General features: G+C 35.0%; 1 non-coding gene across 1 annotated transcript; it reads left to right on the top strand.

The window, feature by feature from the left end:
• Positions 1-30,837: 30,837 nt before the first annotated feature.
• On the top strand, positions 30,838-30,944 carry LOC141503562 (U6 spliceosomal RNA). The gene has a single exon (XR_012472910.1). It is a non-coding gene; the product is annotated as a U6 spliceosomal RNA (small nuclear RNA).
• Positions 30,945-72,089: the final 41,145 nt, after the last annotated feature.

Below are 72,089 nucleotides of genomic sequence, written 5' to 3'. Positions count from 1 at the left end.
GATAAGAAAGCCTATGGCTTCTCTTTGTATAGCACTGCCTCTCACAAGACAGTGTCAGTAAAGAAATCAAATTAAGAGAGAGCATTTTAAGACAGTGATTCTCAAACTTTTTGGTCTCTGGACTCTTTTTATACTCTTAAAAATAATTGAGAACCTCAATGAGCTTTTATTTATATTGGTTATATTTATTTATATTTTTTCCAAAATAAAAAAAATTTGGTGAGAATAACAAAATTTAACAAATAATTCTCTTTAAAGTCTAACTTAATAGTTGATTAGCTGAATTTTTGTATCTGCATTTAATCTGGTGAGCTGTTATTTTTGTTGATGCATATTAAGAAAATCTAACCTCATAGTGATATACAGTTGAAAAAGGAGTATTATAATAGGTCAATAATTCCTTAATCTTATTATGAAAATAACTTTGACCTCATAAATGCCCTGGAGGGGACTTTGGGACTTTCAGAGATTCTTAGACTACATTTGAGAGCTGTTATACTAAGAGAAAAAGACAAAGGTCAAGTCAGACTTTTTGGAGGTGGCCTTAGCCCTGGTTATAGAATTGCACCAATCCAAAGACTTCTCTTAACCATGTGGTTAACAGATTGGAACCAAAAAGTCTATGCTGTTCCAAGGCACTTCCATTATACATTATCTTAACTTTTCCAGAAGCAAGGTCCCTTCCTTCTTCCATACAGTAAGCAATATCAGAGATATTCTGTACCCATTTCAGAAATCTATTAACAGGAAGATAAACAGAAATGTTGCCACTAGGGATACCTTTCTCCCTTACCCTATGATTGGGATTTGGTTGAGGACTAATGAGACTGCTATAGGGGCCATGTCAGAGTTAGAAAGATAAAGTAGCAAGCATCTCCTTGCTTAAGACCCACTGCTGAGTCTACTAACCCTTCCCTATGATGAACTAATTATGAATGTATAGAATTTCTCTACCAATAATAAAATGGCCAGAATATGGTGCAACACTGGCCGTAGGATTTTCTGTCTTTTACTGAGTCAACAAGGATCCCAAGTTTCATTTTTCATCTCATAAGTTTCAGGTTCAGAGTTTATTCAAAATTTGTGCATCTGCTTTTTTTTGGTATTTTTTTTGCAAGGCAATGGGGTTAAGTGATTTGCCCAAAGTCATACAGCTAGGTAATTATTAATTAAGTATCTGAGACTGGATTTGAACTCAGGACCTCCTGACTCCAGGACTGGTGCTCCATACACTGCACCACCTAGCTGCCCCACATGTATCTTTTTCTAAAGATCAACCCATTGAGGTTAAGTGGGCACTCTTTTTTGGTCTGCTTAAAGAGGGAGGAAGGATGCAATTTGAACTATAACTCAAACTATAACTTTTCTAAAATTAGGTTTCAAGTAACTGTTGAACTTTTTTTTTGCAAGGCAATAGGCTTAAGTAACTTGCTCAAGATCACCCAACTAAGTATTAGATGTCTGAGGCAGGATTTGAACTCAGGTCCTACCTGCCCTTATAACTGCTGAACTTTTGAAGACTTCTGAAGAAAGGTAAGCTTCTTGGTAGATGGTTAATATAATAGTATAATAATAATATAATAGTATAATATACAGTTTATATGCTGATTGATTTCATGATAAGAATAAATGCTTCATATAGTATTCAGGTATACTGGGGAATCCTGGTTCCATTGGCCCAAGGTCACAAAAATGAAATGCAAAAAAGGAAATGGAGTTCACTAGTGAGTGGCTTCAAAGAAGAGAATTCTAATTGGGTAAATTCACACATTCTTTGCCAATGAGTTGGTATCATTTTGTAGAAAGAGGCAGAGCCAAAAAATAGAATATTTACTGAGTTTCTGGTTACTTTAGAGATCTTATTCTGACTTAGTACTTCCACTCAAACAGGTTCATGCAAGTTATCAGTATGAGTGGGGATAGAGCACAGGCCCTGGAGTCAGGAGGACCTGAATTCAAATGTGACCTCAGACACTTGACACTTACTAGCTGTGTGACCCTGGGTAAGTCATTTCACCCTGATTGCCTTGCCAGAGAGGGGGGGGAGGAGGGAATTTGAAAGATCCTGATCTGCAGAGTAGTACAGAAAGCTCATAGAAGGGGTTAGAATTAGGAAAAAAAATACTCGTTATTCTCTACAGTATTGCTTAGTTTTCTTAGTTACTAAGAAAAATCAGTCTTAGCAGTTGCCAACATTTTATTTTTATAGATTAATCAACCTGTTCCCAAACCAAAGTCTTTTTCTTTACTCCTATTTCCTTATTTAATTTAGAAGATTGTGAAACCAGTGGATCTGAAAGGCATCTTGGTCCCCTAGTGTTGGAAAAATAAATTTGTGGAAGGTACCCTAAAGTGTCTGTCAGCTGAACTGGTTGAAGGAATAGTTCTCTGGTAAATGTTTATTATTATTCTTTCATGTCCTGAGCTCAAAGTCATGTAATATGAGCAACAGGAGACAAAATAAACATAGAATTTCTTTTCTTATGCCAGACACTGAAGTTTCCTTTCTTTTCTAAGTAATTAAATACACTAAGCATAAAAAAGTACTTTTAAATTTGTTACTGATAACAAACTTACCATACTCAAGGTAACTTGACATATATTAATGATAATGTTTATTATGTTTCATAACAATTAGGCATAGAGGGAATAGAGGTATGGAGTTTATATAAATGGCTGTAATTAGTATTATTTTCCATATTTATATAATCTTAGAGATGAAAGGAGAACCTCTGGCCATCTAAGCCAATGCATATTCGACCAAGAGTTTTGCCTCACCAAATCACTTGTTTTTTCAAGTCTCCTCTTTTTGTTAGTTTTCTAATATTTAAAGAGTCTGTATCAATAGCTTTTACCTTTCACTTTATCTTACACAGTTTAACCTCAGACTTGTTTGCCTTTTCTTCTTCCCACATATTCATCAATTAATATACTATTACTATTTTCTATAAATTAATTATTGTAGTTTATAAAAGACAGAGGATTTGGATACAGCTCTTTAAAAGCTATTTGTCTCTCCACTTCCCTGAGGTCCCTTCTGAATGACCTGGCCTGGGACTGAGTCTCATCTTCCCCAATGACTTTCTGGTCTTCTCTCTCATTTATATTTTCCCTAGTTGAGGGATTATAGCAACTGTCCAGCTGTTCCAGCTGTTCTCTGTATTCCTCCCCCACCCCCCACCATCCAGAGGGATCAATCTGTAATAGCCCAGTAATCTGCAATACTTGCAAAGAGGGTCTAACACTAGCACATATTGTCATGGATGCAATTGTAGCTGACTTTGAGGCAGATTCATTATCATCATCAGATGACAAAAGCTGACCCCAGGGAACAAAGAGAACATAGGAAAAACATACCTATAGACCCATAGGGGACACTTAAACCTCAGATAATCTTTGAAAGATATCAAACACATCCATCTCCAACAATTTCATATAATAGGTTCTCTTAGGCAGTGAAGTCACTGCCTAAGATTTATGGATATTGGTGAATTCAAGGCCTGTCTGGAAAGAGGACAAAGATCACTCATAGTAGTATAGATTTATTGCAACATTAAAAGGGTAATCCAGAATTTCAACAGTTTCCTCAAAAACAATGGAAGAAGCTCTCCCTGGTCATGAACCCATGTAGTATAGCCACTCGCTGACAGCCTTCTCAAAGGGGGAAGCATAATTCATGCTTTTCAGGCTTGGTATGACTGAAGATGCCGTCTACTCCTTGCATTCTAGTCTTTTCTTCAGAAGTTTGACAAAAGGTGGCAAATACTTAAACCAGGCAAGGGCTTTTTGTCCTCTCTCAGAGACAGAACAAACACTGAGGAATAAAACTGGCCCAAGGAAAAACAGCTTTAAAATGTTATTAATATATTTTGTTCTTTTATCATCTTTATTTCCTAGTTTATTATTTCTTATTCCTGATCTAGAGAACTATCTTTTATAACAAAAAATAAAAAATAGAGGGGTGTGTGTGTGTGTGTGTGTGTGTGTGTGTGTGTGTGAAATCATTCAATTAAACTAACCATTGCATCAACCAAATAAGACAGTATATACAGTAATGGGTCTCTCACCTCTGTAGCGAAGGATTCTAGGCTCATAGATTTAGAGCTGGAACAGACTTTGGAGGTCCTCAATTCCAAATACCTCATTTTACAGAAGGTGTAATTGGACCCCAGAAAGTTATAGTGATTTGTCCAGAATTGCACAGTTATTAATTATCTGAGGCAAAATTTCATATTTGGATATTCTTGACTCCAAATGCAGCACTATCCATCATACTACTGATGATGGTCTATTCTCATGTCTCTTTCCATCTGACCTTCATCATTATAATTATGAAGCATTCAGTATTTTTTTTGCAAGGCAGTGGGGTTAAGTGGCTTGCCCAAGACCACACAGCTAGGTAATTATTAAGTGTCTGAGACCAGACTTGAACTCAGGTACTCCTGACTAAAGGGCCGGTGCTCTATCTACTGTGCCACCTAGCCAACCCAAGCATTCAGCTTTGATTGCTTTTTTCTTGTTCTTTTTTTTTACATTGTTGTAGTCATTACTAATATTATTTTTTCTTGTTATCCTTCACTTTTCATCATTCCTCATGTTTCTCACTATTCTTCATATTTGCCATTCCTTAGGACTATGTTTTCTTAGCATTTTGTGAGGTGCTGCAGTAGATGGAGAGATGGCCTTAAATCTAAGCAGTCCTGAGTTTTAAGTTCAACTTCTAATACATATTGGCTTTTTGATTTTGGAAAGATCAGGTAACCATTCAGTATTCTAGATAACTGGTGTCAAACTCAAATAGAAGGGAAGGCCATTAATCTTTATGTAACAGTCCTTAAGGGCACATATTGATTTAGAAAACCACATATTAACATTGTCTTTGTTGTATTGTATTTTTTGTTTATTTTGTTGGGGGCACCTAGGTGGCACATTGGATAAGATGCTAGGTCTGGAGAAAGGAGGACTCATCTCTGTGAGTTCAAATTTGGCCTCAGATACTTATTAACTCTGTGACCCTGGGCAAGTCACTTAACCCTGTTTGACTCAGTTTTCTCATTTGTAAAATGAGCTGGAGAAGAAAATGGTAAACTACTCCATGAAGATTTGGACATACTGAAATGATTGAACAAGAATTATTTTGTTAAGTATTTCCCAATTATATTTTAATTTAATCATCACTCAGAATGCTTTGGGACAAGTATCTGACACCTTTGTTCTTCATATCTCTCTAAGACTGCAACTTGGAAAGATGATGCTGACTTCTGTTAGTAGAAGATGTTTCCTCATTTGGTTTGCCCTATACCAATGAAATCAAAGGTTCAGATTTTCTAAGTTTTTCACATTCTTCCTTAGTTGGCACAGTGCACAGAAGAACCAGGAAAACCTGAGTTTAAATTTTGCCTCAGATACTAGCTGTATGACTTTGGGCAAGTCACTTAAACCACTGTTTGCCTCAGTTTCCTCATCTATAAGATGAGGAACAATGAAAAAATAATTGTAAAGTAATTAGCTTAGAGCCTGGGATGTAGTAAGTACTGTGTTAGTGACTAGGAGGTACAGTGGTTAGAGTGCCAGATCTGGAGTTAAGGAAGACTCCTTTATGTGAGTTTAAATCTGGTCTCGGATATTTCTAGCTGACCCTGGGTAAATCACTCAATGCTATTAGTCTTAGTTTCCTCATCTGTAAAATGAGCTAGAGAAGAAAATGACAAACCACTCTAATATCTTTGTCAAGAAAAACCTCAAATAGGGTCACAGTCATACATGACCAAAACAGCTGAACAACAAAAACATAAATGTTAATAGTAATAATAATAATAATAATAATTATTATTATTGGAATTGTGCTTCTATTCTGGAGTATAACATTTCAATGCAATTCAGCAAGCATTTATTTTAATATCTACCATGTGCAAGGGACTCTTCCAGGAACTGAGCATAGAAGGAGTAAAGGAAAACTGTTCTTGCCTTCAAAGAGCATATTTCCTACTTTTTGGTCTGTTTATTCATCTCTTTGGGATTCTTTTCTCTCTCATTCTAACTTATAACTTGATAATGAAGATCTAATTTGGATTTTAGACAGGCAGAAGATCAGGGTGTGATACTTGACTGTCTTTCCTTGTGTTTTCCTATGTTGGGAATGGGATATTGCCAGGTGTATATACTCTCTAGGAGTCTTTATTTAAGCTACCAGGTATGGAATTTTCATAGGGCTAATCGACTAGGTTGTTTATAGGGTTGATGGACAATTATTTTCTCTCTTCCTCAGGCCTAAAGTCCTTTGATCAGCTGTTGTTGCCAGTGATCTTTCCTGGAGAAGTGACCTTCTTCTAAAAAAGGATACTTGGTAATCAAGAAGAGATAGAAAATTTGTCTTAGTGGTTAAACTCCAATTTATTCCACTAAGTTGGAAAGACTTTTAGTATATGATAACCTCTCTATTTGTTATCTCTGTACCAATTTGAGTTGGAGAAGGCTCATCACCTGGTTGACTCCAGAAAGATTATTTTTCCTTTTAGGCAGAATATCTCTCAAAACCCATCTACTAAATCGTAGTGGGGTAAAGATCTGTGTCTGAGGAGGGATTATCAATATCAGGGGTGATTTTTCTTCCAAGAGCTATTTGGATATTTATAACATCATTTTAATCAACTGAAAAATTAGCCTACTACTTAACTCCTAGATTTATTGAATTTCGAGTATTGCCTGCAGTTGCCATGGCCACACTAGACCAAATGATTTCTCAGGCCTTGTACTGATCTGACCAGACTTCCCCACCCCTTATCTATAGCCATTAAGTCACAGATCCTGGATACATTTGAGTATTCATATTAGCTATTGTGTATGATATTATAAATTCTACTGTTGTTTTGCCAGTGATCTCCAGACTCCCAAGACCTTTCCCCAGTCCATCTCATGATTGCCATGTGCTTCTCTTCCCTTTCTTTATGATATTCCCAGATTGAAAAATACACACTGGTCTTAATGTTTATATATTTCTTCATGATTTCTCTCTTTTTTTTGTGAATATAGCCAATATCACTTTATCTATCCCTAGTCCAGGATCATAGGATTTAGAGATGGAGAGGGCCACTTGAAATCTTTTTTCCTCCGTTCCTTCCCTCCATATGAAAAAACTGCAGGTCCAGAGAGACAGTGTTTTGCCTAAAGTTCCATGTAGTAAATGGCAAAGCTGGGTTTCTAGCCTTGGTCTTCTAACTGTCCTTGATGCCAGTCTTTCTTTCCCCATTCCTTCCATCTCTGCCTGGGTTGTATTCTAATGTGTTTGTGTTCTTCATTTCCAGGCCTGTGTTAATCTGCATCATTGCTTTAGTGTTTCATCTGAGAAAGTATTGTGAATGTTAATATTATCAATGAAAGATATGAATTTATTTTCATAATTAGAACCTTAAGGGACTGAGCATAGATTTAATGTGGCTCCAATGCTTAGGTGTTTCTAGCACACTGATTAATGCTGCCTTTTCAAGCAGAACTTAAACCAGGGCAACTTGTCCAACGTCTTCTTTCCAGAAAAAAATCATCTGAAATAACATTGCGTTGAAATCTGAAGTCTAAAGAAAGGGAGAGAAATATGCTACAAATTAAACTTGCCCTGTGAATTGAATTGCAGGTTGAGGCAGTGGATGAAATAATTTTGAATATTTTATGCATGACATATTTGTAATTAAAATAAATCCTGAAGGTAAGTGCATATTCTAATAAGATTATTTCAAAAGGGCTAAGTTACATTATTAAATACCTACAGGGCATAATCCTTATAAAGAATATTTAATCAGAAAATAAAAGCTTAAAACTTGAATATTTTTCTTTCTGAACAGCTGATTTTCAGGGATTAATGACTGGGCACACCAACCAATACAATAAACTAAATTGATAAATGATAAATACATATACATATTTATGGGAATCAATTAAAGGAAACAATATTCAAACAAATTATAAGCCATGTCTCCTATAAATAACTATGGTTTTATGTACTCAACCTAATGATAAAAATCTATCAAATTTTTCAGTCTTATGGAGTCTTTCTTGACCTCTAATAGCTCTTCAATTATGCAAAGGCCTTAGCAGCTTTAAGGGAAAAGATTCTACTTTAACAGAAGTCAATTTCAGCTCAGGATTGAACTCCAGGCCCTGACTTCTTTGGACTGAAGGGATTAGCCCCTTTTTGGGGGTGAGGGGAGTCAGGAACCAAGAATTTTACAACTTGATTACTTAGGGTATTAGGATGAGGATAAATGTAAGGGGAGAGAAGCAAAGGAAGAAGTAAAAACAGTCAATTATTCATTAGGACAAACCAAGTAATCAAATTAAAAGAGAGAGTGGAAGTTGTATGTGCATGTACTCTATAAATATAAATTTATATGTATGCATGTATATATGTACATATAATATATACCTCTCAAATCTCCAAATTTAAAATGGGCTGTGCTCTAAAAATTTATTTGTAATTTTTTTTAAACTAAGAAAAGATTTTTGTACAGAAATAATATAAATATTAAAAATGGTGGTTTGTTCCCTACACTAGTCTACAAAACCTGTTTAACTCATAAGGCATCTGAAGCATGATACAAATAATTTTATCTGTATCTTATAACTATTTAGAAGACATTTTCTTTATTTCCCCCAATTGCATGTCAATGCAATTTCTAGCATTCATTTTTATAAGATTTTGAGTTCCATTTTTTTTCTTTCTCCTCTCCTCCCTCTTCCCAAAATGGTATGCAGTTTGATATGTTTTATATATATATATATATATATATATATATATATATATATATATATATATACATATATATGCATATATATGTATATATATATATGCTATCATATAAAGCATATTTCCACATTAGTCACAGTTGTAAGAGAAGATACAGATCAAAAGAAAAAAACAAAAAAAAGAATAAATTAAGAAAAAAAGTATGGTCCAATCTGCATTCAGAGTCGGTTCTTCACTTGGATGTGGATAGTATTTTTCTTCATGAGTTCTTTGTACTTATCTTATTTTACTTATCTACTTTGTATTGCTGAGGAAAGCTGATATTCTAATGTTTTTATGTTTTTCATTTCCAGACCTATGCTACTCTGCATCATTGCTTTGGTATTTCATCTGAGAAAGCATTGTGAATATTAATATTAAAATTTTTTTGTTCTTTATTTAAGGCAATGGGGTTTGAGTGACTAGCAATTTAGATCTATACCCAAAGGGCAACCAAACTTTGCTCTCCAGAATGGTTGGATTACTTCACAACTCCACCAATAATGCATTAGTGTCCCAGTTTTCATACATTAAATATTCATTTTTCTCTTGAAGGGAGCCTTCATTACATTTATAACTGTGAGGTACACTTGGTAAGAAGCAATAGCAATACTAGGTCTGTATCTCAAAGAAATCATAAAAAGGGGAAAAGACCTACATGTGCAAAAATATTTATAGCAGTTTGTTTTGGATAAGAATTAGAAATCAAAGAGATGTCTGTCAATTGGGGAATGGCTGAATAAATTGTGCTATGTGATTGTAATAGCATAGTATTATACTATAAGAAACAGCAAGCAGAATTATTACAGGAAAATCTGGAAAGACATCAAGAATTGTTACAAAGGGAAGTTAGGAGAATCAGGAGAACATTGTACATAGCAATAGCAATATTGTGCAATGAACTGTGAATTACTTGAGTATTCTCAACAATACAATGATCCAAGACAATCCCAGAGGAATCATGGTGAAAAATGCTATCCAGAGAACTGATGTTGTATATGCAGACTGAAGCATATTCTCTTTCTCTCTCTCTCTCTCTTTCTCTCTCTCTCTCCCCTGTCTCTCCTTCCTTCCTTTCTTATCATTTTAAGACAAACTCCATCCATTTCTATACTTTCTAATTTTTAGTACGAATGAGTGTTGAATTTGTCAAAAGCTTTTTCTGCATTTATTGATAAAATTATATTCTGATTATATTACTTTATATGGTCAATCATGCCAATAATTTTCCTAATATTGAACTAATCCTTCATTACTGATATAACTCTCACATGATCTTAAATCCTTCATTACTGATATAACTCTCACATGATCTTAATGTATAATCTTTGTGATACATTGCTATAAGCTAAATTTTGTAATATTGTTTTGACTGTTGTTCTATCTTGTCAAACCTTTTTTGATTCTGAAAGCTCTAGACAAATTAAAAAAATTTCTTTTGTGTCAAGGGAAAATATTTTTAATTGATCAAGGAAGATACACATTGATTAATACTGGGAAAGCTGAATTGTTTCATGAGGTTTTCCTTCATTATGATTCATGACTTTTGTAGCTTGAAGTCAAATATTTGAATATTTGGTGCTGTAGAGTCCAAATAAATGTGTGATGGTTAATTTTTTAAAAAAAATATTTGTAACTAGTTGTTTTGGGGTTGTTCAGTGACAGCATGTTGAGTGTGTGTGTGTGTGTGTGTGTGTGTGTGTGTGTGTATGACACAATGAGAAATGAGATTCTTTTTTCTTGATTCTGAATCTGGGCTTGCAAACAATATTACATCAGCATATATATATATATATATATATATATAAATAATTTTTTTCTTTCTTTTTGAAAAAGAGAACTTCTTAAAAATTCAGAAAATATAAATTTAGAGTGGGAAAAATATAAAAACCTTTCTATTTTCCTTTGCTTTCAAAAGGGATTTAAGAAAAAAATTTCTTTCACATTATTTTTTTAAAGATGTCCTTTTTTATTTTTAAATCTAGACCTTTAAAAGCTTTTTTGGTTAAGGTGTTTCCAGGACACAAAAAATGGTTATAAACAACACTTGTGGTCTCTTCATAGCAGAACCTGATGTTGGATTTAGTCACTAAATTTTAGTGGGTGGAGGCTTTTATGGATGAGCAAATATGCAGCTAAGCAAATGTACTTAACATTTGAGAATATTAAGGGAACCTAAAAGGGCAGCTATAAGTAGAGAGATCCTCAAACAATGGAAATGCAGGCTAATTATGGCAAATACTGAGCTTTTTAATTAGGACTCAGATTGTTACTTCTTATTGCTGAAGCAATGAATATATTTAAACAATAACTAAAGGGAAGTCTTTGCCATGATTTATCAGTTTGTCCTAGAAAAAGACCAAGGATGTTCCTTGCAGAACTCTAGCTTCTTCCATATGTTCATATCTGTTTAAATACTCCAGAATCACATAGAGTTGGAAGGGACTTTAGAGATGATTAGTCAAACCTATATCTGAATAAGAATTGTCTCTGCAGTATCCCCAGAAAGAGATTGTCCAACCTTTGAATACCTTCAATGAGGGAACACCTCTATATTTTGAGGCAGACATATCAAGTCTAAATATGCCTTTCTGTGACTTTCAGTTATTATTCCTAGTCTGTCTTCTGGGTTTACATAGAACATATCTAATTCTTGTACTACATGGTATGTTCTCAAATACTTAAAGACAACTGTTTTGTTTGCCTTCCCACACCCCAAATTTTCTCTTCCCTAGATTTCTTCAATTAGTCTTTGAATGCTATGTTCTTTAGTCCCCTAATCACATGCTCACTCTCATCTGGACCAGCTATGGCTAGTCTATGTCTTTTTTTTTTTTGGCAAGGCAAACAGGATTAAGTGACTTGCCCATGGGGTCACACCACTAGTAAGTGGCAAGTGTCTGAGGTCAGATTTGAACTCAATTCCTCTTGACTCTAGGGCTGGTACTCTATTCTAGGGAATATAAGCCTGTTGAGGTAACACTATTTCTCTATTCAGCCTCTTAGATCTTGAGCCCCCATTGATGAGTTTCTATCTTCATAAACAACTCATCCACAATGATGACACTTCAAGATCTTAGACATGAATATTTCCTTAGTAAGCAAAGTGAAATAATATCACAGGTACTCATATGTTAATCAAATGTATTAATAATAAAAGACATCACAATCTATACATAAACCTAAGTCATACTTTACCACCAAAATATGCGATATCAGTGGGGAAAGTGAACACACTTGCAGGAATCTGGCAGCAAGACATACAAGAGAGAAAAACCAATGTGCTTAGAATAACCCATGACTCTGCTCTTCAGATTTTGATGCCATTGAGTCATCCATGAACTTCTTCACCAAACGAAATCATTTATCAGCTAGCTTCTTCTCCCTTGTCCTCTCCATTCTCTGACTTAACAAATAAATCTACTTCTCTTCTTTACTTGAATTGTTGCAGTATTAAAAAATTCCTTCACTATATAACCACCCTTAAAAGAGTGAGTACTTCTGTTCAGCCCAGCCTAACCAGCTCTTGGCTTACCCAGGAGCTTATGGCAAATTATGAAGACTGAGTTTTCAGGAAAGGCAAACAAACAGTCATCTCTTCATTCGCTAGGATTTGGAGAACTGACCAATTAAGATCTAGCATTAGCAAATTAGCTGCAAAACCTTTTCTCTCACCGCAATTCCCTTTTAAACCAGAGGGAATAGCAAATTGCATCATGAATTTTGAGCATTTTTTTCCCCAACTAGGGACACAGAAAAATAATATTTCCAATTGAAACTATTGTTCAATTTCTTTCTTCATCAGTCAGGTATTACAGAATTGGAGACTTCTGTCAACTGATTGCTCCTGTAAATGTTTGTTCAAACATACAGATCCAAGAGCTGCTATTTTCTTTTCCATCAGGCTCTTCAACTTCTTTTTTTTTTTTGTTTTTCTTAGGTTTTTTTGTAAGGCAAAGGGGGTTAAGTGGCTTGCCCAAGGCCACACAGCTAGGTAATTATTAAGTGTCTGAGACTGGATTTGAACCCAGGTACTCCTGACTCCAGGGCTGGTGCTTTATCCACTACACCACCTAGCCCCCCCAAGGCTCTTCAACTTCTTTACCACACCAACCTCATCCTTTGTCTCCTATACTTCCTATATATTTTCAGCAACTTAAATTAGAACCTCCTATCTCTCAGAGGCTCACTGAAAAAAAAAAGATGGTCCTTTTTTTAGCTTTTTTTTTTGCAAGGCAAATGGGGTTAAGTGGCTTGCTCAAGGCCACACAGCTAGGTAATTATTAAGTGTCTGAGACCGGATTTGAACCCAGGTACTCCTGACTCCTGGCTGGTGCTTTATCCACTATGCCACCTAGCCGCCCCAAAAATGGTCCTTTTAAAATAATAATAAATTGATGTTTGATATTTTCTTTTATTTTCATGTTTGATATTTTATTTGGTTTTTCCAATTACATATCATGAATGTTTTTCAACTTTCATCCATTTGCATATTTATGTAATGCATTTTTCTACCATCCTCTCTTCCCACCCCTCTCCCCTCAGTGGCAAACAGTTTGGTAAAAGTTGTACATGTACAGTTGTGTTTAGCATGTTTACCTATTAGTCATTTTGTGTATGAGGAATTAGGACTAAAGGAAAAGAAAGAAAACCATGGGATAGAAAGGAAAAAAATAAGAGGAGTTTTAAAAAAAGTGAACATGGTATCCATTCAGTCAATTTCCAAATAGATATGGGATGTCTCATGTTTTTATGTGACCCTGTTTGATCTTAAAACAGTTTTATGTAACAACTAAGAGATTGCAGATTCAGTTGTTCATTTTGTCTTCAAAACTTTTTTTCGTGTTCAATTTCTCCAACTTTATTACATAGAAGTTTTTTCTCTTCCCTTTTAAACTATCAAACTGTTCCCACCAAAAGGGCATTATCTTATATCTTGTACAAAGTAATTTATCTTTACTTTTATTCCACAGTTCACTTTCCCACATTGTTTGAAATTTATTTGAAATCTGTGCTTTTTATGTATGCATATTTTAACAATTAACAATTATTTTCCTACTGCTTTTAGGAATGAAAATATTCATATTTCACAATGACATTATTTTACATCCTTTCCCAATTGATTTTCTTTTGTACAAAAGTATTTCTAATGCCTTACAGGACTAAACAATTTTATGAAAAGGGCCTAACCTTCCTTTTCACTACTTTTCATCATGTTGACTCATTCTGAATTTGTTGTCTACTAAAATCCCTTCATCTTATTCATAAGAACTACTTTTTAGACACAATTTTCTTATTGTCCACTTGTAAATTTTTTAACACAAATTTAGTATTTACAGTCTCTGCAATAGTATCTGAAATTCAAAGAATATAAATGTGACCATACCCTTTTCTAATATAACTGTATTGTTTATTAATAGTATGCGAACTGCCAGAAGAACACTCATTCCCTTAAAAGGATACAAAGAGGCAAGAGATTCTGATTTACCACCATCCTTCAGTTCTAGTCTTGTTCTGCTACTGGGAAAATTAAGGGGTAGATGTAACTTCAATTGATTCCTTCCAGAATGGTAGAACAAATCAGAATGAACAGAGAGGAGTAATAGGTAGTTAAAGGGAGACTGGAATCTTTTAAAAATGCAAAAAGTAGTAGCAGATTCTAAGTATACCAATAGGTTAGAGAAGGATAGACACAGAAGGGGTTAGTAAAATTCCTTTAATTTCAGGGGATGCACTTGTGCATTTATGAGTTATTGTATTTTTCTATTGATCTCCCTTTAACTTTCATCTGAGGGAAGAGGCCCAGTATAGAAAACTTGCATCAGTCTTTACTAAGTTAAGTGATAAGGAATATTATTTCTCACTCACTTCCTTAGAAAGAGGAACACACTCTTTAGCTCAGTGGCACAGCAGAAGGCCTGGTCTGGAATCAGGAAGATCTGAGTTCAAACGTGGATTCAGATTTTTAATAGCTGTGTGACCCTGAACAAGTCACTTAACCCCTGTTTGCCTCAATTCACTCATCTGTAAAATGGAGACAATAGCAGCAACTTCCAAGGATTGTTGTGAGATAAGATATTTATAAAGAGTTTAACACAAAGACAATGACACATAGCAGGCACTTCTATCCTCCCTCTCTTCCTCCCTTCCTCCCTCCCTTTCTTATCTCATTTGATCCTCACAACAACTAAGGAAGATAGGCATTATTATTATCTCCAGTTTAAAGAGAAGCTAAGAGAAGATAAGTGGACCATCACACAACTAATTAGTATCTGAAGGAGAATTGGAAATTAAGTCTTTCTGACTTTTTCCACTATTCCACTTAACTGTCTTTTATAAAGAAAGTCAGTGTGGAATAGTGTTTTGTTTTAGTTTAGGTTTTTTTTTTTTTTGCAAGACAATGGGGTTAAGTGAGTTACCCAGCTAAGTAATTATTAAGGAATTACACAGCTAGGAATTATACAGCTAGATGTATATTAAGTGTGTGAGGCTGGATTTGAACTCAGGTTCTCCTGATTCCAGGACTGGTGTTCTATCCACTGTGCCACTTAACTGCCCCTAGTGTGGAATAGTGGGATGTGTACAAGACTTGGAGTCAGGAAGATCTGGGTTCAAATTATACCTCTGACCCTATGTGAAATTAATTGTTTCGGTTTCCTCCTCTTTAAAATGAGCAATTGCTCTGTGACTCTTCTGAGTTACTTACTGAGATTTACACTAACTTCAAAGAATTGATTTGAGTAAGTTGCTTTCCAAATCTTAAAATACTACATATAGGAATGTGAGTTATATTGTTGATAACATTAAGAACAGCAAAAATAATTCTTTTATGTTTGTATAATGCTTTAAAGCATATTGCATTGATCATTCCCATTTGATAGTTGGGAGTCTGAGATAGAGAGATTAAATGAATCACTCAGACTTGTTTGTCCTGTGCTGGCCTCCCTCAGAGCTTTGTCCAATCCACTGTTGTTACACTTGGCTCATGATCACTATGAAGATGATGGGGAAATTTTATTTTGAGAAAATGCTTACACCTGTTTTATTTCTTGTCGCTGTTTGCAAGGCAAACGGGGTTAAGTGGCTTGCCCAAGGCCACACAGCTAGGTAATTATCAAGTGTCTGAGACCAGATTTGAACCTAGGTACTCCTGACTCCAGGGCCGGTGCTTTATCTACTGCGCCACCTAGCTGCCCCTTTACTTCTTTTATTTAAGTAGTTTAAGGATTCAAAGACCACAAGACTTAAAACTCTTATTACTATCCAATATAAGAAAAAAAGAGTCAGGTGCCACTAATCTGGAGGGACTCAAAAGGTTGTTAATTGATGCTGGTATGCTAGTTGCTCCCATCTTCTGCAATTGCAGTTAAGAGACAAGATTCCTATCTTTTTCTTAGTTTCATATATTTATAGTTCAGTCTGCCTTTAATGTTTCTTTGAGCAATTGTATGTATTTGAGTAATAATATTACTGAGCTCTATGAATGCATTTACATAATTAGGATCTAATGGGAACAAACATAAATTTAATGTGAATCTTGGTCTTTAAGTGTTTTTCAATTTACTGATTAATATTGTCCCCTCAAGTGGAACTTTGTCTGCCACAACCTGCTAGGGGGCCTCTTTTTGAGAGCACTCCATATCTAGAATGATATAATTTTCAGTTGTGGAGACTAAAGAAGAGTAGAAAAGTAATTCTAGTTTTTGCTGTTTCCCAAACTGAATAAGATAGAAGTTTGGACCTATGAAATTATGAAGTCTTACAGTTTTCTACATAAGACTCCACATCGCTGATTTCACTTTTAGGGACACCCATTGATTTTACTCAGTTTAATTATCTATTTTGTCGCTATTTTCTTCATTCCTTTAGACTAACCTTACTACCCCCTTTATAAGATTCTACCACTGTCATCCCTGTACTTGTTATCAAATTGCTTCCTGTAACTGTAGTTTCTGTTAAATAATTTGCCTCTTCAAATCCTACACTCTAGTGGAATGAACTAATTTAGTGGAATGAGGCTGCCACATTTGTTTACATAATTTTAATCCCTTCCCCTTTTAATTCAGAAATAAGTAGACTCTGGGAGGGGCAAGGATGTTAGAAGAAGAGAGGAAAAATTCATTATACAACTCCTAGTATACCTGCTGATAGGGTAAACCTGAAGGAACAGGCAACTCTAGGAGTAACGTTACTCTCACATGCTTTGTTTGGAAATCTTGGTCATAGCAGTAGAAAGAGTTGTTTCCTGTCTTTCAGCACACTTCCTATAATAATAACTTGCATTCATAGAATGTTTTATGGTTACAAAGTGATTTTGAGCAAATAGAACCAGTTATGGATCTTTAACCCATCCTACCAAGTGTTCTGAGTAGGCTGGCTCTGGATTGTTTTTCACACAAGGGAGAAAAAACACCTCTTTTCATCTCTTTCAATTTTCCAGTGTGTTTTGACATAATCCTTAAAAATGGAAAATTTAGAAATAACTTTAATGTGCTCTTTGTGGAGGAAAACTATGCAAATATGATAATGAGGGCTACCACCTCTCTACATGAGAGTTCAGGTGGCATTTATAAGTCCCTGAGTCAAATTTTGGCAATAGAAATGCAGTAAAGCCTTCACAGGAAGGCCTTTCAAATGAGGCAAAGTACTTTTGGGGCACTAAGGTATTGTTTAGATGCTTGAAATAGTTTCTGCAGTTTCCAAAGGTGCCTGACTTATGATCTGTGAGTAAAATAGGCCCTGAGAGAAGCTAGCTCAAAAATTAGTAACATGAATTACATAATAAACTTCCCATCAGCTTTACATGGGGAAATAGTTTGGTGCAAAATTAATTTAATCCTCTTTCTAGTTAGGCACTTTAAATCCTTCTGAGCACAGTACTTTTCTGGAGATCTATGTTTGCTGAAGACAGATGGTTCAGTTAATTCCTTTTTCCAGATCAGATTTTTTTTTTTAAATTTTTATTAAAGATATTATTTGAGTTTTACAATTTTCCCCCAATCTTGCTTCCCTTCCCCCACCCCCACTCCACAGATAGCACTCCATCAGTCTTTACTTTGTTTCTATGTTGTACCTTGATCCAAATTGGGTGTGATGAGAGAGAAATCATATCCTTAAAGAGAACAGAATTCTCAGAGGTAACCAGATCAGACAATAAGACATCTGGGTTTTTTTGTTTTTTGTTTTTTTTCTGAATTAATGGGAATAGTCCTTGTACTTTGTTCAAACTCCACAGCTCCTTATCTGGATACAGATGGCACTCTCCTTTGTGGACAGCCCAAAATTGTTCCCAATTGTTGCGCTGATGGAATGAGCAAGTCCTTCAAGGTTGAACATCACTCCCATGTTGCTGTTAGGGTGTACAGTCTTTTTCTGGTTCTGCTCATCTCATTCAGCATCAGTTCATGCAAATCCCTCCAGGTTTCCCTGAAATCCCATCCTTCCTGGTTTCTAATAGAACAATAGTGTTCCATGACATACATATACCACAGTTTGCTAAACCATTCCCCAATTGAAGGACATTTACTGGATTTCCAATTCTTTGCCACCACAAACAGGGCTGCTATAAATACTTTTGTACAAGTAATGTTTTTACCCTTTTTCTTCATCTCTTCAGGGTATAGACCCAGTAGTGGTATTGCTGGGTCAAAGGGTATGCACATTTTTGTTGCCCTTTGGGCATAGTTCCAAATTGCTCTCCAGAAGGGTTGGATGAGTTCACAGCTCCACCAACAGTGTAATAGTGTCCCAGATTTCCCACATCCCTTCCAACAATGATCATTATCCTTCCTGGTCATACTGGCCAATCTGAGAGGTGTGAGGTGGTACCTCAGAGAAGCTTTAATTTGCATTTCTCTAATAATTAATGATTTAGAGCATTTTTTTCATATGGTTATGGATTGCTTTGATCTCCTCATCTGTAAATTGCCTTTGCATATCCTTTGACCATTTGTCAATTGGGGAATGGCTTTTTGTTTTAAAAATATGACTCAGTTCTCTGTATATTTTAGAAATGAGTCCTTTGTCAGAATCATTAGTTGTAAAGATTGTTTCCCAATTTACTACTTTTCTTTTGATCTTGATTACATTGGTTTTATCTGTGCAAAAGCTTTTTAATTTAATGTAATCGAAATCATCTAATTGGTTTTTAGCAATGTTCTCCAACTCTTCCTTAGTCATAAACTGTTCCCCTTTCCATAGATCTGACAGGTAGACTAGTCCTTGATCTTCTAATTTGCTTATAGTATTGTTTTTTATGTCTATGTCCTGTAACCATTTGGATCTTATCTTGGTAAAGGGTGTGAGGTGTTGGTCTAATCTAAGTTTCTTCCATACTATTTTCCAATTATCCCAGCAGTTTTTATCAAAAAGGGAGTTTTTATCCCAATGGCTGGACTCTTTGGGTTTATCAAACAGCAGATTACTATAATCCTCTCCTGCTTTTACACCTGGTCTATTCCACTGGTCCACCACTCTATTTCTTAGCCAATACCAAACAGTTTTGATGACTGATGCTTTATAATATAATTTTAGATTGGGTAGTGCTAAGCCACCTTTGTTTGCATTTTTTTTCATTAAGCTCCTGGCAATTCTTGACTTTTTATTTCTCCATATGAATTTACTTACAATTTTTTCTAACTCATTAAAGTAATTTTTTGGAATTTTGATTGGTAGGGCACTAAACAGATAGTTTAGTTTTGGTAGAATTGTCATTTTTATTATATTAGCTCTCCCTATCCATGAGCTGTTGATATTTGCCCAGTTATTTAAATCTGATTTAATTTGTGTGAGAAGTGTTTTATAATTGTTTTCAAAAAGATTCTGAGTCTGTCTTGACAAATAGACTCCCAAGTATTTTACACTGTCTGAGGTTACTTTGAATGGGATTTCTCTTTCTAGCTCTTCCTGCTGTTTCTTGCTAGACATATATAGGAAAGTTGAGGATTTATGGGGGTTTATTTTATAACCTGCAACTTTGCTAAAATTGCTAATTGTTTCCAGTAGTTTTTTAGATGATTTCTTGGGATTCTCTAGGTAGACCATCATGTCATCTGGGAATAGTGAGAGTTTTGTCTCTTCCTTCCCAATTCTAATTCCTTTAATTTCTTTTTCTTCTCTAATTGCTGATGCTAAGATTTCTAATAAAATTTTTCTTTTGGGGGGGTTGTCTGTGTGTGTGTGTGTGTGTGTGTGTGTGTGTGTATGTGTGTGTATATGTGTGTAAGGATTCCATGAGAAACGAAACACTTCTTTCTCACAAAGTTGAATAACAAAATGTTCTAAATAAAAACACTGCATGATGAATGTGTAGGTATGAAAAGATCCTGAACAGTGAGGGAAAGGCACCATATAAATCTCATGAGTAAATATTTTTGCCAGGGATATATGCGTTCGTTTTGTAGAAAAGAATCAGGCAGAACTTTGCTGAAATTTCTCTCAAGAGCCAAAGACAATTTATCCACTAACCTCTTTACCCCTCAATTATTTGGTATGTTCTTTTAGCTTGGGTGATATAAAGTCAAGTACTCACTGAATAATTAAATGGAGTAATGGAAAATTTCATTCGCATTGTGGTCTAGTGTCTAGATTTGGAACTGTAAGTTAGGAATCTTATATTTTATCTGTTTCCAATAAAGTTGAATATTGGTAGGGTTAAACAAGTCAAGGATCTGTCTAGGTTATAGCTAGGGGAGGGAGAAGAGGAGTGTGATTGGAGGATCAACAAAGGAAATGTTTTAATATAATTTTTTATGAGTATACTAATTTTATTTCATGAGAATTCAAGCACAATATCATGTGACCCTGCATGGATGTGCTTATAAGGCACAGAATTCTTATTTTAATGACCAAAGATCTTACACACAAATTGCAGATCACAGAGTCTAGCAAATGAATGACCAATTCCAGGTAATCTGTAGATCCTGTTAAGTTTTTCTTTTTTTTTACACATCATTTATATGTAATCTATTTAAATTCTAGGGGTCCTTATCCCAATTTTTAATTGTGCTGTAGCTGTAGTAGTTTGGGTTCCCAAATTACTCCTCTTCCCCTTAGAATCCTAGAAGTACTCCTGTTGGGATTGTAGTATCTTTCCAATTTTATGGGTTCAAACTTCCAATGTATTTGCCCCCAGTATCAATCTCTAGGTAACAGTGAGTATCTGCCCTATATAATTGACTCAGCGATTAACACCCAGTGTAATTTAGCCAATTTATATCAATTAGATTTTCAAAGAAATATTTGCTAAGAAGATATGGAAAGAATCAAAGCACAAAAACATCTCCCCTGAACCAAGAACTCTCTGAATCCACATTACTTCCTGGGAAGAACAGGCTTGAAAAAGTTACTACAAAGCATTCACCCCTCCAAATTCCCTTTGGAATGTAGCAAAACTGTTAGACATGCTATTTTCTTGTTGCAGGACCAATTGTCTTAGCTGTCATATTGATTAGCTCCTGTGCTGGGTTAGGTAGGTCACTCCTTGGGATGTGGTGGACTCCTGATCCAGGGAACTTGATTGCTCTCTTGAGCTTTTAATTCTTATAAGATCACAGCCCTTACTCCTCCATAGTCAGTGGCAGAGAAGAGGGAAATGGGAAAAGAGGAAGTGGTGGAGAAAGTCTGGAGAGTCAGGATGAGGCTCAGAGTGAAATGAAGACAGGGCTAGTCTGGGTACTTTTCTTAAAACGGAAAGTCTGGGAAAGATTTATCAAAAAGAGGCTACAGGCATGGAATGAACCTTCCAGGGTAGGAAGAAAACTTCCAGGGTAAGAAAGCCTGAAGGTCTGAGTGAAATTCCAGTGTGAGAGAACACAATGAGGGGAGGGAGGGAGGGAGGGAGAGGGGAGAGAGAGATCCAATTTGGTTGTTTGAAGCTTTTTTAATACAATCTGTTCTAGCTCAGCATGTAGAAAGCTGACAGGAAACAATTTCTGAATACCAACAAATATTTTGAAGTGGATAGCTAGACTCCTTTATTCCACAATCCTGAACTTGTAGAAGAGGCAAACTCATGTATATTTTATGTTGGATATTGCATCAGGCCAAGAACATTCCTAAGCACTGGAATCTCTTTGGTCAGTTCTTTATTACACACGTCTCAGCACAATGTATTTATATACCTAGAACCAAAACTAGAAGTGAGAAGGACCTTAGAAATAATTTGGTTCAATGTTGTCATTTTCTCTTTTTTCCATATTTTATTTTATTTTTTCCTAACTACATACAAATTTAATCTTTAACATTCATCAATACTGTCATTTTATAAATGATAAATACAAGACCCAGGGAACAAAGAGACTTGCTAAACTAGTTAGTTACAAAACTAGGATTAAACTCAAGTCCCCGGACCTCTACCCATCTAGTCCAATGCCATTTCCAGACCAACTTGCATTGCCTCTTTGTTGCCTCTTTGTATTTTCTAAATTTGCAGATTTTTTTAAAATTAAAAAAAATTTTAGCCTTTAGGGTTCTTTACTTTTCTCTCCATGTTCTTCAAGTCCCCAATTTTACTGTGGGTTACTTCTTTCACCTTGAAATGTCTTTCCACATTTCTAACTCCTTTTCCTTTTTTCCTTTTTTGCTTTGCTAATCTGAGCATGTAGTTGTGTCATTGACTCTGCCTGGCTCTCTGCTCTGCAGGAAAAGCATGAGTTGGAGGGAAGAAAGAAAATCAATCCTGGATATACTCTTGTGTCTTTGATGCTGTGAGAAACCTTTTTTTTTTAATGCTTGATTCTTAACTCTGATTATTTGCTTGAACCTCAGCAGAGCATAAGGGCCTGGCCGTAGTACAGCTAGACTACAGTATTTTCATTTGTCCAGCAGAATGAGACAGTTAATACCAGCAGAAGGGGAATTTTGGAGGATGACTGGAGTGAAAGCTTACACAACTTGTTAGTTCTTAGGTAAGTAGGCTTTTTAAAATGAGAAGTTGGCTCTTTGTGCTAGATATATTCTTCTTCTAATGGGTATTGTTCAGGAATGAGCTAATGAGTTTTGCATTAACATTCCTGGGATAGGGATACTAGCAAACATTAATCCAAAGATAACAATAGGGAAGACTCTTAAAAGTATAGCCACCCAGAGTTTCAGTTTCTAATTAGTATATATACTTCATGGGCATAACCTTGGTCAATACATCTTTAGATCATGCTGAGAAATTGGAAGAGGATTTAGTAAATGTTAAATTGATTTTGAGGGAGTCGTCAAGAAAAGACTTTTGGCAGCATAGAATAATGGAAGAATTTCTGAACAAGAATCAATAGTCCTTGATTCTAGTCTCTACTCTTCTATTAACTATATCTATACCCTTGGGCAATAATTTCACCTCACTTGTCCATGGTTTCCACATATGCAAAATAAGGAGAAATTAGATGGTGTCATGGATAGTGTTGAGTCTGAAGTCAGGAAACCTCATTCTCCTGAGTTCAAATCTGACCTCAGATACTTATTAACTGTTTCACTTTGTTTGCTTATCTGTAAAACAAACTGGAGAAGGAAATGGCAAACAACTCCAATGACCCCAAATGGATCATGAAGAGTTGGACATGACTGAAATGACTGAACAATAATAACAAAAAAATAAGCTGGTCAATAGAATCTCTTAAATTCCCATCCAGCTTTAACATTCTATGAGTCTATGGACTCTTTCCACCATAACTTCATTCTTTTTATTTTTATCATTTTTCAAGGGGCCCTTGTTAAAAGGGAAATACTTTGATATGAGATTGTTTATTGAATCACTGTCACTGCTAGATTAGCTGTCTTTTAATCTTAATGGGACTAATAGAAATGGCATATAGATGGTGGATTCTTGAAGTTGTATTACAGGTTTGGTGTTAAAAAGCCAAACTAAAGAAAAGGGGAACTGGTTGAAATATAGGGAAGATAACCTTTAGCTATACTTTTTTTTTTTATCTGTTCTCCATTCTGCCTTCAAGGCCAGTTTTGACGACATAACATTCAAGTGAAGCTCTAGGTCTTTATCATACCCTAGAGCTGCCACTTCCTTTTCTCTGTTCCCATAATAATTCACCAGCCATGATGAAAGATGTTCTCCAACCCATATAAGATTGAGGTTGGAGAAGGATAATGAACAGCCTCTAGTATGTGGAGGAATGATGATTAGTAGGACAGAAGGTACTATTGACAGTTCACTGGTTGGAGGTTATAAATCTCCTGAGGGTAAAAGAATGAATAACTTGGAATCACCAGTGTGGGACAGGAATGAACCATTATCTCCAGTAAACTAACTTTAGAAAAAAAATCGTGGAAAATATATCAAAGATGACATGAAGTCAATCAAAGACAAACTTAAAAAACAGAAGTCAGACAGAAAAGTCTTTTATGATGGGAGCTGGAAAAGAAATTAAATGTACCTCTGCTAATGAAAAGATCAGCAGCAACAAAAAAAGTAAAACTAAATACCAATCAGTTTATAGATAAAAAACATGTGTTCAGCTAGCATAATGGCAGCTAGCTGGCTCAGTGGATTGAATGCCTGGGCCTGGAGTCAGGAAGACCTGAGTTCAAATGTGGTCTCAGACAATTCCTAGATTTGTAGGCATGGTCAAGTCATATGCTCTCTTTGCTTCAGTTTCTGAAGTATAAAATAAGAATAATAATAATAGCATCTATCTCCCAGAATTGTCATGAGGATCAGATGAATGAGATAATTATAACACAGTTAGTAGAGTGCTTGACACACAATTCTTGCTATATAAATGTTAACTGTTATTATTATTATTATTATTAATGATTGATTGAATTTCCATGACTTTGATGTGACCCTATTTATGATTTTATTTAAGCAGTCTTGGAGAAAGGAAATACTAGCATTATTGACTAGTTTGGTACATCTTTGTATCTAAAGTAGCAATTATGACTAGCTACTACTTTCTATTATTATTATCACTACTGGAATAAATTAGACCTTTTCATCTTGGGAACCTTATGTATTAACTTTGATTTTGAATGGTTTGGAATGTGGGAACACATGAAGTGTGTGTGTGTGTGTGTGTGTGTGTGTGTGTGTGTTCTTTACAATAAAATTCTCTCTCTCCCAATATACAATAATAGTTTTATTATAATACAATTTTGTCTAGGGTTGTCCCTGCAACAGAATAAAGTTACCAAAAGCTTGGTAAGATGATAGCACTGATGACATTGGAATGGTCTAGCTCCAAGAACTATAGTCATTTAAAAAGTAACTTATATTTTTTGAAAATACTGCCTAACAGGAAAGAAAGAAATCTGTTTATGTTCTTAAAAAAAAAAAGTGAAATTCTATGTATATGTGTATGAGTGCTTCTGTGTATGTTCAGAATGAACTTTTCAGAAAGTGATTTAGCATCATGCCATGTGACAGTTACTATGGCAACAATATATTTTTTATAGTTAGTGTTAAATGGTGGTACAACAGCATATAATTTAGGAGTAGAGTAAAATTGTGGCTACTTCCTTTGGAGCTTTATTATGTTCTTTTCTCCAAGAAAGTGTCTGAGTGGATTCTCAATTATTAAATTTTGTTTTTGAAAGCTAGGAGTAGTAGTAGAGAGGTCAAGCAACTTGCCCAAGGTCAGACAACAGCAGAACTTGTATTAGAATCAATCTTTCTGTCTTTGCCATACAGTACTTTTCCAATTATACCACAATGCCTCCTCTAGATATAATGCTGCAAAATATTCATTTTACATACTTACTAGAAATTTAAAAAGGAAATAGTTTTTAGATTGCCATTAGTTGACCATATTCAAGTTAATTTTTTTTTTTTAGTAATATTGATTTTTGACTTAGGCATGATTGATTCCCAACTTAAACAACATTTCTAACCTTATTTTCATTGCCTGGTTTGGCAAAACAAACTTGGTGTGCTGAAAAGTTGGTAGATTTAATGTAAGTCATCTGCCTGAAAGCTATGTTATGTGAACAAAATGAATATTAAATGAATGTTTTTTTATTGAAATAAAAAGAAAAATGAAACAATTTCTCACTCTAAACAAAACAACGGACAAAAATAATCACCAAAATCATTTTGATATATATTAAAATATAAGATTTTAGAAGGCAGGTTTTGTCTCCTTGATCTCCTTTCAGTCCCTTAAAGGTGTTCCCTAGGATTTTTGTCCTTGTTCTTCTTCTATTCTCTTTTTACATGTTCTTCATTGATGTCCTCATCTACTCCCATGACTTTAAGTGTCCCTTCCATAGAATTGATTCCTAGGACCTCTAACTTCTCTCAGGCTTCACTTCTTACTTGTAGCCCAAATTTAAAGTGTCTAAAAATTTCCTATAAAACTTTCCCCTCTCTAACTTTTTGTAGATTAAATCAGAAGTACAAAGACATTCATCCAGACTGGGGAATCTTATTTATTCCTTAGAAGATTGGACTCAAGTCCAACCCAAAGGACTATTTCCTGGCCTTGGGAGTCCTCATTTCATAGAGTTCCCACTATGTTTAAGAGTATAGCATAGCCAGATGCTGCATGAGTTGCTTTGGTACTTGAAGGAATTGTTGCTTCAGCTACTTTGAAGATTCATGACTGGTCTTGATCAAACAGGTTGGATAAACAACCAAGACAAGCTTAGACAAGCAGTCAAGGTTTGCTCTTTACTGGGCTTGGTGAATATTGCAGCTACTCTCTGAGTTTCTTACTGACTCCAATTTCTGGTCCTCTGATGACTCTTCTGATATTTCAGAATTCACAAGGTTGAAACTTGGTCCATTTTGGCTCTGAATACTCATTCATTTTTCTAGGTTTCTCCTTACTTTTGTGTTTGCATTTTTAAGTTCCTATTTGGTTCTCATCTTTTCATCAGAAATGCTTGAAAATCCTCTTTTAATTTAAAAGTTTATTCCCCCCCCCCCCCCCCCCCCCCCCCCAGAGAATTATGGTCAGCTTGCAAGGTAAAATATTCTAGGTTATAAGCCTATTTATTTTGACATTTGGTATATTGAATTCTAAATTTCTTGCCATTTTTGATAGAAAATTCCAGGTCTTGTGTGATCCTGAGTGTGGGTCCTTAGTATTTGAATTGATTCTTTATGGAGGCTTAAAGTATCTTTTCTTTAAAGTAGGAACTGTGAATTTTGACTCTGATTTGGAACTTTTCCTTTTCAGATTCCTTTCAGGAAGTGATCTATGGATTCTTTCTAAATTCATTTTGCCTTCTGATTCTAATAGATATAGGCAGGCTTTAAATTGTGGTTTCCTGATGTATAGTATCCAGATTTGTTTTTGGTCATGGTTTTCAGAGTCCAATGATTCTTGATCTAATGATAGTCTAATGATATCTCCCTTTGACCTGTTTTCCAAGTCATTTTTTAACCTCATATACACTATTATTTCCTTTTGTTTTTCAATCTTTGGACTTTTTATTTCTAATATTTCTCACTGTCTCAAGGAATCATTGATTTCTCTTTGGTCTAGTTTGGTTTTCAGGAAGTCAAATTAACTTGGGGAAAGTTTACAACTTTCTTTTTTAAGCTATTTATTCTCTTTCTAAATATTTCCTTAAGAGTTTTTACTTCTTTTTTGATCTCTTATTTAATTTCTTCTAGATATTCATTTAATTCTTGTGGAAAATAATATTTTCTTTGAGACTTTTCTTGCAGTTGTTATGAAGTTGTTCTTTTCTTGGAGTAATCTCTTCTATCTGGTCATTTTTCATCTCCTATTGAGTTTACTTTCACAGTGTCCCATGAATTAATTTCCTCATTTCCATTTCCTGGTTTGGGCCCCCATTTCTTTTCACTTGGACTGTAAACTGGTGTTCCAGACTTCAGCATATCCTTTATTTCACCCATTCTTCATTCTATTGTTGAGTAATCTTCCTAATTTCCTAATTCATGCCACTCTTTTATCATACTCAAAAAATTCAACTGACCTTCTCTTGTATATTGAATAAAGTATATCCTCTTCTTTTTTTAAAATAGTATCTCTGTTACTGAAGTGAACCCTTCAATTGACTCTCTAAAATATGGATTCAATCTACCATTTTAGCTTTGTTTTATAGAATTCTCCTACCTGTTCATATTCTATTTTAGCCAAACTATACTTATTATTCCTTCTTATCTTGTCCTCGCCTAAATTTCTTTGCCAAAGCCATCTGGCATCACTCAAATGGATTTTCCACTCCTCTTTTCATCTCCATCTTTTGATTTCCCTCTCTTCAAGACTGGCCTATTTCTTCAGGAAACATTCTCTAACCCTTTTCTTCCATATTCCCCTTCAATCAACCTAAAAGTAATCTCTGACTTAAAATATCTCATAGTACTTTGTCATCACTTCTCTTTTGCAATTATCAAATCCTCCTTTGTATCATTTGTGGCTCTAGTGTCTGAAATATAAAAGGTATTTAAATGCTTATTGATTGATTGATGATAGTTATTAGTAGAAATGTCTTCCTATTGCCCCATTTGTTTGTAAGTACCCTGACTGGGATGTCTTTCACTTCTATTTTCATATCTTCAATGCTCAACAGCACCATTACATTGACAACAAGACTTTGCATATAGTTGACAATAAATGTTTGTTGAATTGACTTGAATAATTTTATGTTAATATTGTTGGATTGATTATAAATTCCATACCTTTCTTCAGAGGATATTGTTTTTTAGAAGTAACTCTTTTATCTGAAGCTCCTTCCTAACATGTTAGAGTTGAATATATATATTTTAGAGATTTCTTGCATCTTTCCCAGGTAGAACCTAGGAAATTCAGCATATGTGAGTCCTCTTAAACATACCAGCAGCTCCTCTTACAAGACTTCAAGTTCAGAAGGTTTCAAAATTTATCAGCTTTAATTGCACAATAAAGGATGCAGATATATGCTATATCTGTGCCCCTAGAGTTAAGAGACTCCCTACACCATTTTTTTTTTTTAGGTTTTTGCAAGGCAAATGGGATTAAGTGGCTTGCCCAAGGCCACATGGCTAGGTGTGTCTGAGACTAGATTTGAACCCAGGTACTCCTGACTTCAGGGCAGGTGCTTTATCTACTGCGCCACCTAGAAGCCCCACCCTACATCATTTTTTAAAAACATTGTTGCATTTATAATGAAAGCCATCATAGATGCTTTTGGTCATTGTTACTGTCTTCAGTTTTGTTTTACTGTTTTTGACTATTTGCTTTTTCTCTAGAAGGTTATACTAAGTACATCTTCTCCAGGCACAAGAACTAGGCTACTAACCTTTTACAGAGGTTACATTGGAGTCTTATCTGGAAGTGTAATTTCTTATTTAATTGAATGTCTCTGGTATACTTCAAATTTATTTTTACCCAGTATTAAAATCTCCATACCAAATGTCTCTAGATTGTTGTGGGGAAAACTTTTTTGATCCAATTAAATAGATATTTTTCTATTCAATTCCAAACTATCTCCTCTCTCTCCTTCAGTGCCTGGATGGTGTTCCTCTTGTTTGTAATAGCCTCTCCAAAAGATCCTTTTAGAGTTTAAAAGCTCAGAGAGTGAGGGGTAGTTATTTCTTTACAGTCATGCAAAAAATTTTAAAGCATTTGAAATTTTCTCTTTTCCCCTGAGAGGAAAGAATATGAAAGGCAGTTGAAGAGAAATTGTACAATTTTTTTTAAAGGAAGATTATGTGGCCAGGTAGAAAAGAATTAATCTGGGATCTAGAATCTGCTATCAGCTTCTTTATCCATTTTGACACTTATTACTTGGAGAAGAAAAAAAAGAAACAAATTTGAATCCTGGCTTTGACACTTACTACCTGTGTGACTCTAAGAAATTCTCTTAACATTTTTAGCCCTCAGTTTATTCATCTGTAAAATGGTGATGGTGATGCCTCTATTATCTATCTTTTGGAGTTGTATGAAGAGAGTTGGAACTTTGAAGCTCTTTAGAAATGGGGTCAATTTTTGTTCCTGTCCATGAACATCATAATTTTCTAGTACCTCCTTTCATTCATTTCTCTATTATTTCAAGTAGTTATTTTGAGACTTCCTAAGTGGAATAACTCTTGAGGAAAGTCTTGAAATAGAAGAGGAAGGCAGTTTACCGTATAAAATGAGGAATCAATTCTAGGAGAATAGCATGGGAAGATTCTAGAAAAGGTTGAAAGGGTTCCATGTGCAGTTAGGGCAATCTGTCCAAATCATCTAGGCACAAAAAATAGCATGTTTTTGATTCTACTAAAGGATCTGAAAGGAAGTGATAGAAATAAAGAAATGTGGACTAAGAAGAGGTTTTGAAAAGATTAAAAAAAATCAGATATATAAGGCTAAGGGAATGAGGAAAGGGAGAGAGTTGTGATCAGAAAACATATAAAGGGGGCAGCTAGGTGGATAGAACACCAGCCCTGGAGTCAGGAGTACCTGAGTTCAAATCTGACCTCAGACACTTAATAATTACCTATCTGTGTGGCCTTGGGCAAGCCACTTTACCCCATTGCCTTGCAAAAAACCTAAAAAAAAATAAAGAAAATTGTTCTATGTAAGGAAAAATGGCCTTATAGAAGGGAAATAAAAACATCAAATTAGTTCTTTTAAAATTAAGATCTATATGTACCTCTCAATATTCATCCATATCTATGTTCAGATAGTCATACCTTCTATATTAAGTACATTTTATATATTAAATTGGACTTATTTACTTGCTATCTGAGAAAATGGCTGAGGGCTATTTACTGAGTGGGAAAAAAACCTTCCAGAAAATTACATTTAGATACCTCTTTAGATGATAAAATGGTCTTTCCTTTCCCCAAAGATTTTCAGAACTAAGACAGAACTATGTGCATACAGAAAAGTTTTTCCTTGATATTTTAAGTTAAAGGCAGCTTGGTGGAGTAGAAAAGCATAGTTAAAGCCAAGATCTGGGATTTGGATTCCATTTCTACTACTAATTACTTTTGTGATGGTTAGTAGAACACTTCAATTCTCTGGATCTATTTCCTCATCTGAGACAGTTGGACTGAATGATTTCTAAGAGCTTGTCCAGCCTGGAAATTCCATAGTTATAACAGTAAGATTCTGTCCTCCTAAGTCTCCAGAGTAGCATTGCATAACAAATAGTATCTTTTTAAAGATGAAAAAGTGGTGCTCGCTTCAGCAGCACATATACTAAAATTGGAATGATACAGAGAAGATTAGCATGGCCCCTGTGCAAGGATGACATGCAAATTTGTGAAGTGTTCCATATTTTTAAAAAAATTTTCATAATAATATTAAAACATTTTAAGTACAGTAAATATCAATAATAATCAGTCAGCAGGCTGCTGGGGCCAACTCAAACCAACTCTCGAGAACTTACTGTTAAATTTCCAGTGTGACCACTTACACCTTGGAAATCAAGAAATGCTACAAATCAGGGAATTGATTTATTGTTTTGTCAATTATTTAGTTAAGTGATGGAGAAAATGTTAATAATGCAAATTAAACTTAAAAATATGCAGTCTGTAAAAAAAGATGAAAAAGTGAAAAATAAAGAGGAAAAAATCTGTGTAATGTACATTCATATTTAAACATTCATGTTTAAAGTGTAGAGCATGTCTAAAACAAAGCCAACTATATCTTATTTTTTTCTCTCAGAATGTTTCACAAGAATAAAGAAGAAGTTAACATTCTTTATGTGTTAATTCACAACTTCTGAACTATTCATTTGTAAATCAATAATTTGTAATTTGTAATATTTTCTCCACAGAGCAAATGTCAAGTGATTAGGATTCCAGGTTAGCCCACAGGTCTATTCACTCATAATATAACTTAAGTACTATAGTACTATAGATATCACTAATAATACGTGGTCTTTAACCATTGAATATAAAAAATGATTTTAAGAAAAAACACATTCAGTTTCAACTTGGGAGGCCAAGAATACAGACTCTACCTGCCTTTAACAATATTAGCCTAACCCCATAGGTAAAGCTGGGTAATCCTGAGGAAATGCAAGGTCTGTCAGGTCATTAAAGGTGTATCAGTATAAATAAGGAAGAAAGAGCCAGACATCAAAGGAGCAGTCCTTTAGAGAAATCCAGCAGGCTGTTAAGAGCCTCTTACCAGAAAAAAGCCAAGGAATAATTAAAAGATTTGTTCAGATTTGTTTCAAAGGTCTGACAAACCGAGTGGAGTGTCATTCCAATGAGGAAAAGGCAGGAGCAAGTCACCAGGTTCAAGCAGTTTCCTCTGGCCTCTCTATCTCAGGGCAATGTCTACTGACAGCGACTAGAGCCCTTATTAACCATGCTTTTCCCATTTTCAGGAGATCAGTCACTGGTCTTAGTTCCATTTAACCACTCCACTTTAGTTTTTATAAAGGGTTACTTACTTCAAAGATATAGGAGGAACAAAGTTATATATTTCTCCCAATACTTTGGAGACATTATCCCCTTACATAATTTGGGTGGGTCTCAACCTGCTAGTATGGGGAAAAAAAGGTTAGATGAGGACTCTCAGCTTCTATATGTGTTACATCAGTTTTTTCCTTTGGTTACATATCTACTGGGCAATTGCTGTTTTATATATTTGTTACTTCTTTTTAAAATGTGATGATAAAAACACTAGTGTATTATACACATCCTATATGTTAGCACTTTTGTGCTAAGTGCTAGGGATACAAAGCAAGGCAAAAAAAAAATTCTTGATCTCAGCGTAACATTCCTTACTTATCTATTTTTGAAGGAGAATTTTGTATAATATCCAGGACTAGAAAGTAGGTGTCTTAGATGTCAGTACAATATTCTTTTCATTAGATTTTGCTGCCAAAATAGCCTCACATTTAAGTGCAAAACTCTTAAGCAATTTTTTACTGGTTCCTCTCAAGATTGACATGTGGGACATTTCTCACCTATTAAAATATTTCACTCTCCATGTGGGTTGTAGGCATTGACTTAAGTAGTGAAGATGCGGGGCTTTGATGGCGACTGTTCTAATTCTTTTTTTTTAAAAAAAGCTTTAATCTTGGTTCTCAACTTCTGAATCATAACATGCCTTCCAACATTTCCTTTTCTTCCCTCCTCTTGTTCTTTTCTAGGCCTTCATTTTTCTCCACAGTCTTTTTGACAGATGGTCACAGTTCAGAAGCTGAAGAGGAAGAGTGGGAAGCAAATTTCATCCCCAATTTTTTTCCCTACATGTCCAAACTTAGTTTCAAATAATATTCATCTAATTAATGATTGTATTTATGTATTTTCATACAAATATGGAGGCCTTAGTATTCTAGTCAAATTGTACCACTCATTGTTTTCTGTTCTTATCTTATTCTTTTCCATTACTATTTGCCTTTTCCATCTTTTCAATTTTAGCACACCTAACACTGTACCTTAGATATCAATAGTAACTACATAGATCAGGACATTTTGAAAAAGAACCTGATGTGGCATAACTAGGAGTAGGATAGTGTATGTCCTTTCCATTTGTTACCCTTGGAATGACATAGTAGGGCTCCTTAGCTGGCCTTGTCAACCTATTGATCTTGATGCCAATCCTTAGACCTTTCAGACTCCACCCTATCTCTATCTTTTTCATTTTGACTTTTCAATTTATGTCACAGATACTCCTTTCTCTAGTGATTTGCATCACCAATATACAGATACCCCAGTATTTTTATAACCTCAGGGATGTGAAAAGGAGATCTTTGGGAAAAGGGAGGGTGCTACTTATGTAGATTGGAGGAATTTTCAGATGAAGAAATTTTTTTTGAAAGTCAAAATATCTCTCATCCAAGGTTTACTCTAGATAATAGTCTGGAATAGCAACATGAAAATTTGGTGTCAATCCTCTTTTCTCCTCCTGCTTCTCTGCTTCCTAATACCCTTAAAGCAATAAACACTTTGTTATATGGCAAAATCTTTTAGAAACCTGTTCTTATAAAATGGATTTACCCATGACTATACATAGAAGTCACTTCTGTCTCTTTTAGGAGAATTTACATTTTAAGCCTTATATAACTGCGGATTATCAACAGCAATCAACATATATTTTATTAAGACAGGGAGGGTACTAGGCAGCTTTCTAAGGGCTAGGACTGCAGATCAAGTGAACAAAATAATCCTTACTTTTCATGCATTTACAGTCTAATAGGAGGGACAGGTAGATTTAAAAATAGTATACACATATGAAGATACAAAAGCATGTATATGTACAGATACACATACATTTGTGTACATAAGTTATCCCCAAAGTTTTGCTGTAGTTTTAAGTTATTTAAAAGCTTAGTTACATTATTTAAACTTTATTTGTTTAATTGCTCTTGTTTAATAGCTTTATTTAAATTGATGTCTAAAATAGCTATTTAAGCTTTATGTTTACTTATATTTTATTTAGTAGCTTAATTATATATTTTTAAGTTAAAAAGTAATTAATAGCTATTTAGTAGATTAAATAGTAGATTAAACATTTAAAACTTTTAAAGATTAAAACCATATTAAGAATTTTGCAATATCATATATATATATGTACATACACACACACATATATATGTATATATGTATATTATTTTCCTCTGTTAATAGAAAATTTTAGGCATCAAGATGGCAGGAAAGTTTTAACATGCCTAATCATAAAGGAGAGCCTTATTCAGACATCATTTCCCTTATATTTCCCCACTGTTCTTTTTAGTTTCCTCTTTCACTGCTGATTCAATTAAAGATTTTCCTTGAATCTTTTACACTTAATCTCAGAGTTTTGGAAAGCTATAGGTCAAAAGTATTCTGAAGGAATGGAATTTGTTACTTCTTTTATCCTCAAGTGGAAAAATTTTTTTTTAAAGTCAGAGTATCTCTTCTCAAAGGTTGGCCCTAGACTGTGTTCTGAAATAGACAACATGAAAATTGAGTGACAATCAAGCAATCAAATATTTATTATATACATTCTATATTCTAGGCACTATGTGTCTGATATTCTTACATTTAGAGACTCTTTGTAAGAACTGGAAAAGTTCTATTAAGTGTTTTATTATGTTTCTTGTAACAGCTATGATCTTGACTTATTGACTATTTCAGATCAATTTCAAAAACCTCAAAAAAAACCCTCTTTATATGACACTTTACAATCTTTTCAGAGAAGGTAAAAGGAGCTATTGTACTACTCCTTGACAGAAAGCAAAGAATTGCTCTTCTAAGTCAACTGGACCATCAAATTCTAATAGGAGGGGGTCAGTTTTCTTTAGGGAGAAATATAAGGAACAAGAAGAATCCATTTTGTAATGCTAATTTTGATATTTTTTAAGTCAAGGGATTTCCGTATAGGATAGATAGTGGATAAACATGCAAATTCCTACAATCTGTTCAATTCATTTAAATATAACTCAATTTAATTCAGTTTAGTTCACTTCAATTATTAAGCAAATATTGTATACAGAGAAGTGGCCTGCCTTAGTAGATTGAGTGCTACATTTGACAGGAAGACCCAGAAAAAAATTCTGCCTTTGTCATGACTTGGGGATGAGACTTGTAGCATTAACCTTACAGGGTCGGAGTGGGGTTCAGATGAAATATAATATATAAAATGCCTTGTAAACTTTGAAATGCTATATGATCAATTATTATTACTGAGCACAGTGTTACGTGATGGTGGGAAAAACATATATTAAAAAAAAGACAAGAGTTCCTGTCCTCATGAAGCATGCAATCTTGTGGAGGTGAAGTATGACGAGAAGGGGAAAATAATACAGTTAAGAAACAAAGAAGGCCTTATAGGTATCTAGTCTTGTCCCTCTATTTTATTAATAATATGATCATTTTTATGCATATGTGAACTTTTTGTAAACTTTTATAAGGACTGAGTTTTGAGGTTGAAGGTGAAAATGGAAGCTGGGTTCCTCCTGCTCTCTTGTGATCCCTATTCTTCAAATCTGGATATTACTGCAAGGTTTAGCCACTCTTCTCTTTATTTTTTTTAGGTTTTTTTTTTTTCAAGGCAATGGGGTTAAGTGGCTTGCCCAAGGCCACACAGCTAGGTAATGATTAAATGTCTGAGACCAGATTTGAGCCCAGGTACTCCTGACTCTAGGGCCGGTGCTTTATCCACTGTGCCACGTAGCCTCCCCAGCCACTCTTCTCTTACTAGTTTTCAAGTCACTACCCTTGTTCCACCTCAAGTTGGAGGGGGTGGGGTATCTTCTGAATATGCCCAGAAATAAACAATGGGGAGAACAGCATAAATCAATAATATCTATTCCCCTTCATTAGGCATCATTGATAGCTTTAAGGTAAAGAAAAAGCTTTAGATCCAACTTTATTTTGCTTGGGGACATTTATCAATTATTAATAACTCCAAACGTATTGAAATTCTTCCTCATTTCCTCATATCCTGCAGCTAGGGTAAAAAAAATAAACCAAAAACCAAAAACTGTATTCTTTTAGATGAGAGATCCCACACCTGTCTCTCTCTGAACCAAGATCCTTTGAGATCTGCCTTCACTTTTTAGGCAGATAAGAGGCACAGTGGATAGAACTCAGGAAAACTTTAGTTCAGTCTTGACCTCAGACACTCAACAGATGTAAGTCATTTAATCTGTTTGCCTCAGTTTCCTCATCTGTAAAGCAGGAATAATAATTTCTGTGAATTAATATTTATAAATTAATGAATTAATATTGGTAAAGCATTTAGCACTGGCACACAGTAGGTTACATAAATGTTAACTATAAATAAAGGCATACACCATTAACAAGTAATTATGATTGATCATAATAATAACATCACAGAGAAGCAGATTTTAAGATACCAATTACATCAGGAATAATATGCAGACTTAAAGAACAAAAAACTTTGGAAAAAAATCTCTATTATTTCAGACCAAGACAGAAAGAGGAAGAACAGTTAAAGTGTGTTACTATCCTCAGATTTTTTTGGAGACAAAAGATTTAAACATACTATTATTTGTTTCAGCAGTATCTCTGATCAGGATCCAGGCAAGCATAGTCATGGCTGATAGAGTCTAGATGCCTCATTGTATAATCTCTAGTTCTTCCAATCCAACTTCCATTTCCTCTCCATGCTAAATCTCTTTTTCCTTTTTCCTCCAATCTAGTGTTGTATCTTTTAGTCCAAACTCCTGTGTTTTCAATAGACAATAGACATTTATTAAGTGCCTACTCCATGTGAAAAGCCTTGGGGATACAAATATGAAAAAAAGAAAGACAGTTCTTGCTCCCAAGGAATTTATAATCTAATGGAGGAAGACAAAATATAAAAAGAGGCTGACAAGTGCATGTGGGGAGTTGGTATGAGAAGGTATAGGACTCTTGGACACAATGGAGAAGTGAGTTAGAGAAGTCCTGGAAGTATAGTCAGATGAGAAGAAAGCCTCTTTGTGAACTTCTTTGGCCCCCATTCAGTTTCCAGGTTGCAAGTATTTTTTGGCTTTCAATTTTAATCCCAAAAGACTTCATTTTTAACTACTACTATTACTGTTACAAGTAGCTGCTGCATTGCTTCCATTCAGAACTCATCATAATTTTTAGTGCTTTCCAGGACAAGAAGAAAACAATGCTGTCCTGGGACTATATTTCCCTGAAACTCATGCAGGCTCTGAGATTTTTTTTTGCCAACAGAAATCCAACTCTGAAAATCTGCTATATTCCTCTCCAGCATTTAGGATTTTTCAGTCCTTTGCAAAATCAGATGTGGTACATTTGAAATCTGGAATCAATATTTCACAGAATCAAGACTTAAGAGAAAAAGGATGATTTACCCAGTATCCCAGGTAATCAACTAAGGGGGTCATTTATGGCAAATAAACATCAATAATACAATGCGATAGACATAGCCTGGTACAAAGCAGAGTACTTTAGAGACTATAGGTCTAAATTACTTAAAGGATATAGCACATATGCATGTTATACCAGTACATGCATATCTATAGATTATAAACATATGTATATATAATCAAGGAAAAGTAAAGCAATAATAACATCAGGGGGCCTGGAATAACAAAATATATAAAACCAGAAAACCATATATGGAAATAAGTGGCAAAATTCTTCATAGATAAGAGATTAATATAGCACCATTATAAAGCACAAGGTTAAATGATTTGCCCAAGGTCACACAGTTAGTTTGTGAAGCTTTGTGAAGCTCCATTTACTTCTTGGTATGATGTGGTGGGATCCATTGTGAAAGTTCAATTTCATACTCCACAGCTCAGTTCTGAATTTTGCCATTGTCCCAACAGTAAAGTTTGTTCAAGGGATTTGCACTTGAGTCCTTTGTATTTCATGACTTTTATCACTTCTGGTGACCATTTGCTAGTCATCCATAGTTGACTAAGGCAATGAGAAGTGAGGTTCACATTTGCTGCTGGTACTCTGTGAAAGTCTTAACTTTTCAATTGTATTGCCATTTGCTTATAATCTAGGCCCTTGGATATTACATTTAATGTTTATTCCTTCCTTGATTATCATCATAGCTTTGGTTATGTGACCTTCAGAATAAGGCATCTGAATCTGTATTATTCTTTTTTGATTTGTAGTGCATACTGAATTTGTTTTTGTCTAGTGTTGTTACCCATCTCTGGAAAATATCAACTAATTTGGCCTTGGCCAGAATATGTCAAAGATTTGTTGGTTTACATTTACAATTTTTCTCTACATTCATAGGCTTTGATTTTCTCAGTGACAATCCATTTCAAAGTCAAGAACTCAAGTTGATGTATACAGTAGCAAATCTCACTGCTACTCAAATTTCTGCTGGCAATTGCAACCTATTTCTGGTAATCATAACTTTCTTGATATAGGATTGTTCCTATCCTCCTTCCACACCATTATCTTTATTCAAGACAAAAGACTTGTTTGGAACTTACACAGAACCTTTCTCATGGTAAGTGCTTAGTTAATATTTGACAGATTGTCTTGATCTGCTAGTGTAGGTTCATGTTGGTGCATGTATAATGTAATTAGCTAAGTCTTTAAAAGTTTTTTTTACATCTATCTATGGATTTCCCAAAGGGATTTGTGGGTTTTAAGATGACTTTGAATTTCTTGACCTTATTTAAATAGTATGTAGTATACATACTTGATGGAGTGTTGTTGCTAGAGTTTGCATACTTTGTCCTTTGGGCATAATTGCTCTCAAGAATGGTTGAATCAGTACACAATTCCACTTATTATTCCAATTGTCCCATATCCTCTCCAACATTTGCATTTTCCTTTTCTGTCATATTAGCCAATCTAATAGGTGCGAGGTGGTTGCTAAGAGCTGTTTTAAGTTTCATTTCTCTAATTATTAGTGATTTAGGGAATTTTTTTCATATACCTATGGATAATTTTGATTTCTTCTTCTGAAAACTGTTTTTATCTTTTGACCAGTTATCAATTGAAGAATGATGTGTAATCTTTATAAATTTGAATCACTGCTCTATATATTTGAGAAATGAGCCCTTTATTAGACACTTGCTATAAAACTTGTTTCCCAACTTTCTACTTTCTTTCTAATATTGCTTGCAACTAAAAGCCAAGATTTCTGAGAATTCCAGTTCTAAGAATTCCCTATCATGTCCATCACAGGAAATTAATAATTACTTGAGGGCTAGGTCTACATTATATCTTAAGTATGTGTTAGGTTCCTGGAACAAGTCATGAGGAATTTCCAGTTTAAAGAAATCACAATTGCTTCTTAAGACAGGTAGGATTCACTTAAAAGACACCAGCAGAATATTTCAAATTCAAAGGCATTAAGGAAATGCCTTTGGGTAGGATCCTACCCAAGGTGGGAAAGCATAGGGTAGACCCATCAGGAAAGGTAAATAGAAGGCTTAAAAGTGAGTTTGTTTTACCTAGGAGATGTACCAGTAAATTAAACTAAGCCATTTTATAAGATGTGGGAAGAGAATTCTTAAAGCTAGCATTCTCAAAACTCTTGGCTTTTAATTGGTTTCAAGATAACCAGTATATAGCTGCCAAACTCTGAATTTCTTTGTGAATGATTTCATTAAAGATTCAAAAAATCATATAATATAACTAGGTGGGAATTGAGATGACATATAATTCCATGTTTTCTTTTAACAGCTTAAAGCTAGAATTTGAAGATATAATATATATGGTAAAAATGGAGTCAATGGATGAAAGGGAAATGAACTGGGAGTAAGAGAAAGGAGAGGTAGAATAGGTTAAGATATCTCATGTAAAAGATATTTGATGTAGCTTTTGCAATGGTATGGAATGGGAGAAGATGAGGGGGAATGAGGGAGCCTTCATTCTCTGTGGAAATGACTCAGAAAGGAAACAACATGCACACTCAATAGGGTATAGCCATCTAGAGAAAAAAGAGAGGAGGGGAACAGGGGGAGGGGAGGGGGGATGTGGGTGATAGAGGAGAGGGTAAATCATAGGAGAGGATAGTCAGATATAACACATTTTCTTTTAAACATTTTGCAAGGTGATGGGATTAGGTGGGGCCAGGTGGTTGCTGGGTCTCTGGGGTCGGATGTAGGCTTGGGGCCTCTTGGCCCCAAGGCTGGTGGTCTGTCCGCTGTGCCACTCGTCTTCCCCACAGCACATTTTTGAAGAGGGATAGAATGAAAAGAGAGAGAAAATATAATAGATGGTATTGGGGAAGAATGGATGGAGGGAATTACAATCAGCAACAGCAACTGTGGAAAAATATGGAAGTAACTTCTATGATGGACGTATGATAAAGAATGTAATCCACCTGAGACAGAACTGATGGTATCAGTACAGACTGAAACACATTTTTTTCTTCTTTCTTTTACTTTATTTCTCATGAAGTTTTATATTTTTGTGGGGGAGGGGATGTTCTATTTACTCTTTTTTTAAATATTTTTTCAAGGCAATGGGGTTAAGTGTCTTGCCCAAGGCCACATGGCTAGGTAATTATTAAATGTTTGAGACCGGATTTGCCACCTAGCTGGCCAGTTCTATTTACTCATAAACAAGAATATTTTAGTAATGTGTAAATAAATTTAAGAAAATTAAAAAAATAAAAAAAATTATCTTAAAGCTAATACTTAACTCTGGTCCTGATCAAAAGAAAAAGTAGCCTCTAGTCCATATACTTTTAAGAAGGGAAAGACAAAGAATGAAGGGACATTTCCTTTTAGTACTTGGTTTTCATTTTGGGGACTATTGTGAAAGGAATGGAGCAAACTGCTCATTGAAAATGTGTTATTGCCAACAATGGAACCCTATCTTTCTCCTTTTGCTCCCAAGATATCCAAATATCTATCTGTACAGAAGGGAGGAGGAACAACAAAGATGGGAGAGAGTCTTAAGAACATTTTCCTCATAACAGAAAACATTCCTGCTTTACACAGGTCAAGTGGGTACCATGGAAATGGTTAGAAAGAAGTAGTAGGATAATAGGTACTAACTAGTTTAGGAGACTAGAGAAGGTTAGAAGATGAATATTTTATTAGGAGTAGGTACAAAGTGGAACACAAGTTATCTACAGTATGAATCATTGGCCACATTAGGAAGGGATGGGGAAGAGCAGATATTAGATAGGATAAAGAATTTTGAGAGCAGTTGTTTCCATTGATCTCCATTTTGTGGTACCCCCTCCTAACCCAAATTTACTGCTAGCGACATCATTCCAGAGTTTGCATCTTAGATGCCTAAGGAGGATTATTAGAACAGAACAGAAAACTGTCTGCAAGAAACTTTTCAAATACATAAAAAGACATTTACTGAAGCTAAAGGGCTACACAAAAGGAATGAATTCTTCATTGTTCTTTGCTTCAGGAACAAGAGGGCAAATCAAATATAGGGAGCTGAGGTGACTGGCAGAAGCTGCTTATATCCTCAGAATGCCAAGCTTCCTGACTGGAAGAATTTAAGGAGTTCAGAATAGATAAAATTATTCCTTCAGGTTTTTATAAAGGGGAAGAGAAGTCTGGGGAACACTTCATTTTTGTCTTAATGTCCCTCTCACCCAGTATGGAACCTTGCATATAGCAAGCACTTAATGAATACTTTGTGGAATTGAATTGAGCCTTGTAGACATCAAGGATGTGAAGTAGCATGGAATATTTATGAAAGGAGGCTAATTGGGAAAGAAGAGAAGAGAAGGGAAAACACTGGAAACCTTATATGAGGTTTTCTATAATAGATTTTTCTCCATGGAGTTGGGGTTTCAGCTAGCCCCATCAATCTCTGGTTCAGAGAAGCTGATTTTGTTGATTTAGCAACTAGAAACTTACCTCCAGGTCTAAAATTCAAAATAAAAATCAAACCATATTACAAATCCTGCCATAAACCCATAGGGGGTTGCCCATACTTCTGGAGGGCAAGGGAACACATGAAGAGAACTTTTCTGATCAGAAATCATGCAGAGAAGGCAGCTAGGTGGTACAGTGGATAGAGTGCCGGCCCTAGAGTTGGGGGGACCTAAGTTCAAATGCCACCTCTGACACTTGATAACCTACCTCTATGACCTTGGGCAAATCACTTAACCTCATTGCCTTGTAAAAATAAACCATGTAGAGAGGACACATACATAGAGAACATATGTAATCATGGCTCATCAATGAAGAGATATTGTACTGCTTTCTAATGTGCATGCTATCTTCTCTTTTTAATGGGAGTCTAATAAATAGTTTGATGCTAAACCTCTCTTTGTTATAATCTTTAATATTTTTAAGGTACATCTTCTGTTCTCTCTTAACATTTCAAAAAATAGGAACTAATAAGTCTGCCTTCTTGACAAACCTAATTTCTTCAGTCTATTTTTAAAAAAATTTTAATTTTGTCTCTTTTAAACTCTTATCCTTTTTTTCTCAGGAAATATTCTCAGAGATCTGCTTTAGAAAGCTGCCAAAGATTTGGGTGAAGTTATCAAGTCATGTAAACAAGTATTTATTAAGAATTGTGCTAAGTGCTAGGGATTTAATGAAAGGCAAAAATAGTACCTGCTCTCAAGGAGGTTAAATCTAATGGGAGGTGATAGCATACAAACAACTATATACAAATAAGATACATCCTGAATAAACTGGACATAATCTCAGAGAGGAGGCATTTGCATTATGGGGTGTTAAGAATAACTTTTTGCATAAGGTGGAATTTTAGGTGAAACTTGAAGAAAGTGGAGAAAGGCAGTAGATAGAGATGAGGAGGGAGAGGCTTGGTGTATGGCCAGTGAAAAGTTATAGTGTCAAGGAATGGAACAGCTAGGGAACAGCTAGGGAAGATGCCCAGGGTTTTGTGTGAATAATAACAAAGAAACCAATGTCACTGAAGTGTAGAATGGCATAAGAGATTGAATGAGTTATGTAAGCAAGCTCACACCAAAAATTTGATAAACTGCTCTTGAGTCTGTTTGAACTGGGTCCATAAGGAGACTGGAAAAGTAGAAGAGGGGTCAGGACATGAAGGGCTTTAAAAGTCAAACAGGATTTTGTATCTGAGCTAATAGAAAACCACTGAATTTTAATTGAAAAATGGAAGAGTTGGAAAGTGGATGGCTTAGTCAGACTTAGGCTTTAGGAAAATCCTTTTAATAGCTAAATAGAGAATGACCTAAGATAGGCAAAGACTCAGGTCAGGGAGATTAAGTGCAAAGCTACTGCAGTAGTCTAGACATGAAGTGATAAAGGCTTACATCAAGCTTATGGTCATGTTGAGAAGAGGGGGGGAGTACATATGAAAGATTTTATGAAGAGAGGACAAGACTTGGCAACTGATTGGTTATGAGGAGAGGTTGGGGAAGAGCTGTGGGCATGCATCTTAATATTATAATTACTGAATATATTTGATTTTATTCTTTTTAGAAGCAGCTGGTGGCAAAGTGGATGGGATGCTGGGCCTAAAGTCAGAAAAAGTTAGGTTAAGATCTAGCCAAGCCACTTACCAGTGACCCTGGTCAAGTTATCTACTCGCTGGTGAAACTACTCTCTGCCTGTTTTCTCAACCCTAAAATCGAGATTATAATAGGGTTTACCTTGCAGGGTTGTTATGAAGGTCAGATGAAATAATACTTGTAAAAAGTCTGACACAAAATAAATCCTCTATAAATGCTTATTCTCTTCCCTTCTATTTTTCTGAGGTGACTAAATGGCTCAGTAGATAGAGTGCTGGACCTGGTGCCAGGAAGACCTGAACTCCAATGTGGCCTTCATACTTACTAATTGATTGATCTTGAGCAAGTCACTTCTCATATGGACCTCAGATTCCTCAACTGTAAAATGAGAGGATTGACTTAGAGTGTCTATGATGTCCTTTCTAGCTCTAGTTTTATGGTCTTATAGAAATAAAGAAGAAAAAGGAAGGGCCTGGGCTTCCCTGTCATGAGGCTGCTTAATTAAGAGAATAAGTGGGGGACTTCCAGCCAAGATAGCAGAGAGAAGACAAGCACTGTGCTAAGATCTCCTGGTCTTCCCTCATATACATAATATGAAATAAACCTCTTAACAGAAATTCTATCAACAAAACCCAGAAAAAGAAGCTAGGAGGAGGACATCTACGAACAAGTCTGTCTTTGGGGATTGTGGGTAAGCTGGGGCAGAGAATAGAGAGCCAGTGGGGGTGGGGTGAAACTCAGATTAACCTAAGATCAGGCACAGAGGCTTTGACTGTGGAAGCCATGGTCTGACAGCCAATTAGACTGTGGAGGATTTGGCTGTGGTAGTGGCTGTCTGGGCTCTCTAGCAGGGCTGGAGGGCAAATTCTGGCACAGAGAGTTGCAGAGCATGGCTGGACATTGATCCACTGGGCTCCTCTGATCTGGAGGACCCTGGACTCCATACTTTCATTTCAGTGGAGTCTTCTTCCCAGAACAAATACCATAACATGCCCCCCCCCCCCCCCCCAGGCTCAGGCATGGGCAGCAGAGCTCCCTCAGCTGAATAGGGAGATTAAATACCTTGACCCAGGGCCCAGCCACATTGTTCAAGGATAACAGCATCCAGCTGTGCCCCCCATCCCCTCCAGGCCTAGGGAGAGGGCCTCAAATCAAGGTCACAGACACTCCAGAGAAAGCAACCAGCCCCACTACTGGCTGGCCCACTTGGAGTTACTAAACACAGTGAGCAAAGCCTCTAGGTATCTCAACACCACATCTCTGTGAACTAGGCCCTCTCCCACACAAGATCTTAGGAAAATGAAGAAAGGATAGTGAAAAGGGATGTCCATAGAAAACTACCTATAAGGCAAAGACCCTACCTAACTCAGAGAGACCTAGAACCTCTGAGGAGAATATGACCTGGTTTCCAGTACATAAAGACTTCCTTGAAGAAATCAGGGAGGAGCTTAAAAATCAATTGGAAAAAAATGGGAAAAGAAACCTAAGAGAAGGTTAATACCTTGCAACAAGAAAACAAATCTTTGGAAAATACAATTGGACAAATACAAAAGGAAAATAATTCTCTCAAAACTTCAATTGGACAAATGGAAAACTCCTTCAAAAGTAGAATTGACCAATTGGAAAAGGAGTTGCAAAAGGTGAATGAAGAAAATTCTTCTCTAAAATAAAGAATGGAGTTTGTGGAAACTAATGACTTCACAAGACAACAAGAATCTGTTAAACAAAACCAAAAAATTGAAAAAAATAGAAGAAAATGTAAAATACCTCATCAGCAAAACCACTGATCTTGAGAATAAATCTAGAAGAGAAACCTTAAGAATTGGGTTCCCTGAAAATACTGAAGAGAAAAAAAAAGCCTGGACTTAATATTACAGGATTTAGTGATATAAAATTGCCCTGATATCATGGAACCACAGGGCAAAATAGTTATTGAAAGAATACACCAATCCCTTCCATAAAGTGATCCCAAAATGAAAATACCATGGAATAGTATGGCCAAATTCCAGAACTATCAGATAAAAGAGAAAATCTAGCAAGCAGCCAGAAAGAAACAATTTAGATACCGAGGAGCCACAGTAAGGATTACACAGGACCTGGTTGCATCAACATTAAGGGACTGAAGGGCCTGGAATGCAATAATCTGAAGAGCAAGGGAGCTTGGAATGCAGGCAAGAATTCACTATCCAGCAAAAATGAGCCTTCTCTTCCAGGGGAAGAAATGAAAAGATGAACATTTAATGAAATAGGAGACTTCCAACTTTTCCTGTTGAAAAGACCGGAGCTAAATAGAAAATTTGGACTTCAAATGGGAGACTCAAGAGACAAACAAAGGTTAAAAAAAAGGGATAAAGAAAAAAAACCTGGGGGTGGCTAGGTGGCGCAGTGGATAGAGCACTGGCCCTGGAGTCAGGAGTACCTGAGTTCAAATCTGGCCTCAGACACTTAATAATTATCTAGCTGTGTGGCCTTGGGCAAGCCACTTAACACTATTTGCCTTGCAAGAGCCCCACCCCCCCAAAAGAAAGAAACTCCTATCCAATAAGATAAAACTGGGATATATCCCAACCTGGGAGAAAGATTCTCATAACTCTCAAGAACTGTAACTCTATTAGAGAGAATATATTTAGCCAGAAATAATGGACACTCATGACTTAACCTTGACTCTTTTAGAATGATTTAAAAACAATACCTTTGAAAAAAAGGGGACAGTAAAGAGATGGGAGGATGGAGGAGATTGAATGAATTAAATCACATTACATAAGGAGGTACAAAGGATCTGTTGCAACAGAGGGGAAAAAGGGAGGAGGTGAGAACTGTCTGAATATTACTCTTGTCAGATTTAGCTTAAAATTAACATACGTACACTCAGTTAAGAAACTTATCTTACCTTTCAAGGAATAAAAGGGGAAAGGGGGAGGGGGTAGGAAAAGAGGAAGTAACAGAAGGAAGGAAGGAAGGAAGAAGGGGCAAAGGGAAAGGGGAAAGAAAGGGGAAGGGGGGTTGGATATAAGGGGTAAGCTGAAGGTGGTGTTATTCAGAAACAAAATACTGGGGAATATGAATAAAGTGAATAAAAAAGGGAAAAATACAAAGGGAAATGCAGAGGGAAGATAGCATGGAGGACAACAAAGAGTTAGTAATTTTAATTTTGAATGTGAATAGGATGAACTCTCTCATAAAACTTAAGTGAATAGCAGAGTGGATTAAAAACCAGAATCCTACAATATGTTGCTTACAAGAAACTCATTTGAAGCAGAGAGATACATATAGAGTAAAGGTAAAATGTTGGAGCAAAATATATTTTGCTTCGGTTGAAGTAAAAAAAGTAGGTGTAGCAATCTTTATCTCAGACAAAGCAAGCAATTGCAAAAATAGATCTCATTAAAAGAGATAAAGAAGGAAACTATATCCTCCTAAAAGATACCATAGACAATGAAGCAATTGGGATATAGCATCCAAATTCTTAGAGGAGAAATTGAATGAGTTGCAGGAAGACACAGACAACCAAACTCTACTGGTGAGAGACCTCAACCTCCTGCTCTCAGATTTAGATAAATCTAACCATAAAATAAATGATAAGGAAGTTAAGGAGTTAAATAGATTGTTAGAAAACCTAGGCATGCTAGATCTTTGGAGAAAACTGAACAGAGATAGAAAGGAATATACTTTTTTTTTCTGTAGTACATGGCACTTACACAAAAATTGACCATGTACTAGGGCATTAAAAACCTAATAATCAAATGCAGAAAGGCAGAAATAGTGAATACATCCTTCTAAGATCATAATACCATAAAAATCACATGTAATAATGGGCCAGGGAGAGATAGACCTAAAACTAATTGGAAACTAAATATAACTTCATTTTAAAGAATGAATGGCTCAAACAACAAATTATAGGAAGAATTAATGATTTTATCCTAGATAATGACAATAATGAAACAACATACCAAAACTTATGGGATACAGCCAAGGCAGTTGTCAGGGGATATATTATATCTTTAAATGCTTACATGAATAATTAGAGAAAGAGGAAATCAAGGAGCTAAACATGTAACTAAAAAAATTAGAGAAAGGACAAATTAAAAAACCTCTAGTTAAATATCAAATTAGAAATTCTAAAAATTAAAGGAGAAATTAATAAAATCAAAAGCAAGAAACTATTGAACTAATAAATAAAACCAAGAGTTGGTTTCATGAAAAAAAAGCAATAAAATTGATAAACCTCTGTTTAATTTGATAAAAAAAAGAAAGAAGAAAACCAAATTGCTAATATCATAAATGAAAAAGGTCACCATAAATGAGGAGGAAATTATTAGAAAAAATTCTGAAATAATTTGGAATTATTTTGCCCAACTGTATGCCAACTGATGATCTAAATGAAATGGATGAATATATTTACAAAAATATAAGTTGCTCAGGTTAAATGAAGAGGAAATTAAATCCCTAAATAACCCTATCTCAGAAAAAGACATTCAGTAAACCATTAATGAACTCCCTAAGAAAAAATCTCCAGGGCCAGATGGATTCACAAGTGAATTCTATCAAAAATTTAAGGAACAATTGGTTCAGGGAAGGCAGAGAGCTTATACTCTTCTTGGGAGGATAAAGCACATAAATAGGTACATAAAAATATGAATATGAAATATAGAGAAAAGAATTAAAAAGTTTCAAAAGAGAAAGGGTATGAACACTAGGCTAGGTGTCAAGATGAGGGATGATTTGTACTTTCACTGTGTTTTGAAAGAAACTAGAAATTTCAAAAGGTAGAAGGGAGTATATTTTAGACATGGGGGACTATTGGTGAGAAGGTGCCAAAGTAGTTTAAGGAATATCATGTCTGAGCAAGAGCTAGAAAGTCAACTTTTCTGGACAGGAGAATGCATAGAGGGGAGAAATATTAAATAAGCTAGAAAGAAAGGTGGGAACAAGATTGTGGAAGGTTTGAAATTCTAGGCTGAGGAGTTTCTTCCTCCCTCCCTTCCTTCCTCTTTCTTTGGTTTTTTTTTTTTTTATGGGGCAATAGGGTTAGCTGACTTGTCTAAAGTCACACAGCTAGTAAGTATTAAGTATTTGAGGTCAAATTTGAACTCAGGTTCAACAACTTCAGGACCAGTGCTCTAACCACTGCTCCAGTTTCTATTTTTCTATGTACAATGGAAGCTGGAATCTTGTCTCCATGATTTCTTTCTCCCCTACAGAAGGAATGTTGCCAAAGAAGATGCACAATTTCTAAATTCTACAGCTCCATCCTCCTTTTCTTTATCAAATAATGAATGTCCATAACTGTAACTGTCATTTTTATGTGACACAAATACAATATAAATAATTTAGTATTTTGAAATTTTGCTACATGGCAAAATACCAGTATAGAAAATAGCTACTGTTACAAAGTGGCAAAAGCAATTTAACTGCATTAGTATTTTCAGGTCTCTCTTAATTTGTTTCTTGTGCCTCTTCAAAGGCTATCACAGAATTTCTGTGTTTTGGATAGTATTTCCTGAAGCTTCTAAAAGAGGCTAAAATTGTTTTTAGTAAAGAATAACTAACATGTAAACAACTATTTCTTCAGAGCAATTTTCTCCAGATGATAAATGTCAAAGAATTAATGGACATATATGCTTAAGTAGGCACATTTAACTCAAAGAGGAATGAAATATAGATCAAATAAATAATCTGAGATTTATAGGAAATCAAAGAAAGAATTGGGGACAGATTATCCTTTGAAGAAAATACTCTTTTACCAAAATTAATTGGGATTTGACAGTATTGATATATGAGATTTGAATTATCTGGATTTAGACTTTCTTGCAATTGACTTTCTTTTTTTCTTTTTCTTTCTTTCTTTATATATTTCTTATATATATTTATGTATATATTTTATATATAAATATATATTTATATTTATTTCTTTATTTTGAATTTTATAGTTTCCCTCTTAATCTAACTTCCCTCTCCCCAGTCCCCAGAGAATGCAGTCTGTTAGTTTTTACATTGTTTTCATGGTATACATTGATCTAAGAGAGAGCGAGAGAAATCATATCCTTAAGGAAGAAAAATAAAGTATAAGAAATAGCAAAATTGCATAATAAGATAATTTTTTTTAAAATTAAAGGTATTTCTTTCTCTGGATACAGATGGTATTTTTCATTGCATATATCCCAAAATTATGCCTGATTGTTGCACTGATAGAATGAGCAAGTCCATTAAGGTAACTCCCATGTGCTGTTAGAGTATAAATGTTCTTCTGGTTCTGCTTATCTTGCTCGGCATCAGTTCCTGTAAATCCTTCCAGGCTTCCCTGAATTCCCATCCTTCCTGATTTCCAATAGAACAGTAGTGTTCCATGACATACATATACCATAGTTTATTAAGCCATTCCCAAAGCTTGGGCTTAGCACTTAGCAAGAACTTAATAAATACTTATTGATTGATTGGGAAGTTAATCCAGGTGCACCTCTTCTGTGTTACCAATTGATTCATTTGTTGTATGGGACTGACCCAAGTATACCTGCATTGAATTAGGGAGAACTGCATCATCTGGGCATCAGGTCTGGAAGTTACCTCTAGAGTTTGGTAATGTAATGACCATGGCTTTGGAGTTAGAGAATAAGTTAAAATCTTTCTAACACTTACCAGGCATGTAGCTTGGTATAAGTCATTGAATCTCTCTGGACCTCAGTTTTCTCAACTGTAAAAAAGTTTGGATTATATGGTTGTCTATGATACAGATTAAAAAATATTTTCCTTATCCATATCCAAGGTCCAGTCATGAATATTCTTCAGATTCTAATTGTATTGTTGTCTTGCTAGTGATTAGAATCACAGTGTTTCCTAGATCCTGTTTCTCTTCTTTATGTACTTGGGTATCATGTTTCCACTAAAACCTTCCCTTGTGAAACTGCACCAATAATAAAGGCCTATTGTTTTTGCACTGATGTTTAGTTTATTTTTTTTCTGCAAATATCCCCTTTTCTTCCCAACAGTGGATTAGAACCCTGTAACTCTCAATTATTCATATAATCCCAGGACTATTACTGGGGCTCATAGAGAGTTGACTGTATAATTGGACAGAAAAGTATATCTAACTTTTTCTGCTTTAAGGCAAAGTTTAAATTTTTCCATCTGTCACAAAGCTAACTGTTCAACTCTTTTCTCTTCAGATATCAGTGACATGTTTTTTCCTTAATGTCTTGACCTTATGATATAGTAGGATTCATAAGGAAATTGTTTTGCTGGAAATAATCATAACAAAGGTAAGATATCTGTCGATTTAAGAATTGAGATACTGGCTTTCAGTTGAAGCTACTTATCAGAAAACTTTTGGTAGCATTATTATCATTCCCTCTAGAATTCCATAATAGCTTAAATGTCATGCAAAACATTTTGCCATTTGTCATTATAATGTAATAGAGCAGCACCTTATGGGACTGAGGCGAGAAAAGGCTTTTATACAATTACATCATATGATGATAAATGCTAACAATTTGTGCTTATTGTGAGAGTGGTTTTCTAAAGAGAATTCTTGATCCATTGTGTCATTGTTCTCCTCCAGATGTATATAAATATAACCTATAACATATAAATATAAATAATAGAGTTAGAAAGAGGCAAGAAGGATTTTACAACTGTCTAGATAGAGCAAATTAGGATTTGTGAATATGTGCTAAGGTCTTATTTTGATTAAAGAAAGGACAGTTGGGAATAGTGGAAGGGGAAAAATCCAACTCACCATGAGGGGGATATTGTCAAGTAGAATTATTAACCTGTGCCTTTGTGACCTCTGAATTGGATTACTCTGCTGCATGCTGTCTAAAGTAGCCCTGGAAGACTGAAAGATATTTTTACTTAGAAATTCTAGTGCATGCAATATGTAATGCCTGAGATTAGGTGAGTGACACTAGCAGCCTGGAGCTCATGATGCATGTGCTTATAGAGAAAGAACAGGTTTAGTAACAACAAAATTCAGATCCCACTGAGAGGGTGAAGGTATAGAAATAGAAGAATCCTGTCCTTCACTGTCTAGATCAAGACACTCGCTTAAAATCATAGCTCATGAGTCATGATTTGTTTGGATTCAGAGGACATACTACCCCAAAACAAAAGGCATTTGATCGAAAAGTATAGTAAAAAATTGTCAATAAAAGATCCTTATTCCCTCCTGAACACATAGTACATACTATCTCTCCCATATATACTCTCATACAGTGTATACTCTAACTTGTCAATAGTGGTGACAAGCACAAATAAAGAGAACATATGACCAGAGACAGAGACTCAAGCATTTAATACAGAAGCATGCCATGTAATTCTCCTTTATCCCCCACAGAGCTAGTATCATAGTAGGAACTCAGTCTTTAAATTTTGTTTAAGAGATGGTTATATGCTTCATAACAAACTAAGCCAAGAAAACAAGTAATTATTTAATCTCCCCCCCCCCCCCCAGTATACTCATGATATAGTTCAGGCTCCTGCTACTAGGGATCTATTTGGTCACTGAAATATTAGCTCTGTGGAGGATAAAGGAAAATTACATGACATGCTTCTGCCACATAGGGGCTTACAGTCTATCTGAGGAGACAAGACTGACACAAAAAACAATTAGAAAATAAGAGGTGGGGAGACATTCAGGGTTTTTGATGGCTGCAATATAGGATAAGGGCTAGATTGTTGTTGTTTTTGTTATTGATACTATTGTATGATGAAAGTGGGAATAGGGACCCAAAGGATGACAGGCAATAATCTTGCAATCTTTTACTTTTGTTCTTGCTTACTTTTGTATGCCAATTAAAGGCAATTTCATCGTGAAGTGGGTTTCTGTGGAATGTAGAAGTTTAGTGGAAAGGTGGTAGCATAAAGTATCTTGATAACCAGAGATGCTCAAAAGAGATAATGTGGCACCCAATAGATATTTGATAACCCCGCCTTTTCCCCATCCCACCCCATCCCCCCCTTCTGATAATATTAAACCTAGAAGAACATGATGACATCCCCAGAGGAATCAGTAATTCTTTAGTATTAAAGGCTTGAGTCTCTGTCTCTGGTCATATGTTCTCTTTATTTGTGCTTGTCACCACTATTGACAAATTATAGTATATACTGTATGAGAGTATATATGGGAGAGATAGTATGTACTATGTGTTCAGGAGGGAATAAGGATCTTTTATTGACAATTTTTTACTATACTTTTTGATCAAATGCCTTTTGTTTTGGGGTAGTATGTCCTCTGAATGCGAACAAATCATGGCTCATGAACTATGATTTTAAGTGAGTCTCTTGATCTTGGGGTAGTTTCTTGGCCCACATAGAAGGTCCCTCTTTGTGCCCTGGTCCACTCCAAGGTCCTAAAGATACTGGACAATATGTAACCAAATGCTAAATGATAAGGTACTCTCATTATACATGGGTATTTAGAGTCCTGGGGCTATTCTGGAACACATCTGAGTATTGTGTTTATTTTATTTATTTATTTATTTTTTAGATTTTTCAAGGCAATGGGGTTAAGTGGCTTGCCCAAGGTCACATGGCTAGGTAATTATTAAGTGTCTGAGGTTGGATTTGAACCCAGGTACCCCTGACTCCAAGGCCGGTGCTCTATCCAATGTGCCACCTAGCCACCCCATATTGTGTTTATTTCTGATTGACACTTTCTTTTTTTTGGGAGGATAAGCTCTAGTGTGTCTAAAGGAGTGTAAGTGGAATGATAAGATTGAACCATACTATGAGGAACTAAATATGTTTAGTTTGAAAACAGAAAAGACTTAGGGGGGGAAATGAGTTGAAGGACTGCCATTGAGGAAGAGGGGTTAGATTTAGTCTGCTTAATTGACAAGGTCATAATAGGACTGCTGGGTGAAATAGGGGAGCAGATTTTGCTCAGTAATATTAAAAATATTAGTTCTTAGAGTTGTTCTAGAGTGGAATAGGCCACCAGTGAGGAAGTGAGTTTTCCAGCCCTAAAAGTCTTCAAGTAAAAGCTATATGATTGCCTATCTGAGATGTTATGGAAGAGATTCTTTTTTTTTTTATTGTTACTTAAAGATTTTATTTATTTTGAGTTTTACAATTTTCCCCCTAATCTTACTTCCCTCCCCCCACCCCCAACAGAAGGCAGTTTGACAGTCTTTACATTGTTTCCATGATATACACTGATTCAAATTGAATGTGATGAGAGAGAAATCATATCCTTAAGGAAAAAACATAAAGTATAAGAGATAGCAAGATCAGACAATAAGATATCAGTTTTTTTCCCCTAAATTAAAGTAATAATCCTTTGTCTTTGTTTAAACTCCACAGTTCTTTCTCTGTATACAGATGGTATTCTCCATTGCAGACAGCCCCTAATTGTCCCTGATTGCTGCACTGATGGAATGAGCAAGACCATCAAGGTTGTTCATTGCCCCCATGTTGCTGTTAGGGTCTATAGTGTTTTTCTGGTTCTGCTCATCTTGCTCAGCATCAGTTCATGCAAATCCCTCCAGGCTTCCCTGAATTCCCATCCCTCCTGGTTTCTAATACAACAACAGTGTTCCATGACATACCTATACCACAGTTTGCTAAGCTGTTCCCCAATTGAAGGACATTTACTTGATTTCCAATACTTTGACATCACAAACAGGTCGGCTGTGAATATTGTACAAGTGATGCTTTTACCCTTTTTCATCATCTCTTCAGGGTATAGACCTAGTAGTAGTTTTGCTGGATCAAAGGGTATGCACATTTTTTTGTTGCTTGCCCTTTGGGGGTAGTTCCAAATTGCTCTCCAGAAAGGTTGGATGAGTTCGCAGCTCCACCAACAATGTAATAGTGTCCCAGATTTCCCACAACCCTTCCAACAATGATCATTTTTCTTTCTGATCATATTGGCCAGTCTGAAAGGTGTGAGGTGGTACCTCAGAGAAGCTTTAATTTGTATTTTTCTAATAAGTAATGATTTAGAGAAATTTTTCATATGACTATGGATTATTTTGATCCCCTCATCTGTAAATTGCCTTTGCATATCCTTTGACCATTTGTCAGTTGGGGACTGGCTTTTTTAAAAAAATTGACTCAGTTCTCTGTATATTTTAGAAACGAGTCCTTTGTCAGAAACATTAGTTGTAAAAATTGTTTCCCAGTTTATTACATTTCTTTTGATCTTTGTTACAGTGGTTTTGTCTGTGCAAAAGCTTTTTAATTTAATGTAATCGAAATAATCTAGTTTGTTTTTAGTGATGCTCTCCATCTCTTCCTTAGTCATAAACTGCTCCCCTTTCCATAGATCTGACAGGTAAACTAGTTCTTGATATTCTAATTTGCTTATAATGTTGTTTTTTTATGTCTAAATCATGTATCCATTTGAATCTTATCTTGGTATAGGATGTGAGGTGTTGGTCTAATCTAAGTTTCTTATGGAAGAGATTCTACTGAATTAATTTGGACTAAATGATCTGTGAGGGTTTTTTAAAACCAACTCAATGCTTTTTGTTCTATGAAGAATGAGTTGGATTTATCAAGACAGAGAGATGAGGTGGGAGTACATAAATAAGGACTTTATCAAGGTCTGAAAACATGATTTGAATGATGTTAAAACTTTTTATTTAGCTATCTATGCAAAAAACCAGTCCAGTTATACATGATACAGATTCTTATTTGAATTTTCAAGGGACCTTTGTATGAGTTGAAACTTTCAATTGATCTTCAAATGTTCACCAACTTCTGATAGACCTAAAATGGGGATTTATTGAATATATTTTATGATGATGAAGTTGTTGTTGCTGTTGAGTTGTGTCCTACTTTTTGTGACCCCATGTACCATAGTTTGCTCAAGCCCGTTTATCCTCTGGTATCTCTTGAAGTCCTTCCAGGCTCATGTGTGTTGCTTCCATTACCCTATCTATCCAGCTCATCCTCCATTGTCCCCTTCTCCTCTTGCCTTCAAATTTTCCCAACATCAGGGACTTTTCCAATGAATGCCGTCTTCTCATTTTGTGGTCAAAGTGTTTAAAATTCTGCTTCATTATTTGATCTTTTAATGAATAGTCTGAATTAGTTTCTTTAATCATTGAATGTTGATTATCTTGCTGTCTAAGGATTTTTCAAAAGTTTTCTCCAGCACCACAATTGGAAAGCACTGATTCTATAGTGCTCAGCTTACAGTTCAGCTCTCACAGTTATTCATTGCTACTGGAAAAATTGTAGCTTTGACTTATATGACCTTAAACAACAGGGTGATGTCTCTGCTTTTTTTGTACACTGTCCAGATTTACCTAAGCTTTCTTTCCAAGGAGCAAACAACTTTTACTTTCATGACGGCAGTTATAGTCTACAGTGATCTTTGGGCCCAAGAATATGAAAATCTGACACTGCTTCTGTCTCTTATCCCTCTGTTTGCCAGGAAGTGATGGAATCAGTTGCCATAATCTTAGTTTTTTTAATGTTTATATCCAGTCAACATTTATATCCTCCTCTTTCACTGTCTTCAAAAGGCTTGTTAATTTGTTACTTTTTGGCCATCAGAGTGATATGTCTATAGATTTGAAATTGTTGATATTTCTCCCAGGAATCTTAATTCTAGCTTTTGATTCAGCCAGTCTGGCATTTTTCATGATATACCCTCCATTTAAGTTATAAAAGGAGGATGAAATTATTCAACTCTGTTGTTCTCTTTTCCCAATCTTTAGGAAATTAGTTATTTCATGTTTTGCTCTAATTTTTGCTTCTTGACCTTTGTACGGCCTTGACATGCAAGAAAGATGGTCTGATACTCTCATCTCTTTGAGGACTTGCCACATTTTATTTTGATCCACATAGTCATAGGCATTAGTGTAGTCAAAAGTCAATATTTCTGCTGGTCAATGAAGCAGAAGTAAATGTTTTTATGGAATTCTCTTGCTGTTTTCCATAATCTAGTGAATGTTGGTAATTTGAACCCAATTCCTCTGACATTTAAAAATCTAGCCCACACCTTTGGAAATTTCAGTTCCCATATGACTGAATCCTACTTTGCTGAATCTTAAGTTTAACTTTGATGGTATGTGACATCAGTGCCATTTGTTCAGTAATTTGAACATTTTATGACATTACCCTTCTTTAGAATTGGAACATAAATTTATCTTTTCTAATTCAATGACCACTGTTAATTTTTCTAAATTTCTGGCATACTGAGTACACTTTTACAACATTGCTGTTTAGGATTTTAAATAACAGCTAAAATTCTATCACCTCCACAAGTCTTATTGTTAGCAGTATTTCCTGAAGTCCACTTGACTTCATTCTCCAGGAAGTTTAAATGCAGATCAATAAATATACCATTGTGGTTATCAGTGATGTTAAGATCTTTCTTGTCTAGTTCTCATGTAAATTATTGCCACGTTTTCTTGATATCTTTTATCTGTTAAGTCCCTACCATTTTTGTCTTTTATCATACCCATTTTTTCATGAAACATTCTCTTGATAATTCTAATTTTCCTGAAGAGCTATTTTGTCTTTCCCACTCTACTGTTTTCTTCTACTTGTTTGCACTGATTCTTTAAGGCTTATCTCCTTATGTCTGTAATTCTTTATTCATTTAGGTATATATTTCCCTTCTCCTTCCTCTTTTGCTTTCCTTCTTTCCTAAGTTATTTTAAAAGCTTCATCAGGAAGCCATTTTATTTTTTTGTTCATCTTTTTCTTTGAGATATTTTTTGTTGTTGCCTCCTATATAATACTGTGAAACTCTGTCCATAGTTTTTCAGCTATTTTATTTACCAGATCTAATTTCCTAAATCTATTCATCACCTCTACTTCATATTCATAAGCAATATTATTTAGATCATACCCATATGATCTGATGGCTTTCCTTAAGTCTGAATTTTTAAATTACATGGTATTTTTCATAATTGTTTTGATTTAATGATAAAAAGTTTGAGTCAAATCAAAATTAGAGGAAAAAGTTGCATTTTCTGTACCTGATTTAACTAGGAAAAGGGACCATCATATCAATAGAGTCCTGGGAATGTAGGAATAATTGTTTTTCAGCAAGTGTCTTCTTATTACTACTTTATCCTTATTCCCAAGGTAGCCTTCTTTGATCCAAAAGTTATTATTTTTAAATATATATATGTGTGTGTGTGTGTGTGTGTGTGTGTGTGTGTGTGTGTGTGTGTGTATGTATCTCTCTCTCTCTCTCTCTCTCTCTCTCTCTCTTTCAGTCTAGAAGTACAGGGACCACTGAAGGTCTTGTCTCAATATGATCAGCAGGGGTTATTTTGCCCATTCTATTTCTGATCTGGTCCCTTCCTTGGGCAATGTGGTAAGCTCTCCCTCTTGGGGCCTGCCCATATTAATACTAATTTTAGTGAGGACATCCTATTCCTTAGTTCACTGCAATTCAGAATTCTAAACTCAAGAAATTCATCACTCTCATCCTTCCTAGTAGTAGGATTATAGAATATATCACCATTATTTCCTCTTTTTAAAAAGCCACTCACCTATGTCCTGGTTTTGCCATTCAACTGAGTAGGACTATCTGAAGCAGCTTATTATAATCATTAATTTAAAAAGTTTAAATATCACCCATTCTGTTCATGCATTTCAAGATTTTTTTTTTCCTTAAAAAATTCATTATAAGAAAAAAAAGAAATGACAGTGGACTTTTCTAAGAATCACAAGGAGTGAAACATCAGGTATTGCAATGTTAATTAGTTAATACTGTACTTGTAAAGCACTTAGAAGATGAAAAATATCATGTAATTAGAAATCACTATTCTTATCTGTACCAATAGACTTTAATCACTTTATAATGTCATGTTTCATCTAATTTGGTAGATGAGAGTAGGAGACAGATTTGATTTCCTCTCACAAGCTAGATATTATTTTGGAAGAGAATAGAAAAGGAAATTATTTTCTATGACTTTTCTCTCAATAGTCAGTTGTTTTTTGACTAATTGAATGTTTAGGAATTTTTTTAGGGCCTTGAGAATGTATTCACAGGCATCAGAAATTGAGACAATGGAGAGTGACTACTATTCTTTTAGAAGATAAAGATGTAACCTTGATTTCTTATCTTTTTTTTCTAGTTCTGTGTTTCTTATCTGCCAGATGTCTTCAACTGAACATCCTGCTAACCCTTAAAAACTAAATAGGATTAAAGCAGAGCTCATTATTTTCCCCTCAAACTTGTTCCTTATCAACTCCTCCATTATTCTTGAGATACTGCAATCTTCATGATATTCTAGGCTTTAAGTCTAGCTATTTTGAACAATGTAAAGGTGTTACCTTTTTTTGCTGTAGTTTTCACTAGCTATTAAAAACTTGGTGGCTACAACTTTTAAAGAGGAAGGAAACCCAGAAACATATAGAGGTGGAAGGAAGGTGTTAAACATTTATATGTCACCTCCTATGTGCCAGTCAGGAGCAGATACCATTCCCCAGAAACTGACCAGTTCTGGGCAGTCCCCTGCTGTCCACAGAAATATAGACTAGGGTAACTTTTATTTCTCAGGTAACACGGAAGAAAAGAAACTTCCCCCTTGGACCCATGCCAGAAGAGCTGATCTAGAGGGAAGCAACATATTCATACCCAGGAACAAAATTGGATAAACCACTGGATGTTGAAGTGACCTGTAACATATCCTATAGATCTTATTCTGTAACAGCTTCTCAATAAGTTGGGAAGAGGTCAGATAGAATTGTCAGCACTGGAAAATTCTTGTTGATTGTCAGTCTTTCTGCTCCCTGGGCATAATTGTCACTGATCTACTTGTGTGGCTATTGATGGACATGAACAAAATACAGCTTCAGGGAGATAATTCTTTCCTGTCCTCTCCTATGTCTAGTCTACTATCTTTTAAATTAGTAAAAAATATTTATTAAGTGCTTACAATGTGCCAGAAATAATATCTATTGGATTTGCTCCCTAATTTCAGGGTCTCAGTCACATATTAATTGTGATAAGTTTTTGGGCTTTCATCAATTTATTTGTATAGGTGCAGCTTTAAAATGTCAACTATACAGGAAAAACGTGCTTTATAGAGGTCTAATAATAAATATTTGTTGACTGAAGGAGGATGCAAGTAAGAAAAAAGTGGAAGAAAAAACTATCTGAGCAATGTAAACATCATTTGATTCTATATTCTAGAAACCCCAATGTAGTTAGAAATACTGCTCAATCAGTACATCATTTACTAGTGTTTTATACTGAGATAAAAGTACTGGTTGGTTTCTTTTATTGGAGAATGATTTCTTCTATAATTAAGGTAAGGTAATCTTTCTAATTTTAATATTTTATTTTGGGGCTCAAAATTTGAATTTATGGTACAGAAGTGGAAGCATTAAAGGGTCAGAATAGTATGGTAGAAGGAATGTTAGTTCTGGTATCAGAAGATACCTTTTTGTTTTTAGCAATTTTATTTCTTTTATTTCTTATTTTTTTCACATTACTACAATAGTCTTGTTGTAAAATTAACATAATCCTCCCTCCCCACCACGAAGATAGGGGAAACCTCAAGAATAATAAAGTGAGAGGAACAAAGTGTGCTTCAGTCTATATTCAGTTACCATCAACTTTGTCTTTGGGATGGATCACATTCTTTATCATAAGTCCATCAGAGAAATTTCTTCAATATTTTTTCCCACAGTTGTTATTGATACCTGTATTTCCCTCCCATTTATTCTATTCTCTCTATCCTTTCACCTTATCCCTCCTTAAAAGTATGTTTTGTCTGGCTATCCTCTCCCAAGATCTTCCCTCTATTCTATCACCTGCACCCCTTTCCCACTCCCCCATCCCCTTTCTCCCATTCCTTTCTTTGCCTTTTTTCCTCTAGAGTAAAAAATATTTCTATTGTATATTGAGCCTGTATGTTATATCCTCTCTGAGTCACTTCTGATGAGAATAAAGGCTCACTCCTTCTCCCTCACCTTTCCTCTTTCCACTCCATTGCAAAAACCTTTTCTTGCCTCTTTCATGTGAAATAACAACCCATTCCTCTCTCCTTTCCCTTTCTCTCAGTACTTTCCTTTATCATCCATTGACTCTATCTTTATAATATATTATACCTTCATCGTACCTTGTCTATATATGTTCCTTACAACTGCCCTAATAAATGAGAAGGTTCATATGAGTTATCAGTGTCATCTTCCCATGCAGGAAAACAAGAAGTTCAACATCATCAAATCCCACATAATTTGCCTTTCCTGTTCAACCTCTCTATGCCTTGCCTGAGTCCTGTACTTGAGATCAAACTTGCTGTTCAGCTCTGGTTGTTTCAACAGGAAAGTTTGAAATTCTCCCATTTCATTGAAAGTCCATTTTTTTTTTCCCCTGGAAAAGGGTGTTCAGTTTTGGTGGGTAGTTGATTCTTGGCTGTGATTCAAAGTCTTTTGCTTTCTGGAATATCATATTCCAAGCCCTTCAAGTGAGTCCTTAATGTAGATGCTACAAAATTCTGTGTAATCCTAATTGAAGCACCATGATATTTGAATTATTTCTTTCTGGATACTTTTAATTTTTTTCTCCTTGGGAGTTTTACTTTGGGATCTCTTTCAGGAAGTGATTGGTGAATTCCCTCAATTTCTATTTTACCCTCTTCTTCTATTATGCTAGGGTAATTTTCCTGCAGAATTTCTTGAAAAATGAAGTCCTGGCTCTTTTCCTGGTAATGACTTTCAGGTAGCCTAATAGTTTTTAGTTTTTATTTTATTATTTTTTTAGGTGTTTTTGGCAAGGCAATGGAGTTAAGTGGCTTGCCCAAGGCCATACAGCTAGGTAATTATTAAGTGTCTGAGGCCGGATTTGAACTCAGGTACTCCTGACTCCAGGGTCAGTGTTCTATCCACTGAGCCACCTAGCTGCTCCCAGCCTAATAATTTTTAAATTACCTCTCCTGGATCTGTTTTCTAGCTCAGTTGTTTTACTAGTGAGATAATTCACATTTTTAAAAATATTTCATTCTTTTGGTTTTGTTTTATTGTTTCTTGATTTCTCACAAAGTCGTCCATTTCCCTTTGCTCCATTCTTCATTTTTAAGGAATTATTTTCTCCAGAGAGCTTTTTTAATCTCCTTTTCCATTTACCCAGTTCTGCTTTTTAAGGCATTCTTTTCTTCTTTTCCTCATTGACCTTTTGGATTGCCTTTTCCATTTAACCTAAAATGGGTTTTAAGATATTATTTTCTTCAGCAATTTTTGTATCTCCTTCACCAAGCTGCTGACTTGGTTATCATGATTTTCCTGCATCACTCTCATTTCTCTTCCCAATTTTTCCTCTACCTCCCTTCCCTGATTTTCAAAATCTTTTTTTGAGCTCTTCCATAGCTTGAGATCAACTCATATTTTCTTAAAGACTTTGGATACAGACACTTTGACTTTGTCATTTTTTGTTTGTGTATTTTAATCCTCCATGGGACCAAAGTAATATTCAGATTCTTTTTCTTCTGTTGTTTGCTCATATCCCCAGTCTATGACTTGATTTTAACTCTTTATTCAAGTAGGGTTTGCTTCCAGGGTGGAGGGTCCTAAGCTTTTGAGGGTTTTTGCAACTATTTTCTGGAATATCTCTCCCTCCTCCCCAGACCTTATCTAATCTCTAATCTCTCTCCTGGCCTGTGCTCTGGTCTGTGGATGACCACCATTCCCCTCTGCCCTAGAATTTGGTTAGAGTTATTGTTTAAAGGCATTTGAAGATATTTGGAATGGTCTGGGGGAGAGCTTCTGGGATTTCCTGCCTTCCTTCTACTATCTTAGCTCCACCTCCTGTTCACCTTTTTTGTTGTTGTTGAGCTATGTTCATTTCTTCGACCCTGTTTGAAATTTTCTTGGTAAAGATACTGGAATGGTTTGCCATGTACTTCTACTTATTTTACAGATGATGAACTGAGGAAAACAGGGTTAAGTGACTTGCTTGGGATCACAGAGCTAGAAAGTGTCTCAGGCCAAAATACAATTCAGGAGGATGATTCTTCCTGACTCCAAACCCAGCACTCTATCCACTGTGCTACCTAGCTGCCTAGTTCATATTTTAGATCCACTAATATACATGTGTGACATTGGGCAAGTCATGTCAACTGTCTGAGCCTGTGTTTCCCCCATCAATAAAAAAGATGATAGGCTCAGATGATCTCTAAGATCTCAAATCTAAAAGTCCCTGACTGACTCCCATATTTAGATTGCTCACAAGCCTGCTATTTAGAAGATACACAGGAGAATGGAATCCACTTTTATAAAAGAGTTATTTTTAGTTTTAACCTCTATGCAAGTTCCTTTTAAGGTTTTATGAGTTCTGTGTTATCATTTTATATTTAGACTGGTAAATGTAGCACTCATATTATTATTTATTTTCTCATGCCTACAATGAAGATAAGTTACTACTAGATACATAGTGATGACATGATTATAGATTTGTGGGCCAAAGAACCAGACTTCAGCCACAGGCAAGAGCAACTGAAATAGAAATAATATAATCATAGATCAAGAACTGGAAGGGCTCTTAAGAGGCAAGCTAGTCAAACTTTTCATTTTACAGATTGTTAAAAAAAGACCCAGAGAAATAAAATTTCCATATAAAAATAAGCAAATAAAAATAAATAAGTAAATAAGGAATATGTAATAAATTGGAATTTAAACCTATGCCCTTTAATTATAAGTGTTTTTTCCACTGTACCTTATTGCTTTCTTACTCAATTATCCTTTAAACAAAACTAAGTGATGTAATATTCAGCAAAATTCTAAATTTGAAATATTTAAAACATTTAAAATTTATCAATTTTATTTTTGGGAAATCTCTTTAAAACAGGATTTAACAATCTTTCTTTCCTTTGACTTCAAAGAGAAATCCTCCCAGATATTTGCCATCTTTAGATTTTTTTGAAATATAATGTGGTGGGAGGTGATGATAGGAGCTCTTTAACTGAAAGAAATTCTGGAGAAGTTGGAGAGTAAGACTTGGTTCTTCATGACCAGGCTTAAAAACTGGCATATATATGCATATATATAATATGTATATATGTGACTACAAAGAATAGGAATTTTACTGGTCCAGTTCAACCAAACCTTTCATTTCCAACCTCAAATTCTGCCACCTCTTTCTTCTCCATATGATTGTTTTGCTTTTCACCCAACTTTCTCTTGTTTGCTTGTTTTGTTTCAAGCTCATTTTTCTCTACAAATGGTATTACTGTCTTCTAACCTTGGCTTCCATTAAGATATCATGATTTCTGATGGAAGATCTTTATCTCAGGCTACTGACCTATGATTATTTGTAGCATAATTTTATTCTCAACTTCTTCCCATAACCTGCACTAAAATGCCCATGTCTCCACTATAATCTTTTCCCTTCCTTTTTCTTTGGGGTAGTTTGATGGCCCAGTGGAAAGAATAGTACAAATTGGAGTTAGGGTATTTGAATCTTGCTCTAGACATTTATTAACTGTGTGATCCTTGACAAGCAGCTTAACTTGTCTTTGTCTGAGTTTCCTCATTTATAAAATAGGGATACCTTATAAGCTTTTGAGAATAAAATGAAATAGAATATATGAAGAACTTTGCAAACTTTAGAACTCCATACATGTTGCTATCATCACCACTACCACCACCATCTTTATCATCATCATCATCTTCTCTTTTTCCTCTTCCTTCTTTTTTTTTTTCTTCTCCTTCAGGTTGAGTTGTTTTTGTTGTTTTTTTTCTTTTTCTCTTCCTCCTTCTTTCTTTTGGTTTCAGTGACTTTTGGCTTTAGAATCAAATATAAATCCTTCTTCTCCTCCCCTCCCCTATTTTGTAATCCAACCAAATTAATCTTTTCTTTATCCCTTACATACATCTTCTACAAGAAGTTTTTCCTAATCTCAACTGCTAGTACTCTCCCACAAATAACTTTAACTGTTTTGCAATGTTTCCTTGTTGTCTCCCTTATTCTCTATGCCCATAGGGACTGCTGCATTCTTTGTACTGGTATTCCAAGGGCCTTACACAGTACCAGGTACCTGGAAGATGCCTAATAAATTATTGTTTATTGTTTGATTGGAAGAATAGCTTTGATTCTCAACATTGAAATTCCTAAAGCTTATTCAAAATTATAATTTACTTCAAGTGTCTCTCCTCCAAGTTTCTTTCACAACCCTGGGCTATGACTTTATCTACTTGAGAGTATAATAAGACTTCTACTTCGCTGAGGATGAGGGATTGGGGTTGAGGGGAGATGCAGCCTCCTCTTTACCTTCTCTAGGGCTCTTTTCATTTTCTACTAACAATGAATAAGCAGAAAAAGATATCATAATATCATAATTAAGCTGTACACTTTTTATTAGCATTTCTATACTTTTTTCCTTCATTCCCCCCACCTCCCCCCATTACTGTCTCTTCCAATCAGATGCTATCCCACTGTCCTCAGGAAGAAAGAGCTCACTATTGCTCCTCCCTGGCAATTTCTAGTTGCTGAGCATTTCCATTTCCTCGAATAACTCTTTTATACATGAAGGATCCAGGAACATTTTGGGAGAAGGTTCTTTTACTTCTCTTAGTTCATATACCTTCACTAAAGAAAAATGGGAAACTTTTCTGTGTGGCATTCCTCATGCTTGCAGGTATGTAGTTTGCAAGATTACAGAAAAAGTTCTATTAAAAGGAGGAAAGAAAAACAGATATTTTTGTGTAAAGAGCCATGAAAATACCATGAGGGCTTCTTTGGGGTAGCACCTCATTCTTTCAAGTACTCTTTTAAACTGCTAGTCAAAGGATGGGATGCAGAATTTTTCTTTCTTTAGCTTGTTCCCTGTGACTTTCTTCATCATGGTCACAAAATTCATGATGTTTCTTAGATTAGGAGAGAATAAATTTCAAAGCATCACCTCCTCTAGGAGACAAGAAGGAAGAACCTTCTTTTGAGTTCTCTGGAGTTTTTCTGTTTTCTCTTGAGTCTCCATTTCTTTTTTCTTGGTTTTTCCTTTTTTCCTCTCCTTGGATAATGACCTCTACTTACAGCTATGTTTTTCTACTTCAAGCAAATTCACAGGCTGCTATTGCTCTCTTAAATCTCCAGTGGAAGGAAAAGAACAAAAGAGTCCAGAAAGGCAGCACGTGAAATTTGCATATACCTTTGTCTTATTGAAGGCTCTCATTACTTGACTCTGTTATAGAGCTAGAAGTTTCAAAATTCTGTTTATATCTCAATCTGATTTAAAAAATAAGTTTTATATCTCCTTATATTTCTTCTGTATCTACTTCCATAGATTCTCTCCAAAAGTCATCTCTTATTTTATTTATTTATCATTTTGTTTTGCAAGGCAGTGGGGATAAGTGGCTTGCCCAAGGCCACACAACTAGGTAATTATTAAATGTCTGAGGCTGGATTTGAACTCCTGACTCCAGGGCTGGTGCTCTATCCACTGTGCCACCTAGCCACCCCTACATCCCTTATTTTAAATTAAAAAAGCAAGAATAAGGAAAAATTGAACCAATGGTCATATTGAAACCACTTAAAAAAAACTCCATTGAAAAAGTCTGCTGATAGCATTACATGTAATATGTCTATGAACTCCCACTCTCCCTCCTACCCCTATCCCTTGAAGGAGTCAGGGAGTCATCTTGTCATTGTTTTTCTTAAAAACTGACTATGGTAACTGTGCACAAAGTGGATACTTCAAAGATACCTCTATATTTTTCTTTGTGTGGATATACCCTCCTTGATAAATTAATAGTCTTCAACAATTATAGTCTAGAAATATATCACCATTAGCTAACATAGTGAGACATCTCTCTGCAATTTTAGCTAGAATTGTCCACAGATAAAAAGAAAACCAGACTGTAGCAGAACATATACTCAAATCTTTGCAAAATTAGTTCACTGCTTACCCATTTGTAAGAAATACAAGGTCTCCTCTTTGCCGCAGTGGGAACAAAAAAGTAAATACGTTTTTGAAAATGTATGCATAAATCAACTTAAAAATGCTATATGGAATAGTTGCTTTTTTTTAAAAGTCCTATTAATCCTTTGATAAAATGTTAATTTTGTAAAACAAATAATCTTCTCTACCAAATCCATATGATACAAATAAACATTTCTTAAAATGAGTTTTTATAAAGTGGGGACACATCTATTAATAGTAATGATGAAAGGAGTTGGTATTTATTTTTGATTGAACAAAGTACCCAACAAAGGGAATATTATTATATCCTTAGATAATCTCTTAAAGTCTGTTTTTATTATTTAATTTCCTGTTTTGAGAACCTAGACTAGCATTCTATAACTACAGAACTAAGTATTGGCTCTTTTAAAAAATCATTCTATGTTTTTTTTAACCTTGTTTTTAAAATTTAAATTTATTAAATAAAAATAAATTTAATTTAATAGATCCAATGCCTTCTTATGGATATCATAGGATTCCCTCTTTACTCCCTCCTTTTTAAAAAAGGGGAAAAAAATAAATAATAAACTCCATATGCCAGCATTTTTTTCTCTTTTGAGTAGAAGCAAATAATTGAAGACAAGGTTGGAGTCCATCAATTGAAGAATACTTAAACAAATTGTAAATTGCCTATTAGTGCAAATAATAAACTAGATGCCTATTAGTACAAAGAATAAATCCCCTGATGTGGTTGCATTATTCAAATCTGAACTTCATATTTCCACTGGGCTAGAACCAATTACCATATTTTACATAAACATAAACTTTGTGAATCTGACACAAGAGATCATTTCAGGTGATTCATTATTTGTACTAATTAGACCTAGCTATATATAATGGAATAATAGTTCTTAGGAAATTATGAATAGGAGGAGTTCATAGAAATATAGAAAGACAAATGAATTGAATTCAGAATGAAATAAATAGAACTAGACACAACAATTCATATGTATTTATATAATAAAGAATACTTATATTTAAGCCTACAGAAAATCCTGTTCTCCCATTGGACCATTTTCCCCTAGAGACTTGTACAATCCTCATGCATTACATTATGATACTTTTCAACAAACAAAAATTGAGGGGGAGAATTAATGATGTTTTCCTCTAAGGACTCTTTGCTTTATTTAATTACTTTTTTTGCTAGCAATTCTCTCTCTTTCTCTCTCTCTCTCTCTCTCTCTCTCTCTCTCTCTCTCTCTCTTCTCTCTGGTGGGGAGGATAGGGAGGAATACTTTAAAAGACTAGATTAGGGAGGTAGTAGTTATATGTAAACTAGAAGTGTAAGGCAGCATATTCAAAAAGAGAGGCTGAGGACAATAATGAAGGAAAAGAGGATGAAGGAAAATATACGAATTGTAATTATAACTTTGAATGTGAAAGGGATAAACTCATCCATAAAATGGAAATGGATAATAGAGTGGATTAAAAATCAGAATCTGATAATATGTTGTTTGCAAGATACACATTTAAAAATGGGAGATGTATCCAGAGCTTAAAATAAAGGACTAGAGTAGAATTTATTATGCTTCAGTTGAGGGGAAAAAAAAAGAAAAAGAAGAAAAAGAGCAGAGATGGCAATCATGATCTCAAAGTTTAAGCAAAGAGATTTAATTAAAATAGATAAACAAGTGATAAAAAAGATAGCTATGCTTTGATAAAAGTACCATAGAAAATGAAGCAGTATCAGAATTAAACCTTTAAGTACCAAATACTATAGTATCTAAAATTTTAAAAGGAGTTAAATAAATTACAAATGGAAATAGAGTACTATAATAGTGAGGGCTTCCCCTGCCTCTCAGAATTCAATACATTTAACCCAGAAAAATAAAGAATGAATGTGAATGTGAATGAATGTGAATAGAATTTTAGCAACTCTGTCCCTAAGAAATCTTAAAGAGTCTGTAGAGCATCTTTCAAAGGTCAGTGCTCTTTCTACTTTAGGAGCTTTTTAGCAATGAAAAATTAAGATGTATGATAAGTTGACATCTACTTAAAAGACTGTTTTACTTAAGAAAGAAGGATAAACTTGTATATGAATTTTTCAGAATTATTTAAACCCAGAATAAAAATAAAAATTAAAATGACTTAGAGAACAGTATCCATAGAGAGTAAGTATTTCTGAAAAGAAAATGAAAATGGATGAACTCTCCTGGGTCATGTTGTGACTACTTTAACATTTGACCATGCGGACTTTCTAATTCACTGAGTGTCTTGAACCTGAAGTAACTTGTGTCCTTCCTATTCTGGAGGGATAAGGTGTGTCCTTAGACTTTCTAATTGTCATACAACCAGTTTTTATCAAAGGCAGCACTCCAAGCCAGGATTTCCTCTTGTTAAGGCCAATTTTCTATCCATTAAATCATATTATCTTGTATCTTGTTGACAAAAACCTTACATTGTCCTAGATGTTTTTTTAAGCTGAAGTCATACCATTGATTCTTTTTAAAAAATATTTATTTTATTCTTAATTTATAGACTAAAATAAGCATTTCTATAACACACACAAAATCATCCTATACATTTCTCTTTATTAGTTCTTTTTTGGATGAAGCTATTGTCTTCTTTTCTATTTCCAGTTAATTTGGGTTTTTACAATAGTCAAAATGACTTATTCATTCAAAGTTGTTCTTCAAACAATATTTGTGCTATTGTAAACAATGTTCTCTTGGTTCTGTTCATTTCATTCTTCATTATTCATACAAGTTTATCCCTGTTTTTCTAAGATCATCAAACTAGCCATTTCTTATAGTATAGCAGTATTACATTACAACCATGTACCATAACTTACTCGGCCCCTCCTCAACTGATGGGTGTCCGTACAATTTCCATTTCTTTGCAACTATTAGAAATATTTTAAAAATATAGATTCTTTTCCTAATTATCTTTTTTTTTTTTTAGGTTTTTGCAAGGCAAACAGGGTTAAGTGGCTTGCCCAAGGCCACACAGCTAGGTAATTATTAAGTATCTGAGACTGGATTTGAACTCAGGTACTCCTGACTCCAGGGCCGGTGCTTTATCCACTACGCCACCTAGCCACCCCCATGCTGTACAATTTTTAAAAGCATAAATGTAGATTTCAATATTTGTTGAAAGTCCTCTTGTTAATCTTGGGTTAATAATTAAATCTGTTGAGATAATTTTGGATATTGGCTAGGCTATTTATATGATTAGCCAAACTCTTTATTTTCTTTTCAACCAGAGATTTAATATATATTACTTTTATATTTTTATATTGGTGAGAGATGATAACAAAACTCAACATCAGAAATAGAACAAAATGCACAACCTTATGACATATTACTAGACATCTTCCTTTGGGTTAATATTGACTCATCTTTCAAATAATTGAAGACAAATCTTATTCTCCCTTCTGTTTTTGACTGGAGTTTCCTTGATGAAAAGAGGAATAGGTTTTACCTAAAAAAGACAAAACTGTCTCAGAGACCCAATTAGTCTGTGTGATGGGATCAACGTTTTCTTTTTGTAATTTCTTTTTTTTTTTTTTGCAAGGCAAATGGGGTTAAGTGGCTTGCCCAAGGCCACAAGGCTAGGCAATTATTAAGTGTCTGAGATCGGATTTGAACCCAGGTACTCCTGACTCCAAGGCCGGTGATTTATCCACTACGCCACCTAGCCACCCCTTTTTGTAACTTCTTTACAACCATTCATAACATGCAGAGATTTTGTCTGAAGGAAGGCATAACTCTCTCTTGGTATCTGATTGATCTGTCTTCTCTGATTCAGATTCCTTCTAAAGAGATTAAAATGTCCCAAGATAGAACTCTTAGATTTGAAGGATTTGTCAAGATCATTGAAGTTATGCCCTTTACCATATCTTCCTTGATGACACTAAAGGTTTCCATAAAGAAGAAAGTTGGACTGCATTAGGAGAAACAAACTCCCACTTTCTTGCATATCCCTCCTGAAATAGGACAAATTGACTTTTTTTGGTCAAAAGTTCAACGAGTTTAGAGTTCCTCATTTCATTCTAATATTGAACTGGAACTAAGAGAGCACCAGTGTTAGAGTTGTGCTTCTGATAATAAGTTTTCTCCCTGTTCCTTCAATTGAATCTTACACAGCAAGTTTTACACATTTCTTAGCATCCTGGATGAACTTATGTGGATGTACTCTTTCCTAAAATATGACTTCTTGAATAATACTTCTGATTCTGACCTGACAAGGGAAGAAGTTAGTAGAATTACCACGTTTCTCACCTTGGATGCTGAGTGAGATTTTTTTTTTCTATGACAGAAAACATTTTTGTGCCATGACATTCATTGTTGATTCAATTGAATCTGAATTATACTAAAGGCCCGTATTTTTTTTGAAATTGTGAAGTTGAGTTTGAACCTAAGTATTGGACTTAACATTTTACCCTTTTAGATTTTGTCTTGCTTTAAATTCCATTTAAAGTACCCATAGACAACATTAAATACTTGGGAATCTACCTCCTAAGACAAACCCAGAAACTGTGTGGAACACAATTAATTATAAAGCACTTCTCACCCAAATAGTCAGTTCTAAATAATTGGAAAAATGTTAATTACTCATGGTTAGGTCTAGCTAATATAATAAAAGTGACAATTATACCCAAATTAAATTACTTATTCAGTGCCATACCAATCAAAGTACCAAATAACTATTTTACTGAGCTAGATAAAATAGTAACAAGATTCAACTGGAGCAACAAAAGGTCAAGAATACAAGGGAACTGTTAAAAAAATGTAAAAGAAGGTGGTCTAACTCTACCAGATCTAAAACTATACTATAAAACAACAGTCATCAAAACTCCCTGGTACTGGTTAAGACATAGAGTAAAAGATCAGTAGGTTCAAAAGAAACCACAGTAAATGACTATAGCATTCTACTGTTCGACAGACCCAAAGATATCAGCTTCTGGGATAAGAGCTCATTATATAACATTGTTGGGAAAACTGGAAAATAGCATAGCAAAAACTAGGCATAGACTCAGATCTTGCTCCCTATATATCAAAATAAGGTCAAAATGGGTGCAGGATTTAGACATAAAGAGTGACACCTTAGATAAATTAATAGACCAAGAAATGCTCTATCAAATCTATGGAAAGGGGATAAATTTATGACCAAACAAGAATTAGAGTACATTATAAACTGCAAAATGAATGATTTTGACTATATTAAAAAGTTTTGGGGCAGCTAGGCATCACAGTGGATAGAGCACTGGCCCTGGAGTCAGGAGGACCTGAGTTCAAATTTGGCCTCAGACTCTTAATAATTACTTAGCTGTGTAATCTTGGGCAAGTCACTTAATCCCATTGCCTTGCAAAAACAAAATAAAAAGCTTTTGCACTAATAAATTCAATGCTGCTAAAATTAGAAGGAACACAGAAAACTTGGAAACAATCTTTACAACTAGGAGTTCTGATCAAAGTCTCATTTCTAAAATAAATAGAGAATTGAATCAAATTTATAAGAATACAAGCCATTCCTCAATTGATAAATGGTCAAAGGATATGAACAGTTTTCAAATGAAGAAATTAAAGTTATATATAAAAAATGCTCCAAATCATTATTGATTAGAGAAATGTAAATTAAAATAATGATGAAATATCACCTCACACCCATCAAATTGGCCAAGATGAGTAAAAGGGGAAATGGTCAATGTTGGGTCAATCTTCCTGTGGGAGGATTGGGACATTGATGCATTGCTGGTGGAGTTGTGAACAAGTACAACCATTCTGGAGAGCAATA

This window comes from Macrotis lagotis, chromosome X, assembly GCF_037893015.1.
Source record: "Macrotis lagotis isolate mMagLag1 chromosome X, bilby.v1.9.chrom.fasta, whole genome shotgun sequence".
NCBI lineage: Eukaryota > Metazoa > Chordata > Mammalia > Peramelemorphia > Peramelidae > Macrotis > Macrotis lagotis.
This window is presented reverse-complemented; position numbering and strand designations above follow the sequence as displayed.